This window comes from Humulus lupulus, chromosome 1, assembly GCF_963169125.1.
Source record: "Humulus lupulus chromosome 1, drHumLupu1.1, whole genome shotgun sequence".
In the NCBI taxonomy this organism is placed as follows: Eukaryota; Viridiplantae; Streptophyta; class Magnoliopsida; order Rosales; family Cannabaceae; genus Humulus; species Humulus lupulus.
The window spans coordinates 218044903-218116991 of NC_084793.1; the positions used below are offsets into that span (position 1 = coordinate 218044903).

Below are 72089 nucleotides of genomic sequence, written 5' to 3' on the forward strand. Positions count from 1 at the left end.
AAGATAGTTGATTCTCTTTTAATTTATGATGATGAGCTGATTTTTGGAAGCTCGCTGTAGGGAATTTTGAAAATCATAAGGAAGAGGGAATCAAGTGAGATAAAAAGGGAAATTAAGGCATTATGACTATGATTGATTTGATTTATGCAGTGATAGTCATTAAGTGTGATTCAGTGATAGGATCTTAGGTGAGCAGACTATTAAGGGGCGTACAATGTATGACATTAGGAAAAGGTTCGAGATTTGGTAATGAGACTTTGAGAGGATCATGGTATTAATTGAGGATCATATGAATTAATGGGATTCAATCACCATTAAGGGAAAGGGTGCTACACGCCTATATATAGAGGTGTTTTCCTCTCATTTTTTCTTCACACATCAAAAGGAGAAGAGTAATTTGAGGGTGGCATGAAGCAAATAGAAGGGGAATGCTAGCAGGCGGCGTGAGCAATAGAGAAGGAAGGCTAGAGTGACGCTTGAGATTTTAGGAGAAAGAATAGGAAAATAATCAAAGTTTGGTAAGCTTTCGTGACTAGTATCTTCTTGGGTTATTCTTATTTATTTTTTAGTTACCTAAGTTTTGTTCTTTTGATGGTTTAGAGGTGTTAATTTTATACTGCAAGTAGTTGTGGTTGAGGGTTCGGCTACTAGCAATCCAAGAGGTATCATTTGTTTTGTTCTAAGGTTATTATATGCTAGGGTTCTTCTTATGACTTTGTGGAATAGTATTGTGAGAATTTCACTGTTTTGCATGGCCCATGCAAACAAGTGTGGGGCTTGGATCTTTGGTTGTTATCTTTTATGGTTATTATTTTAAGCAAAGGTTTTTATGGTGATAGGCTTGTGACTTGAAGCGGGGTTGTTATATTTCTCAAAGACTCTCTCTCTCGCTCACATAGCAAGTGAGGAAGTAGAAGTGTTTTGTGCTATATGATCTGTTATGGAATTGCATGTGGTATGCTAAGTTTCAGGAAACGTGTTCTTGGAAAGATAAAAAGTTTGGCATCAGTTGTCATAGTATGACCGAGGTGGTCTCCGAGGACCTCTAGTGATTCCTCCCAGTCATCTTTTCCACTTACACGTAATTGTGCTCATAAGTGTTGACATGTTTATATTTTTTCTGACTTGTAATTTGTGATAATGTAAACTTGTTGGTGTACTCTCCTTACTGTGTTGTTAGCTCACCACTTACCTTTTCCCCTACAGGTAATAAGTGAAAGCATGCTTTGTGATGTATGGCGGGTTGAGATCATTTCCAAAGGGATGTATGTATGATGTGAGGGGCCTTATGAATGAAAGCGATCAAGAATACCATAGGATCTATGTTATCTTTAGTATTATTTATTTATTTATTATGGAGCAAACTCTTTATGTATGAAATTATGTTTCTTTTATTTTTAAATAGACATATGGATGTTCTTGCGTGCTTTTAAGTATCATTAAGAATGAATGTTCCATTTTTAGTTTAAAATTAAGTTTTGTTCTAAAATTTCTTTAATAACGAGGGAGGTCAAATTAGGGTGTTACAAAATCAAACTTGTGTTTGTTGTACATTCTTAATTGTTGATAGCATACACAACTGAAGACTCTTAACGTATTTTATTGAGGCTGAATGTGAGAAAGAACTTCTAAAGGAGATTTTCATTTAAGTAGTGGAGTAGGAAGTTTGTTGTATAGATATGCTAAAGTTTGAAATGCTTCATCCTAGTACAACATTGGCATTTAGGCATTGTATAGATATGCTAAAGTTTGTTGTGTCGATGCCTTTGTTCAACAGTCCCTTGTTGTTGATGAGTGCCAGGGGATGAAATGTGATGATGAATGCCATTGTCTGCAAGAAAATTAGTGAACACACGATATTCTCCCCCCCCCCCCCCCTTCCCCCTCCACAAATCAGATTGTATCATTTTTTTTTTTTGGTCCCTAATTGGAGTTCAACTTGGTTTTTGAAAAGTTTGAATGTCTCTAAAGCATTTGATTTAGCTCTAAGAAGATACAACCAATTGAATTTAGAGTAAGATCCACAAATAAGATATAATTCATGTATTCATTTTTCCTAGGAGAAAGTGTAGTGCCCAAATATTGTTAAGAACAAGATCTAAAGAGGCTGGATATTTAGTATTTGTAGTAGGAAAAGAAAGATTGTGAATTTTTTATAAACAACATGCAAAACAAAAGAATTCATTTATTTTATTATACTGAAAATATTACATTGGTTCATCACCAATTTTACAAATTTAATTGATGGATGTCTCAGACTATTATGCCAGGGATTGTAAAATTGAGATTGATTAGTACCCATAGAAACAATTTAACTATTCATTTGAGGAAATCTTTGATTGACAACATTGTCGTTGAGGCTTGTTGGAATGAAATGAGGTGGTTCAAACACATATAGGCCATCTTTAAGGATGCCTTGCATTAAAATCTTGTGACTGTCCTGATCATGCACAAAACAAGTGTTTAAATAATATGTAAAATAAACATGATTGTCAAAGGAAAACTTCCAAACAATCATTCTATTTGTTGTTGTAGGAACATAAAGAAGCATCTTTAAAGAAAGAATTCTAAGATTGAAATTTGAAATATAAGAAGAATTTCCAAGATTAGAAATGTGCAAACCTGAGCCATCTACACTATGCAATTGTTCATTAACATGGTAAGGTTGTTTTTGCATGAGATTTACAGCATCATTTGTGATGTGGTTCGTAGCTTCTGAATCCGGATACAATGAGGAATCCAAACCAGTAGCTTAAGAGGCCACCATGGCAGCCATGTTGATTGAGTTTGAGGACCAATTAGAGTTTTTAGAATGAACATTTTGATCATAATTGTACCAAAAATTAGCAACTATATTTCCTAGCCTAGAAACTTGACATTGAGTTCTATGCCTCCTCTTTTGAAGTTAATGAGTTTAAACCTTGAGAACTACAACTAGAAGATGGTGGTTTAAATTTGTTTTGACTAGAGGCATTCGGATTGGATTTGGAAAAAATGTTAAAATTTATGCCATTGTTGCTGTTGGTGGCCCATCGAGACTTGTTATTGACAGAATTATTTTGCGTAACTAAGTTGGCAGCAACTTTCATTATATCAAGGTCATAAGACAATTTTTCCACTCTTGATTCTTGAGAAAGAAGAAGAACATGTAGTTCCTCCACTTAGTAGGGCTCAATTCTTGTGTTAACCAAGATGATAAAGTGATCATAAGTAGTTGGTAAGCCATTAAAAATGGAATCTATGTGATCTTGAGATGACATAACACACCCAACAGAAGAAAGTTTATCAACATTAGACTTTATATTTTAAGAAGAATTTCATTAATAAATAGGGAACCTTTCTTGGTAGGCTGCAATAAAGATTTAGTTGTGATATCTTGGCTCGAGTTTGAGTAGTGAAACGTTGTTCTAGAGTGCGCCATATTTGAGACAAAGTAGTAGAACCAACCAATTTGGTGAGAATGCTTGTTTTTATTGTAGCGTCCCGATACTTCTAATAGAATTAAGTATCTTGATTAGCATGTCGAGAGGACATGTGGGTAATAATTTAATTTATGTGATTATGTGATTGAGTATGCTTGAATATGTGTATTAAATGTGCTTAAAGACCCGCTTTTGTTAAAAATGGGCATTTCATAATTTTCACCCGTTGAGGCTATAATTGTAATTTTATATGATATGTACTTAAGAACATATTATTATGTTGATATATTTGTGATATTCGACACGAGCAGATCCTTTTGAGAAATTTAGTGGAAAAGTCACAACGAGGATTTATATCCGGCTCGGGGTGAGCCAAGGGATATTTTAATAATTTCACACGTTTTGGGAATTATTGGCTTATGAGATATTTTTTGGGAGAAAATATTGGCATGGAAGATTAGTGAACTAAATTGGGAATTAGAGGTGCAATTTGATGTTTAGTGGGGAATTTAATGTCAAATGACCAAAGTTCCCTTGGGGACTAGTCTTGAGGATAACTTAGATTGAAAGAAAAATGGTCTTTTAACCATGGGATGGGCATACAAGCTAAGTGTTTTGAGCAGTCTACCCTTCATGTTTTCCTCCTAAGCCTTCTTTGAGTTGGTTCTCCTCTTGTTCACTAAGCATTCAAGACTGTCAAAGCTAGATCAAGCTTTGATTTTGAGGAATTTGGAGGAGATTTGACATTTCTTGAAGGATTAGAAGCTTTTGGAGACTTAAAAAACAATCAAGGATTTTCAAATTCTGTAAGTTAATTTCTTCTTTTCTTAGGTTTTCATGTTATTTTGGGTGTTCTTGAGTTTTATAGGTTTTTACTTTGAATTTTTAGTTTGGGTGGTTCTGGAAGGTTTAGTTGGATGTTTTGAGGATTGGGAATCGTTTATAACCTGCTTGGAGGTTCGATTACTATTGGTTTTATGGATTTTAGTTGGGATTTTTGGAATTGGGAGTAAAAAGTTTGAGTTTAAGACTCAAAGGTTCCATTTGATAATTTGATGTGTTTTATTTTAGTTTTGTGTACTTTTATGCTAAGGGTAGGTTTTACTATTGAGTTATAGGTGAAATATGGTCAGAAATTATGTTGGAAGTCTGTTTTGGGCCTAGTTTTGGGACTGAAATGCAAGGAAAACGCAAATTTTGGGTTTGTCGCATTAGCGTCGCAACGCTTGTGAATGAGTGCCACAATGCGTATGCGTTTCTTCGAGAGTGGGTTTGCTCTCGAACTTCTGTAGCACCGTGACCCGTTAGAAGGGCGTCGCGATGCTAATGTCCAACTTTTGAGGGAAGCATCTAGGAAGGCGCTATGGTGCTAATTTCTTTTCAGGGTTTTTGTTTAGGGTTTTGGGAGTTAGGCTCGAGAGGCTTGCAAGACGATTCCACTACCTGGTTTGGTGGAATCAGAGGTCCCGAGAACTAGGGCTTTGCCTTTGAGCCCATTATCAGATATAGTTCCTAATAAGTGTACCAATTGTGTTGTGACTAGGGTTTCCGTAAGGCTTGGAGAAGGGATTGCACTCGGGGTCATTCCGTTGTCTACACTGAATCGAGGTAAGAAAACAAGCACATGGACCGAGACTTAGGCACCAACCTTGACCATGGAACACAGTTATAACCGTGCCTTGAATCTGTTTAGTGTTGAATGTTTTACTTTATAACTGCATAGGTTGCATCAATTATTTGTAATTATTTGTGATTAATTGGCTACGCGTAATTGGAAATAAACATGTGGAATGTAGGTCGTTATGGCAGGGCCACCATGGGGGTACGGTATTCACCTATTCAGCATAGGTCGTTATACTTGTTGAAAAGTAAACTCGAATCTGTTTATGATCGGTGAATTATGTATTTGATGTTAATGCTTATTTGAATACCTGTTATATCTGGATGGGTTTTCTTGCAAGGCCTTGGCCCATGGGTGCTTTGTGGTGCAGGTAAGGGCAAGGGGCGGTGTGTAAATACTCAGCCTGGTCAGCTACCATGATCAAGATATATTTTGAGGAACTTAGGATGTTAGTCCACCTTTGCCGCTTAGGTGGGCTATTTTTGTAACTTTTGATATAACTATATTTTTGTTTAAAGCCTTTTGGATCCCTTGTGTATATTAAAATATTTTAAATGTGAAATCAAAATTCCATTGACCAAAATTTTTACTATCTAAACTATATTTAAACTTAATTACACTTTTGAGTCCAAATGACTGGCTTACCGAGTTAAGCACTGTTTTAAACACAGTGTAATGATCCTGAATTAGTAGAGAGTTACAGTTATGGAGGAAAGCAACCATGATAAGAGGAGTTGATCTTGTCTTTCACAAGTAATAAAATCTTAGTTAATGGTGTTGTTAATTTCTTTTGCAATATAGTTGTAATTCTTCCATTTGGGTTTGTTTTCATCAAGAAAATGTAGAAGATCATGACCTAGAACATTAGCATCAATTTTTTGTTTCTAAAGAAGATGATTTTCATTATCGAGGTTCACAGAGACTGAGTGATTGAATAACACTTGTGTGTAGTTGTTAGAGCTTGAAGCAGAGGCGGTACCTGTTAGGAGTATGTCCTAAAAGCATGTAAAAGACATTTCATATTCCAATGAATAAATAAATACAATGGTCTATTATTGTTATATTTAGATTATTAAATTATTGTTTGAATAATTTTCTTTGTAAATATCAAAAAAATTCCATATTCATTATTGAGAATGTGATCTTTTATTAGTACGAGAGAATTAAGATCACATGAATGAATAAAAATAGTCAACAACAAATTGAAGTTATCGAATTCTTTAATTAGGGTTGTAAGTACGGTTTACTGAGTATCATGTTGATACAAATAATCTAGATTCAGATTATTGATGTGGTAAGACATCTCGGTAAATGTGCTTTATATAATATGATTATATATGACAAGGACTGATATGAATAAAAGTCTTTATCCAAAAACAATTTAATAATAAAAATTTGTAATTCATATCATAACTAATGATCATTTATAGATCAACCTAAATCCTGAGTGTTCATGAACTCCTGTTTATGTTTATTAAATCTTTTGATTCATTTGTTAAGGTATCTTCATAGAATGAGGCTAATGACTTTTGTTTTGGAGATTTAATATCATTGATGGTTGGGAACATGTATCAACAATACGGAATCTAATCTTTCCTAACGGATCGTATATTGATTCTCTTAAGGGTTAATTCTGGAACTGAATGATTTTGAGCTCAAATCTATAATTAGATTATAGATTAATTATTTACTAGTGAATTAATGGTACTTATGGAATAAGAAGTAAATTAGAAAGGTAAAATGGTAATTCTTCCATTCTAATTTATATGAATGGACAACTTAAAATAAGATTTCTGTAAAAGTATATCTATAACATAAATAGTTCAATTCTGAATTTATAGTGGAGAAATATCATAATTAATAAATTAACTATTATGATTAAAAAGTTTAATTATTTAGTTTTAATTTATTGGACCTTAATGTTATAGATCCATGGTCCCTAAAATGGCTCGAACAAACACTGACAAAGATAAATACAAAAATTGGCAAAATAACTTATTTGATAAGTAAAATATTTGTAATGCCTTGGATAGCCAAGACTACTACACTGTGTGTTTATAAAGGTGCAAGACTTGCTAATCAATTCATTTAATTCAAAACGTGTTACTGAAACTGTAGTTGAATTAGGGTTAAAAGATTTTGGTCTCAAAACATGCATTTTCTATAAAAGAAACATTTTCTTTTTACATGGGATCCCAAGAGTAATAAGTTTAAGACCGTTTACAAAAGATTTAAGATTAAAATACATTTGCTAGCCACTCTAAGGCAAAACAGACAGTTAAGCATTTCTCGTCATGTTCCACTCCTCGGTCGTGGCGGCCAAACAGCTGACTATGTACATTTATCCCTGCAGCTCTCCATCTCAGGGATGGTACAACTTGCCTTTGCCTTTTCCTTTACCTGTACCACGTAGCACCTGTGAGCCAAGGCCCAGCAAGAAAACACAACAATAGAGCATAATCATTCAACAGACAATCAGATAACCCATACCGCATAAGCATGTACTCAACAGTCTAAGCATTCATGTTAATCAAGTATTCAACCTACCAAGTATATCATTTCATATTAGTAATCAAATCACATATGATAACTAGGGTTAACGCCCTTAGGCCGCACCCTCTATTTATCCCACTGACTCCGGCCCGCCTAAACCGAGCTCAGTGAATATTAAGCTGTCCTCAGCTACCAGTGGCCGAGTCGCTCCATGTTCGCAAGTATTATTTACGGCACCCTTAGGCCGTTTATCACATGTCCCATGGCATAATACCATATATGACATCATACAGATATAGGGAGCTCTTAGTCCCATCACAAACACATAACCGGGTGTGGTTTTCTTACCTTTGATTTGCTAGCTTTGTTTAATTTGATCCTCGAGCATGATCCCTCCTGAGCCCTAGCGTACACCTAGTCACAGCCATAGATCATAATCATCACCTAACCTCAAATCCAAAACCTAGCATTGGGACCAATCCCGAGCCCTCGGAAAGCCCTAATTCCACCAAACGGGGTGGTGGAATTAAACCCCGAATCCCCGGGCAAAAACCCTTGAAAATAACCCAAAAACCCCTTTCTGGAAACAGGGTAGCACTACGGTGCTCTAAGGAGAGCGCTACAGCACTACAAACAAAGCCTAAAATGCCCCAGACCACATAGCCTAGCACTACAGCGCCAAGTGACTAGCCTGTAGCGCTAGTCACAGCACAGCCCTGCACAACATTTTCTCCTTCGAATTTTCCTGAGCCAAACCTACTCAAAACTCAACCAAACTTCAAAGGAAGCCTCCCAACATCGTCCACTCATCCCATAAGTCCCAACCACACAAAACTCAATCACATGCACTCCAAATCACAAAATTCACCATGGCTGAACCTAAAGCTCATAATCTCAGCAAAACCACAGAAATTACAAAGCTTGAAACTAGAGTTTCTTACCTTTGATGGATGAGTTCAACTTAGGTTATCCTCCACACCAGGTTAGCCTTCACCTCCTCAAAGCATTAGCCTCAACTCCCTAGAATTCCCCATCAAAACCCAACTCAAAATCCACAACAATACCAGGAACTAGAAACTAAAAAGCTACCTTGGACCTTACCTCAAATGATGAGTATCCCCTGCCAATTCCTCAAACTAGACCAAAGACCTTAGCCTCAAGCTCCTGCCTAGACTCCCTCTAAATTTTAGCTCCAAACTCCTTCAAGAAATGGAGAAGAGACCTCCAACCGAATGAGAGAGAGAGAGATAGACTCCTAATTACCTTTTTTATTCCTTTTCTCTTCTTTCTTTTCTTCAGACCTCTACTGCCTTCTACACATTCCACTAAAGTATAAAACTTAATAATACTTATCCCCTTATAAACCAAATGACCCCAATACCCTCCAATAAAAATTTAAGCCCTTAACCCATCCAAGGGCATTCTGGCCATTTATTCCCAATTCCCGCTAATTCCTCGAGTGTCTCTAATATTTGTCACTTTCATCCCGACACCTAACCAATCACCAATTATATTCCCTAATATCAAAATATACTCCAATATATTCTCCAAATTCCAATAAATACCCCCAGGCTCGCCCCGAGCCGGGTATAAATCCCCGCCGTGACTTTTTCGCTAAATTGCTCAATAGGATTGCCTCGAATCACAGATTACAAATATGTCCACATAATAATGTGGTCTCGACAATTTATCACATATATATATATACAGTTATGCCTTCAACGGGCCAAAATTGCAATTATGTCATTCTAACCTAATCAGGGCCTACATGCATTCTAGTACACATAGTCATGCATCACTGATATTCAAATAATCATATAACATGCATTTAACCATTAAATCACATATAATCCAATTATGCCCTCCTGGCACACTAATCAAGGCCCTTAAGCCTTATTAGTAAATTTGGATCGGATTTGTGTTCCAAATGATGAGGGAATCAGACGAAAGATACTAGATGAGTCTCATACGATGTCGTACTCACTTCATTCGGGTACCACGAAGATGTACCAGGATCTAAAGATGTTATATTGGTGGCTCGGGATAAAGAAGGACGTGGTTGAGTACGTAGCCAAGTGTTTAACCTGTCAGCAGGTGAAAGCTAAGCATCAGTGACCGGTAGGGTTGCTTCAGCCTTTGGGTATTCCCGAGTGGAAATGGGAGGACATTACAATGGATTTTGTAGGAGGTTTACCCAGAACTGTAGGGCTTCATGACTTGGTGTGGGTGATAGTGGACAGATACACCAAGTCAGCCCATTTTCTTCCAGTGAAGTCGACATATACAGTGGATCAATATGCTGAGTTGTACGTGAGGGAGATCATACGTCTCCATGGGATTCCTAAGTCTATAGTGTCAGACCGGGATCCTATCTTTACCTCCAAGTCTTGGGGTGGTTTGTAGAAGACTATGGGGACTCAGTTGAAGTTCAACACAGCCTTTCATCCCCATACTGATGGACAGTTTAAGAGGACGATTTAGGTGTTGGAGGATATGCTCAGAGCGTGTGTGATCGACTTTGAGGGATCATGGAGTAAGTATCTCTCGTTGATTGAATTTTTGTATAACAATAGTTACCAATCAACGATTGGAGTGGCTCCCTACGAGATGTTATATGGGAGAAAGTGTAGATCACCTATTCATTGGGATGAAATGGGTGAGAGGAAGTATTTGGGCCTAGATATGGTTCAAAGGAAAAGTGAAGCTATAGAGAAGATCCGAGCTAGGATGCTCGCCTCACAGAGCAGACAGAAAAGCTACGCTGATCCCAAGTGTAGGGACGTGGAGTTCCAGGTTGGGGACCACGTGTTTCTTCGAGTTTCACCGTTGTGAGGGGTGAGGAGGTTTGGAAAGAAGGGCAAGCTAAGCCCTAGGTCCATTGGACCTTTTGAGATCCTGGAAAGGATCTTTCAGGTGGCTTACAGGTTAGCCTTGCCACCATCGTTTTCTGGAGTCCATGACGTACTCCATGTTTCTATGCTCTGGAAGTATGTTTCAGATGTGACTCATGTGTTAAGGTATGCAGATTAACTAATAAGGCTTAAGGGCCTTGACTAGTGTGCCAGGAGGGAATAACTGGATTATATGTGATTTAATGATTAAAAGCATGTTATATGATTATTTGAATATCTGAGATGCATGACTATGTGTATTAGTATACATGTAGGCCCTGATTAGGTTAGAAGGGCATATTCGTAATTTTGGCCCGTTGAGGTCATAACTGTATATATCTGTGATAAATTTTCGAGACCACATTATTATGTGGATATATTTGTAATCTGTGACTCGAGGCGATTTTAGTGAGCGGTTTAGCGAAAAAGGTCATGGCGGGGATTTATACCCGGTTCGGGGCGAGCCTGGGGGTATTTATGGGAATTTAGAGAATATATTGAAGTCTATTTTGATATTGAGGAATATAATTGGTGATTAGTTAGGTGTCGGGAAGTAAGCGGTAAACATCAGAGGCATTCGAGGAATTAGCAAGAATTGGGTGTAATGACCAAAATGCCCCTAGGTTGATTTAAAGGCTTAGGAATTATGGGAGGGTATTATGGTCATTTGGCTTATAAGGGATAAGAGCTAAGTTTCTTTATGCCTTAGTGGAAAGTCTAGAATCTGAAGGAAGTTAAAAGAAAAGAAGAAGAAAAAGAAAGAAGGAAAAACAGGGGACATTTCTTCTCCCATTCGGTTTAGGTTTCTTCCTCAATTCCTAATGGAGTTTGGAGCTGTAACTCAGGGAGAGTCTGGGCAGGAGCTTGAGGCTGGGGTCCTTGGCTTGGCTTGAGGAGTTAGCAAGAGTAGTCCATCCATTTGAGGTAAGGTCTAAGGTTGTTTTTCAGTTTCTGGTTCTTAATGTAAACATGGATTTTGAGCTGAGTTTTGGTGGGAATTCTTGGGAGTTGAGGCTGAAGCTTTGAGGGGTGAAAGCTAAGGAAGAGTGGAGGATAGCCTAAGGTTGAACTTCTCTATTTAAGGTAAGAAGCTCTGATCTTGGTCACTTGAATTTTGTGGTTTCAATTGTTCTTCCTATTGAGTTTTTGGGCTCTAGGTTCAGCTATGGAGGTTTCCTTGATTTGGGGTGCATGTGATTGAGTTTTGTGTGGTTGGGACTTATGGGATGAGTTGAGGATATTGGGAGACTTGTTTTAATGTTTGGTTGAAGTTTGATTAAGTTTTGGAAAGGTTTGGCTTGAGGGAATTCGAAGATGAGAAAACTGGGTAGTGTCTGGCTGTGACTAGCGCTAGCCTTCGGGCGCTACAGGGCTAGGCTTGGGCGTCTAGGAGCTTGAAGGCTCTATTTTTTGTGCTGTAGCGCCCACCTTAGGGAGTTGTAGCACTACCCTGTTCCCAAAAAGGGGTTTTTGGGTTATTTCTTAAGGGTTTTGCCCGAGGGCTCGAGGTTTGATTCCACCACCCCGTTTGGTGGAATTAGTGCTTCCCAAGGGCTCGAGATTGGTCCCGAGGCTAGGTTTTGGATTTGAGGTTTGGTGATGATTCTGATCTATGGCTGTGACTAGGTGTACGCTAGGGCTCAGACAGGACCGTGCTTGAGGATCAAATTGAACAAAGCTAGCGAAATCTAAAGGTTAGAAAACTGCACCCGGTTATGTGTTTGTGATGGGACTAAGACTCCCTATATCTGTATGATGTCATAGATGGTATTATTGCATGGGACATGTGATAAAAGGCCTAAGGGTGCCGTAAATAACACTTGCGCACAGGGCGCGGCTCAGCCACTGGTAGCTGAGGACAGCTTAATATTCACTGAGCTCGGTTTAAGCGGGTCGGAGTCAATGGGATAAATAGAGGGTGCGGCCTAAGGGCATTAACCCTGGTTATCATATGTGAATTGATTATTGATATGAAATGATGTACTTGGTATGCTGGATACTTGAATAACATGAATATTTTGACTGCTGAGCACATGTTTATACTGTATGAGTTATTTGGTTCTTTGCTTAATGATTATGCTCTGTTATTGTGTTTTCTTACTGGGCCTTGGCTCACGGGTGATACGTGGCGTAGGTAAAGGCAAGGGCAAGTTGGACCAGTCCTGAGATGGAGAGCTTCGGGGCTGAATGTACATAGTCAGCTGATCGGCCGCCATGACCAAGGAGTGGTACAAGACGAGAAAAGCCTATTGTCTGTTTTGCCTTAGAGTGGCTAGTAACTGTATTTTAAATCTTGAAACTTTGTAAACGGTCTTTTAACTTTACTGTTTCTGTGATCCCATGTAAAGAAAATGTTTGATTATAAGAAATGCAACTTTTGAGACCAAAATCTTTTATCCCTAGTTCAACTGTAGTTTCAGTAACACGTTTCTAATTAAATGACTTGATTAGCAAGTCTTGCACCTTTACAAACACACAGTGTAACGGTCTTGGCTATCCAGGGCGTTACACCAACTTTATTTTAAAGTTGTTTTTCAGTAAAGTTTAGATGAATATAATTGGTAATTTAAAATTGGATATGGACCTAGAAACATGCTTTCTTACCAATTTTAATTATAATCATAAAGTTCAAAGAATCTATAATTAATTTGGAATTAATTATGTTAAAAACACTTATTTCAAAATAGTGAGTGGGAGAGGGTTGATAACTCAACATAACTCGTGGTCGCCATTATTAATATAACACCATGAGATATGAATAGCGCCTTGCGACGGTTTTGTTTCCGTCCCCCTAAGGAAGGTGTCTCAACATGTCAATAGCAAGGTTATATTTCTTACACAGATAGGAACTAATGACGTATTTTAGGTTTGACCGACCCTAAGGTGGCATGTCCTAAGTTAAGTCATGAACTCCGAAATAATGGGTTACACTCACAAAGTTATGATTAAGCTTTTGCAGTGGATAATCATAACTTGACAAAACTAAGCGATACTTTAATGTTTAAAAGAGAAAATAATGAGTTATTTTAAGTTTTAAACAATAAAGATAAGAATGTCTTATAAATTCTCTAAGATTAATTTGACTGACCCTAAGGCAGTACTTTAATTGTTAGAAAGTTTTATCATGGAAATTAAACTTTATTTTATGTGTTTTAAATGTGCTCATGCATCACGTTTAATTTCTGAAACTTTGATATTTATTTTTTTAAATATAATAATAATTGTATTTTTTATTCAGAAAATGTCTATTGGTGAATTACAAACCGATGCCTTTCTAAAATCCTTGGTTTTTGAACCTGAAAATATGCAACACTAGTTTCGAGGCATGTTGACCATTTTTTCTTATAAAAGGATGATGTCAACCGTCTGTAACAAACCTCCAACAGAACTACCTTTGGCTACTAGCTATGAAGCAGAAGAAAAATATGCAAATTGGATGAAATCCGATCGGTTTCCACGTTATTGCATGCTTTCAACCATGCCTGACGAAACAATGGAAAAATATATACACTATGACTCAGCACATGAGATGTGGCGAGCAATGACAGAGGAAGTCTTTGCTGAGTGTCATCGTTTATATCAAACGAAAAAGGTAAATAAGATTTACATATATATTTTCAACTTTGAATAATTGATTCAAATACTATGAATATCATATTCAAATTTTTGGATAGTAGATTAAAAAATATATGCCACTAATCTATTTTTCTTTTGTTTTTCCTTTACAGAATCAGAACCCTGAAAATGAGGAAGAGACTAATGAGCATTTTAATAGCAAGTAAAGAGATGGAGAAGTTTGATAGTAGTTTTATTTAGTAATTTTATTGTTAGTTGAATAATTTAAATTTCTTTATTTTGTTTTAGAAATTTTAGATTTTTTTTAAACAAAGAAAACTACAGTCTAAAAATTTAGTTTGTTAATAATAATTTTGATTTTTAATGTTTGGAAACTTATTTCTATATATTTTTTTTGCATAACATTTATTTCTTTTATTAATAAAGTAGTTATTATTTAAAGAAATTATCTATTTACTTGTTATGCAAATGCTTTGGGATAAACAAAATTTACATACTTATAATGAATGACAAACTTTTTTTATAATTCTGAATTATTTTAAACAGCTAATCCTAGATCTATTAAACGACAAAAGACTGATTCCAATAGTGAAACATATCTGTGGCACTTGAGATTGGGCCATATTGGTCTAGACAGAATAAATAGGCTTATACAGGATGGTCCTTTAAGAGAACTATCTATTGGATCTCTCATTGTTTGTGAATCCTGTCTTGAAGGAAAAATGACCAAGAGACCTTTCTCTGCTAAAGGTTCAAGAGCCACAGAACCACTTCAGCTAGTACATACAGATGTTTACGGTCCACTTAATATACAAGCAAGAGGAGGTTATGAATATTTCGTCACTTTCATTGACGATCATTCAAGATATGGTTACCTATACTTGATGCAAAGAAAATCTGAAACTTTTGGAAAGTTTAAAGAATTTCAAGCAGAGGCTGAAAAGCAATTAGGTAAATCACTAAAAAAACTTCGAGCTGGTCAAGGAGGAGAGTACTTGGATTTTGAATTCGAGGACCATTTGTGTGAGCATGGCATTCAATCCCAACTCACTGCACCTGGAACGCCACAGCAAAATGGTGTTTCAGAAAGACAGAACAGAACGTTATTAGATATGGTTAGATCAATGATGAGTTTCTCATCATTGCCATTGTCATTATGGGGCTATGCGATTCAATGTGCTCTATACATATTGAATGTTATTCCATCTAAGTCTATCCAAAAGACACCCATAGAATTATGTGATGGTTGTAAACCTAGTTTACACCATTTTCAAATTTGGGGGGTCATGCACACGTGCTTAAAGGAAAGACTGAGAAGTTGGATTCATACTCTGAAGTGTGCATGTTTGTGGGATATTCCAAAGAGACTAGAGGTGGAATTTTCTATAGTCCAAAAGAAAATAAAACATTTGTATCAACAAATGCAACTTTTATTGAATATGACTATGTTAATAACCACAAACCTCGCAGTAAGATTGTTCTGGAGGAGATGGTCTCGAATGAAGTTGCAAAGTCACCAGCAAAAACCAATGAGAAACGGCAAGGGGAAATTGCTAGTTCTAGTTAGAATAGTAGAGAACCTCATCGTAGTAGGAGGGTTAGTAAGCAACCCACACGCTATGAACACGAAGTTCAAATGCTTGTGTCTGACACAAACAAAGACGATCGATTGACATTTAAAGATGCAATGAATGATTCTGACAAGGACAAATGGTAAGACGCCATGAACCAAGAAATGGAATCGATGTATTCCAATTCTGTCTGGGTTCTTGAAGATCCACCCGAGAATATCAAACCCATTTGGTTGCAAGTGGATATTCAAGAAGAAAAGAGGAGTGGATGGGAAAGTAGAGACTTTCAAAGCAAGGCTTGTAGCCAAAGGTTACACAGAAGGGGTTGACTATGAAGAAACCTTTTCTCCTGTAGCCATGCTAAAATCCATTCGTATACTCTTTTCCATAACTACGTGCATGGATTATGAGATTTTGCAAATGGATGTCAAAACAGCTTTTCTGAATGGCTACCTTGACGAAACCATTTACATGTCTCAACCAGAAGGGTTCGAATTAAAAGATCAGGAGCAAAAGGTTTGCAAGCTTCTTAGGTCCATTCATGGACTCAAACAAGCTTCTAGATCTTGGATTCTTAGATTTGATGACACAATTAAAACGTTTTGTTTTGAACAAAATGTTGACGAACCTTGTGTCTATAACAAATCAAAGATGGTATAGTAGAATTCCTCGTTCTTTACGTTGATGATATCCTACTCATTGGGAATGATGTAGAGACATTATCAAATGTAAAGAAATGGTTGGCTGAAAAATTCCAAATGAAATATTTGGGAGAAGCGAGCTATGTTCTAGGCATTAAAATTCTAAGAGATAGAAAGAACAAGCTCTTGGAACTTTCACAAGAAAATTATATTGATAAAGTGCTTGAAAGATTCTCTATGGAAAATTCCAACAAGGGTCAATTGCTGACCAGACATGGAATTACTCTTTGCAAAGATCAGTGTCCAAAGACAGAGTAAGAGGACATGAGAAAGTATCCCTATGCATCAGCTATAGGGAGCCTAATGTATGCAATGTTATGTACTAGACCTGACATATGTTATGCAGTAGGGATTGTCAATCGTTATCAGTCAAATCCAGGTTTGGAATACTGGATTGTGGTGAAATATATTCTCAAGTATCTCAGGAGAACAAGAAACTATATGCTAGTATATTCGGGTAGTGACTTTGAACCTACTGGATACATTGACTTAGATTTTCAATCAGACAAAGATAGTAGAAAATCTACTTCTGGCTCACTATTCACTCTTGGTGGTGGAGCAGTTGTCTGGAGGAGCATTAAGCAATCCAGTATAGCTGATTCAATCATGGAAGCTGAATACATAGCAGCTGGTGAAGCAGCTAAATAAGCAGTTTGGCTGAAAAAGTTCTACACGGATCTGGAAGTGGTTCCAGAAGTGGATAAACCACTTGTTCTTTACTGTGACAACAGTGGAGCAGTGGGTAATTCTAAAGAACTAAGAAGCCACAAGATGGGAAAGCATATAGAGTGCAAATACCACTTAGTCAAAGAAATCGTACATAGAGGAGATGTGTCCATTCTGAAATTCGCACCAAAACACAACCTGGCAGACCCGTTTATGAAGACGCTTCCTGCAAAGAAATTCGAGGGTCATGTACGTAATATGGGATTGAGAGAAATGCCTTACTTGCTTTAAGTACAAGTGGGAGATTGTTAGGAGTATGTCCTAAAAGCATGTAAAATATATTTATTATTCCAATGAATAAATAAATACAATGGTGTATCATTGTTATATTTAGATTATTAAATTATTGTTTGAATAATATTCTTTGTAAATATCAGAAAAATTCCATATTCATTATTGAGAATGTGATCTTGTATTAGTATGAGAGAATTAAGATCACATGAATGAATAAAAATAGTCAACAACAAATTGAAGTTGTGGAATTCTTTAATTAGGGTTGTAAGTACGGTTTACTGAGTATCATGTTGATACAAATAATCTAGATTCAGATTATTGATGTGGTAAGACATCTCGGTAAAGGTGCTTTATATAATATGATTATATATGACAAGGACCGATATGAATAAAAGTCTTTATCCAAAAACCATTTAATAATAAAGATTTGTAATTCATATGATAACTGATGATCATTTATAGATCAACCTAAATCTTGAGTGTACATGAAATCCTGTTTATGTTTATTAAATCTTTTGATTCATTTGTTAAGGTATCTTCATAGAATGAGGCTAATGACTTTTGTTTTGAAGATTTAATATCATGGATGGTTGGGAACATGTATCAACAATACAGAATCTAATCTTTCCTAACGAATTGGTTCCCTTAAGGGTTAATTCTGGAACTGAAAGATTTTGATCTCAAATCTATAATTAGATTATAGATTAAATATTCACTAGTTAATTAATGGTACTTAAGGAATAAGAAGTTAATTAGAAAGGTAAAATGGTAATTCTTCCATTGTAATTTATGAACTAATTAATTAGAGGGTTGAACTATTGTAAGATGGTTATATCAATGGACAACTTAGAATAAGATTTTTGTAAAAGTATACCTATATCATAAAGAGTTCAATTCTGAATTTATAGTGGAGAAATATCAAAATTAATAAATTAACTATTATGATTAAAGAGTTTAATTATTTAGTTTTAATTTATTGGAGCTTAATGTTATAGGTCTATGGTCCCCGAAATAGCTCAAACAAGCACTGAAAAAGATAAATACAAAAATGGGCAAAATGACTTATTTGATAAGTAAAATATTTTTCTATGGACTAAACATAATTATTGTATAATTATGTGTTATTAATTAATTATTTGATTTAACAAAAATATAATTAATTTTGAATTAATTTATTTTTGGGAATTTTGATATTTAAATAATGATGAAAAAATTGGAAAAATGACATGCCCCTCCCTAGCATGGGCTGGGCGTGTAGCACAATGTATAGATACTGTACACGCACAAGAAGATTCCAGAAGAATCTTCGTTCAACAATTTTAGTTATTTAAATATTAAATAAATAATGAGATATTTTAATATGATTAATATATTATTTAAACAAAAATATGATAACTGATTTGTTATTTTTAAATTGTTTAAAATAACTAATATTATTTATTTTAATATATATTGGATATATTAAATATAGGAGATCAATTTTTGCAGAGCGATACTTTTCAGAGATAGAAAATATATCATGAAATCTCCTTGAGAGAAATAGAACAGTGCTACAAGCATAGGTCACTGTTCCTCACAAATTTAGGTCCAAACTTTATCAGATCTCATGTGTTGAGAACATCTAATAAATAGATCTTGCCTATTGTTTTGTATAACAAGCCCACACTCGTTCTTTGTGTGTTGAGAACATTTTGGAAGATATTGGTGTGAGATCTCAAGGATTTTGCCGTACAAAAAGATAGCCGCAAGGAAGGACTTAAGGTAGTTTTTCTATTCATCTATTTGATTCAATATATATATATATGTATGTGAAGAAGTATATCTAGAAATCTTGTGGGATTAAATTAACAATTTTGATTGTTGTTCCGCTGCGTATAATCTCTGATTTGATCTATAAAAACAAACAGTACCCATGGTGCTGGAGAGACTTTCTTAAGCAGTTCTTGCCAAAGTGGTAGACAAAGCAGGGGTTTCTTGGTTGCTGGACTTTAATTCCATATTAGGAAAGAATAAAGTGGAGAAAGACTAGGGAAAGAAAATGAGAAATAATTGTGTATGTAATTATTTTTATCAATGTTCAAGGTTAGACACTTGCCCCTAAAAAATTCCTTTTTCAACTTTTTCTCTCCCTGATTTATCTCTCCCGAACTTTATGGTTACTTTCATCTTTCTTTTCCTCCCCCTCTTCCCTCAGCTAGGAAATCCACTACCGCCCTTAGGTGTAGCTAGATGAGCCTTGGCCGAGAGGGTAAATGGCTTGTCGACCTCGGGTGTGTGGTGGTGCCTCTTTCTGGTTCGTGCAACTGTTCTCCTTTGGCTCCAACAAGACTTCTGTCGACTGGTGGTTCTGTGATGTGGTGGATGTGTTTCTACGACATACTAGGGTGTGTTCTCCAATGATGTGGCTTGGTGCTAGCTGCGGTGCTTCGGTCCAAGGGTGTGGCTTTGTGGACAGGCATTTTCCTTCATCTTCATCAAGATGGGCTTATCGCGCAGTAGTGCGACGAGTCTCCCTTGTTTGGTTTGGGTGGTGATTCAGGCCTTGGTGCAGCTGTGGAGTCGGGAGATGATGATTGCATGGGCTCGATGGGTTTCTGCCTTTTTGTTACTATTTTGTTTTTATGTATTGTCTTGTCTTTTTCTTTTAATTTGATTATTTAGTTTGTTTTTTTCTTTGTTTGTGTATTCGGGTTTGTAATAAAGGTGTTGTATCCCTCTGTCTTTGGGACTTTGTTCTTGGATGGTTTGCTCCGATTGTGTAATCGACGTAGTTTGTTGTTTGTTTGGTAATCTCTTTGTAAGATCTGTGCGACTCTGTTTTCACCTAACCTTGTAGGATTTTGTCCCTTTTAACCATTAAATGAATATTCTCTGTTTAAAAAAATGATCAAGGTTAGGAGTTTATATATACAACATTAGTAGCCGAGAGTTACTAGGCTTACACATATACAAACGACTAAGCTAATAAAACTTAGCCAAGAGTTACTAGGCTTATATGTATAGAAAATAACTAGGCTAATACAAGCTTAACTAACTCCAATCTCCTTAATACTTCTATAGTATATTTATTTTAACTAATAATTATACTAATTACATTTAAAAAAATAATAATTGAACAATTATATTTAAAAAATGATATATCAAGATTTCCAACAAAAATTTTAAAAGAAAAAAGTTCCATCAATAATAAAAATTGGAGGACCACTCTAAAACGAAAAGAAGAAAAAAAAAAGATGTTAGTAAAGAGAAGAGGTATTAAAGATATTTTAGGCAATTTTACTAATTTTTTTACACTAGATGAGGCTATTTTGCTCCATGGTTCTTAATTTTATTCCATTCTATTTTTGTTTTCTTTACAGTTGACTCCTGTTCTCGACACTTTTATCTCCATTTTTTTCTCACTATTTTCTCCTTTACCGAACATAGGCTACATAACCTTAATGCTACTCGCATAAATAAAGTATTGAAGAATAATATTTTTTGTATAAACATTTTTCAAATATATAAAAAAGAAATATTACTCAATGAAAACATCTCTATAATATTTTATAATCATTAAACAATGAGCTCCAAATAAAAAGAAAAATATTTGATGATTAGGAAGTGGGAAAGAGAGAGACGAAGAATACGGTTAAATGTGAGATATATCACAAACCAGTATTTGAATATGATATAAAATAATTGGATTGTTTAATGTGGACCAACCTTGAATTCGACATCCATTGTGAAAGAGATACCACTATTCACTCCATTTTCTTCCTACGTAGACAGAAAGCGGATATATCATTGGCTCACGTGACCAAACGATATGGGCAATTGGGTTACGGGATGAGATGCAGTGCTCGGCACACGCGGAAACCAACCATATGCCTCGCCTTATTGATGTGCCGACTCACTTAGCCATCAACTAAACAAAAGTTGTAACACTATAAACATGGGCACCACTTCGGTGTAGAGAACTTTTTTGGCTGTATTGGTACAATCATTTGACTATTTCCGTACTTAAATAAATTTTTTTTTTCAAATTTTTTTTATGACAGTGTACATTGTTATTATTTAAAATATTTTGTAAATGTTCAAAAAATTTTGAATAGTTTACCGTGCAAAAAAAAAGGTTCAAATAGATCAATTTTACACGTATATAACAAAAAAATAGACACGCGTGCAACAATCTTGTTTTGGCACGGTAAACTATTCAGAATTTCTTGAAAATTTATAAAATATTTTAAATGACTACAATGTACACCATCATAAAAAAAATTAGAAAAAAATATATTTAAGTTTCGAAATACCCCACCCGTACAACCAAAAAAGTGACTGCAATAAAGTGCTCCCCGATAAACATATATTGTAATAAATTCACATGATTTGATTTGGTTCAAATTTTATTTGACTCCATTTTGTCCACAAATTTGCAATCAAAATAATTTTTTTTACATTTCCTTTCATTACAAAATTAGCTAAAATAAAATTAATTCGTAAACAATCACTTATTTTGCAAACAAGTAATTCGTAAAATAAAATTTCTTATCAAAAACACAAATATATCAAAGATATTTTGCAACATAAAAATCTAATGTATTCATGGAAATGTTACATTTATATCCTAGTTTGTTTTCGTTTTTTTTAAAAAAGTAAATAATAAATACATTGCTATAAATTTTAATAATTTAATTACAGGTGTTACACTTTGATTGATCCAAATTAATATAAAATTTAAAAATATATTAAATAATTTTAAAATAGAAAAAAAATTAATAAGAAATTTAAATTGATCCAAAAATATTTTTAATAAAACATAGTTTTTAACTAAAATAAACTAAATTTAAATTCATTTATTCTACAATATACTAAGCCTATGTTTGATAGAGGGGAAAAGAGAGGAAAGAAAATTTTGAAGAAAAAGTAGAGAGAAAGAAAAAAAAAATTGTATGTTTGGTATCAGAGAAAATGGAGTGGAAAAGAAAAGGGAGTAGAAAAAAATGAAGTGGGTTTCACTATTTTTTTCCTCTCCAAATTGGGAAAAAAGTGAGTTGATTTTTTTTTTTTTTTAAAATAGAAGATAAGATTTATACATTTTTGGATCATGTGTATTGTCCCACTGCCTATTTAGACTTTGTATTTTGACAAATTTAATTTTTGGACCATGTATTTAGTAAAATGATTCAAATAGACCCATAAGCCCAATTTTGATGGAGAAAAAAATTAAATATTAGAAAATAATTGTTAGGCGGAATGATAGTGATTTGGTTTTAAATTTTTAATCTGGTGAATTATTTGTGATTTTAGTTCAAAAAAACTTTGACCAAATTGGGTTTAGGGGTCTATTTGAACAATTTTACAAAATACAGAGTCCAAAAAGTAATTTATCAAAACACAGAGTCCAAACAAGTAATGAGACAAAACATAAGGTCCAAAAATATATAATCCCTAGAAAATAATGTACCCTTATTTTATCAATTTTATATTAACAATTTTAAGGATAAAAAAGTAATTTGAAAATAATTTAATTTTCTTTCCTTCCACTCTACCAAATGTCTAGAATGAAATTCACATTTATTTTCCATCTTAAATATTTTATTTCCCTTTAAACTTTTTCTTTCCTTCCTAATTTCTTTCATCTCTACCAAATATAGTCTACTAGTAAAAACTTTGCCTAATTGCAATCATATCTTCTTTTGTCTTTTACTTTAAAGTTATATTTGGTATAAATGAATGAGATTTGGAATGGAATCACCCTTCCTAGATGAGTAAACACTATTTTGGTCCTTGTATTGTGTAAAAATTATCGATTGGACCTCCTGTTTTGTTAAATGACAATTCGACAAAATAGAACAAAATAATTTTCTAAGCCAGATTTTGGTCAATATAATTTCAAACATAACATTTCCATCTCTGCTCCTCCAAGTCACATTCTCTACTTCTCTGAACCCATCGTAACTTAAGTACTCAAAAGCTGATCTTATATTTGAAGTTACTTTGACCAAAATTGGGCTCAACATATTATATTATTTCATTTTCCAAAACGCAATATTTGAATTGTCATTTAACAAAATAGAGGTCTGATTGATAAGTTTTGCACAATACAGGGGTATAAGGAGGGTCCTATCAATAACAATTTATTGGTATAAGGAGGAGTGAGTCAGAGAGTCAGTTAGTTTTCCTATTTATTTTTTCTTATTTTAAGAATCTTTTGAGTTAATGAATGTGTCTATAATACATAGAGTATTCAAATCTCGAGATGAGATATGCTTCATGTAACACCCTACTAATCCAGGACCTACACTGTGTGTTTAAAATAGTGCTTAACTATTTAAGCGAGTCATTTGGAGTCAAAAGTGTAACTAAGATTAAACAGTAGTTTATGTATTAAAAATTTTGGTCAAAAGAATTGAACTTTTCATTAAAAACTTTGAATATATACAAGGGATCCCAAAAAACTGTTAAACAAAATACAAATATAATTAAGGTTACAAAAATAATCGGCCTAAGCTGCAAAGTTGGACTTATACCCTTAGTCCCTCAAAAGTATATCGATCGTGGCAGCCGAGCAAGCTGAGTATGTACACACCGCCCTAGAGCCATCCAACTCATTGCTAGTCCAACTTCCCTTTGCCCTTACCTACACCACAAAGCACCTGTGAGCCCAACAAGAAAACTTAACTAGGCATAACAAGTATTCAATTATACATTAAAAAGTAACAAAATTGTAAGTAGAGTATCGTTCCCCCGATGACTGTTACTAATTACCAAGAATCAATCTTTATTTCTAATTGATTTGACAAATAATGAATATATACTTTACTAAAACTAAACAAAATAAAACAATATACTAGAACAATAGAGAACTCAATACTAAACTATTAATTCAATGGAATAAGAATTAAGGTTATTAACCTCATCAACTATCCACATATGCCTCTCTAATGTGTATTTAAGAATTCTTATATTTATTGTGATAGCAGATTACAATTGTAAATTATATTCGTAATAGGACACATAAACTCTCTACAATAAGAATATTTCCTACATCTCTCTGGCAAATCAACACATCACAGACATTAAACACGTAATTCCTAAGCTACACAAATCATACAGGTACTCTGTCCAATATAAATCTATGATTATTTTACTATAGCATATTTATCCTTCACTTCTCAAATCTCAGGTTAAAATCATATAGATCATGCAAATGGTTATCAAGCATTTACAAGCATTAAACACAAGTAAAATAATTCACAATATTGATAGGAAATTAATAAAAAAATTCATTAGATAATCATAAAGTTTCAAGAAGAATACATTAACACCCTAAATAAGATATTAGTTCATGCTAAGCATAATCAAATCCATAAACTAAATATAAACATTACTACAAGAAAAGTAAAAGAATAAGAAGAAAAAGAATGATAGAAACTAGTTGATCTTTAAGCTTTTGCTTCCATAGAGTGTTTTCTTGAGTCTCTTCTTAGGGTTCTCCCTCAAAAATCATCATAATGTTGCTTAAATAGTAGTTTGTGCTTTTAATGTAAAACTCCACTTTTGCCCCTGCATAAAATGCCCTAATTTGCACATTGACTGCCTCAGGCGCCGCGACCCCATAAGTGTGCGTCGGCCCGTGTTGTCGATTGCAAAAATCAATGGTCTCTGACTTAACCAGTACTGCGGCCCTACTATGCCTGCGTTGTGGCACTAATTCCTCATGTAATAGTGTCGTGGCTCTAAAAGGTTGCGCTGTGACCCTCGTTTGCCTAGAATCTTCAACTCTCTATTTCATCACAGCGCTGCGACTCAAATACTCAACGTCACAACTCTAATGTCTGATTTTTGTCAATTTACTTCTTTTCGGGGGCAAAACACGATCTTTTCATCAATTCTTCCATAAATCCTGAAATATTTACAAACAATGGCAAACAAAGCATCATACTGCACAAACATAACTAAATAAGCTTGAAAATTCCCTAAATCAACTCTCTAAAAAAACATAAGAACTACTCTATCATACATACACACAAAATACATGCTTCAAAGATTAGACATAAACTCAAGTCAACTTTCCAACAAGTTATACATCCTATGCCAAAAAAGTGTGTAACGCACCTGATAACTCTACAAAATAGAGTTATTTTACTACTTTTTATGTGCTAATTGTTGCTTAATTCTTGAGTTTTTAATTGATTTATTAAGTTTTAAAGTAATTTTTAATTTATTGAGTTTATTTTGATTTTATATATTTTTGTATGCTTTTATAGATATTTTATTATAATATGTTGTAGTTTAATTATTTAGAATTTGTATTGTTAGATTAAAAATTAAAAATGCGATTTTATTGCTAAAGTAAATTAAATTAAATTTTAATTAAATATTTTAATGGATTTAATATGATTTATTTGTTAAAATATTTGATTATAATTTAATGTTTATTTATGTTGTAGGATGTTTTTGCATTTTTCTTTTATGCTTGAAAAGAAAGAAGAAAAGAATAAAGAAAAGTGGTATTTTTTAAATCAACTCCAACAGCCCTACACGTCAAGCCCAGCTGCAGCAACTCCATCCATTCAAGCCTCCACCAGGCCCACGAAGCCACCTAATGCTCCAGCCTCCAACCACGTTCAGTCACCACCACTTCTCCAGCCGAATTCCTCCTCAGCAAAGCCACATGGGCCCGATCCTTTCAGCCAGGCCCAATGCCTCACCCAACTAGCCACATGGGCCTACGAACCATCCCAGGCCCGAGCCCAAATAGCCACCTGCCACCAACAGCCACAAGCTACCTTTTTCCCATTTTGAGCCCAACAATTGCATTTTTGTACCTTTGTCCCCTATGTCTAAAATGCCAATTTTTTATCCAAAATTTTCTATATATTTTACCCCAAAATCATCATTACACCCTATAATTTACCCATATTTACCATATTATTATATATTTAATTAATTTAATCAATTTAATTAATTTAAATTGATTATTTTAATACTCTCATTTTGGCTATAAATAGGGAATTTTCAAGACCATTTGGGGTGTTAATTTTGGGAGAGGTCATACCACAAACTTTCTACACTTTCAACCCTCTCTTTTCTCTTCATCTTCTTTTTCTTTTTGGTCATTTTTCCTATGAGCTTTTAGAGGAAAAATTTGGGGGTTTCCCCTCCAAATTTTCCTATTTATGTTTGTAATTTTTAGTTTGTATTTGCTATTTTAGTTATGAGTTTCTAATCTTTTTAAGATTGTTAAGGTGATGATGAAACAATATGTAACTAGATAGTATTTATGAATTTTCTTCTTCTAATATCTTCTTCATCTTAAATATTGTATATTTTGGATTGTTAGCACATACTTACACTTTGTTCTTCATTAGTGCAAAAACATAATATTCTTTGTGTAAGATGTGTCATTAAATTGTACACATCCAATGCTTAGAACAAAAATATTATACTTTGCCTTACAAATAATGTTCATGGATTTATTTGTTATATCATTAGATTGATTTACACTAAATGCTTTGAAATTATAATTTTTAAAAGTGAAGATAGATCTTATATTTTTATAAAAACTTGTGCTTAAATAGAATATATAATTTGAATAAGTGATGGTTTGATTAATTTCTACTATTACTAAAACTTGGGAATCAATGTACTTTTAAATATTATTGAACTTATATTTTGTGGATTCTATTATCTTAATAATCTTTCTTTTACTATCTTGTTTACAATTATTAATTTAGTTATATATATTGTCTTTAATATCTTTATTATTATCTTTTATTTTATTTTTATTGTTACAAATTCTCATCAATCTTTGGAGCTATGTTAGAATTTATTAATTTTGGTTTAAAATATTTTTCTTTGCGATTTTAGACAACTCCTTTAGGTTCGACATCCTTGCTTACACGATCACTATTCTATATGAATGATTCGTGCACTCGCGATTTATGAATACTTAAAACATACCCGTTTTGGGTCCATCAAGTTTTTGGCGCCGTTTCCGGGGAGTTGCAAGAGAAAAGAAACAAAATTCATCTCAAGGTTAGTAAATTCTTCTAATAGTTATTTTAATTTTTGCACTTAAAAACCATATATACAAAAATATAAAAAATATATATCTATAAAAACTAAAAAAAAAAAAGATAAAAAGAAAATTTGGGACAGTTCTACCACCCATAAAAAAAACTTATTTATGTATTTATATTTATTGTATTTTTTTAGTTGACGGCACTTTTGCCTCCTAATTTTGTTGTAATTTTTTTTTATATCTTTGTTAGTTGACGGCACTTGTGCCTCCTAACCTTTGTTATAATTTTCTTTATTTATCTTGTTGTAGTTTTTATTTTATTTAATTATTGTAAGTTACAAGTTGATGGCACTTTTGCCTCCTAGTCTTTTAATTTATGTTTTAGTTGATGGCACTTGTGCCTCCTAATTTTTACCTTATTTTTGTTATAGTTGATGGCATGCTATGCCTCCCTACTCTTGCCTAAATTTTAGTCTTATTTAATTTTTGCCTTATTTTTCTTTGTCTTTTATAACATTTTAGTGTAATATTGTGAAAAATACTTGGAAAAAAAAAAGAAACCTAAATCTTGTCCTTTCAACATAAGCAATTTTTGCTTAAAGGAAATTTGAACAAAATTGTCAATCTGCCTCTACTAATTAACCTCAAGGAGTTGTTAGTAGTGCGCGAGTAAGTGGAATCAAATAGGCCTGGGGACAAGTAAACCATAAAAATTATATTGTTGTGAAATCTCTAAAAAAAATTAAGTGTGCTCTGTGGTTGCGGTTTTAACTGATCTTCCACATCAGAAAATTGCTTGTTTGAGATTATCCTTGTTGCCTTGTTTGTGAAAATTGTATGCATCATTGAGAACGTAACTCTAAAAATCAATTAGTAAAAAGACGTCTATCTTTGTTTGAAATTGAAAGTGTTAGTAAGAATTTGAGCATCATGGAACCAATTGCTAATCCTGTTGATGAAAATGTTGTGCCTGAAAAAACTTTGCTTGAATATTTTGCACCTATTTCATCTAATGCTCCTTCATCTATCGTTCTTCCTACCACTTCTGCTACCCATTTTGAGCTGAAACCATCAATCATTCAATTGTTGCCATCTTTTTATGGGTTAGATAGAGAGGAACCTTACATGCATGTCAAAGATTTCTTAGAAATTTGCTCAACATTTAAATTTCAAAATTTTTCTGATGAGTCAGTCAAACTAAGATTTTTCCCTTTTTCATTAAAAGACAAATCAAAAGCTTGGTTCAACTCTCTTCCCACGGGGTCTATAACTATATGGGATCAACTTTATAATAAATTCTTGCTGAAAATTTTTCCTATGTCTAAAACTGATAGTCTAAGGAGAGAAATGTCCGAGTTTTTTCAAAAAGATAATGAAGAGTTTTATGAATGTTGGGAAAGATTTAAAGATTTATTATTAAAATGTCATCATCATGGTTTTGAAAAATGGAGACTTGTAAAATATTTTTATGATGGTTTAACTCCCTCTAATCGTCAAATGATTCAATCTATGCATACCGATTTTTTTTTTAAATTTCAAGGACAAGAGGCTGAGGACGCCCTTGAAGATTTATCTGTCAATTCACAACAAAGGAATTATTTTGATCATAGGTCTAGGTCAACTAATTCACCAAAAAGAGGAGGAAGGTATGAAGTAAAAGATGAATTAGACTTAAGAACATCCTTAGATAAATTAGCGAGAAAAGTAGAAGCTTTAGCCATAAGCCAAACTATAAATTCTCCAATACAACCAAGAAAAGATGTTTGTTCTATATGTTCTAGTCCTTGCCATAATGCCCAATCATGTCCTTCCTACCAAGAAGCCTTTTCTGAGGAGGTCAATGCTCTTCATTCTTATGGGAAACCAAATGATAGCCCATTTTCACCACCTACAATCCAAATTGGAGAAACCATCCGAAATTTTCATGGAGACAAAACCAACCCCAAATAAATCAAGGGTACCAATACAACACACAAAACCAAACTCATGCCCCACAAAATCAACCATATCCTCAACAAAGGAAACCTTCCTTAGAAGATACTTTACAACAATTTATGCAATCCACTCAACAAATCCTACAAAATCAATCTCAATCAATAACTAAACTCGAGACACAAGTAGGAAAACTCGTCACTGCTATAGCTGATAGAGAAAAAGGAACATTCCCTAGTCAACATATCCCTAATCCAAAAGGTCAATATGAGATTGTAAAGAACGCCCTAAACTAGTACTTAATGAAACATTCACATTTTTCGTTGGTTTTTAGAGAAAAGCCACTTATTATAAAGGTTTCAGTGGGTTCTTGCTTAAAACATGCAAGTTGGGCCCAATAGTTTTAAAAGAAAATATGAGTTTTTATGCAAAGTTCCAAAAAAAAACAACCAATAATTTAAGTCTCACTGATAAGTTTAAAAAGTCTCATAAAACATAACATTATTAAAATGGCGTCTTTAAGTGATCATTTTTCGTCCGTAGGATGCCCCACGCCATACACACCAGGACGATAGAACTTCCTACATCACCACGCGTGCCATGGAGAAACCTATTTGCTACCTGGAAGGGAAAGTAAAGGGGTGAGCTAAAAGCCCAGTAAGGAAGTACAAACAACAAGCAAGTAAGATACAACAATTTACAAACACTATCGTTCATCTTTATACATCATAGCATCATCATAAAATTGGCATCAATATCATAAACATAAACATATCCACGTCAACATAATGCCACCTATCATATCATGAACATCATAACATCATAACAAAATCATAAACATCACCAAACATCATAACATAATCATAAACATCACCAAACATCATAACATAATCATAAACAATTCCTTGTGAACATGGCCTGCTAACTTGTCCATGCCACCCTTTGAGGTAAACAAGAGTCTCTGGTCCTTAAATAACATCGGCACGTCCGCCCATGGAGTTCATATCCTTAGTAACTCGGGTTACGTTTTCTTATCCTTAGAAACCCATTTTGATGTGTCGCATTTATCACGCTAACATCCATTCATATCATACAACGTTCATACAAGCCAACATATCATCACATTATGACATTCATAATTCATAACATTTCATTCACACAACAGTCTTACCATTCATAATATAACAATCATAAATTCTATCTAACTTCCTTACCTCAGGTCCAAGCTAAGTAAACCACAACTTCTCAACGAGCCTATACCATAATCAAAACGACATTCCTTAGCTTCACATAATTACTAATTTTCCCTTTCATATAATTCATGTGTGCATGGGCCATGCACACACAGTATGGGTTACACACAACATACTAATATACTAAATTACACATAAGGTCATTGTTGACGCCGTTTTTCGTCAACAGATAAAAGAAGAGAGCACGTAAATAATTAAAGACAATGGCCAAAAGAAACAAACGAATCAAACACACGGTTTTTTACGTGGTTCAACAGTTAAATCTGCCTAGTCCACGAGTCACTGTTATTAACCTCAAGATTATCTCTGAACAATTCTTTAGCAAGAATTCTCCAGAGTTTTTTCTCAAGGATCAGAACTTCGGTCCTTTACAATGGTGCATGCCTTCTCTATTTATAGAGAAGGATGCAGAATACTATCCCACATATTTTGGGTAGTTACTCTTTTGTGAATAAAAATAAATGGCTTTAAATGCCAATAATCAGATATTAAAGGAAACGTCCCCCAAAGATCAGGGGGCGTATAACTGTATTAAATAATATCCCACAATTCTTAGGGATTTACATCAATTAATGAGGGCTACATCTCATAGTTATTATACTTGTAGATATTCAAGGTGGTTATAGCGTATCTTCAAGGCTCCAGCATTTCTGGTCTCATGTCATTGTGCGAGCCACTGACATCTCCCGAGCTAACATTTCTTTCGAGATGGGATATCGAGCTCAAGAACCATGCTCCGAAGTTCCTGAAGATGAAGGTGTTCTCGGAGCTACCTTTCGAGATCGAGGTCATTTCGAGATCACCGCACTCGAGATCATACATCATACTTTGCAGGCTCGACTTACAATCCTAGATCACTCTAATCCTCACGAGACCATTTGTTGCGAACTCAGCTTTCGAGGTCATATTTACTATGGCTCGAAATCTGGGTATAACATTTTGCCCCCTCAAAAGTATTTGTTCGAATCCTAAGAGAAGGAAACTTTTGAACTACTCTTTCCGGGAACCATACCGTCACACTCTTGAAAATGGACACGTGCCAGATGGGTATTGCTCACTTTAGGTACTTGGGTACCTTGGGAACACGCCCACGATCGTTCGTCTGACAACTTTTCGGCGCCATCTTGTCACCGATTCCCATCCATTCGATCTGTTGAGGAATTTAATCAACGCTCCTGATTAATTCCTCAACAGAACAAATGTGAAGAAGACGAAGAGGGGGTCTTGTATTTATAGGTGGGAAAACTGAATTAATCAGGAGCGTTGATTAAATTCCTCAACAGATCGAATGTATGGGAATCGGTGACAAGATGGCGCCAAAAAGTTGTCAGAGGAACGATCGTGGGCGTGTTCCCAAGGTACTCAAGTACCTAAAGTGAGCAATACCCATCTGGCACGTGTCCATTTTCAAGAGTGTGACGGTATGGTTCCCGGAAAGAGTAGTTCAAAAGTTTCCTTCTCTTAGGATTCGAACAAATACTTTTGAGGGGGCAAAATGTTATACCCAGATTTCGAGCCATAGTAAATATGACCTCGAAAGCTGAGTTCGCAACAAATGGTCTCGTGAGGATTAGAGTGATCTAGGATTGTAAGTCGAGCCTGCAAAGTATGATGTATGATCTCGAGTGCGGTGATCTCGAAATGACCTCGATCTCGAAAGGTAGCTCCGAGAACACCTTCATCTTCAGGAACTTCGGAGCATGGTTCTTGAGCTCGATATCCCATCTCGAAAGAAACGTTAGCTCGGGAGATGTCAGTGGCTCGCACAATGACATGAGACCAGAAATGCTGGAGCCTTGAAGATACGCTATAACCACCTTGAATATCTACAAGTATAATAACTATGAGATGTAGCCCTCATTAATTGATGTAAATCCCTAAGAATTGTGGGATATTATTTAATACAGTTATACGCCCCCTGATCTTTGGGGGACGTTTCCTTTAATATCTGATTATTGGCATTTAAAGCCATTTATTTTTATTCACAAAAGAGTAACTACCCAAAATATGTGGGATAGTATTCTGCATCCTTCTCTATAAATAGAGAAGGCATGCACCATTGTAAAGGACCGAAGTTCTGATCCTTGAGAGAAAACTCTAGAGAATTCTTGCTAAAGAATTGTTCAGAGATAATCTTGAGGTTAATAACAGTGACTCGTGGACTAGGCAGATTTAACTGCTGAACCACGTAAAAACCGTGTGTTTGATTCGTTTGTTTCTTTTGGCCATTGTCTTTAATTGTTTACGTGCTCTCTTCTTTTATCTGTTGACGAAAAACGGCATCAACAGTCATAAAAAGAATAATGCTCATTTTGCCTACTTTGCATACATGATCTTTCTATAAAAACTACACAGTTGCATAATAGACATAATTTTGGACGTAAAAGTGAATTTGCATGTAACATGCATACATGGGAACATTGCGTAATCGTGGCATTTAAAACGATAATTCTATGCGTCTTACTTCTATCGTTTTAAAAAAAATAAAAGACTTGTAGCATGTGTTGTTTGCCATTGTTTATCTTCTTAAAATTACTAGGTTGATTAAATCTCCCAAGACATTCTTTTTATTTCATAAAAATAATTTTATTTAGCCATTAAGAAAATATAAAAGACCATTTATTATTTTCAAATTACAATGAAATAACAAAGGCATTGGAAATTATTTTAAAAAGAAAAATACCTATGATTATCATGTTTCCTTAGAAAAATCAATTTAATATTGATTAATTGTGTTACATAGATGATGTGAGAAAAATATATATTTTAAGTGTGGAAAAATATATTTTATTTGAATTATTTTAAGGCTTAGTTTTATGTAACATAAATTCATAAATGACAATTAAATAATCATTTTAAACTAAACTTTCAGCCACCATTTAATTTCTTTAAAAATCACAAATAAATTAAATTCAATATTTTCCTTAATCAAAATAAAGAAAATCATAACTATTAAAATATACACTCATATCATATTAAAAATACCATTTTTAATATTACCATAATTTAGGGTATTAATTTATTTCAAATACTAATCAAATTCATTTTATTGAAACACAATTTACATATTTTTTACAAAAATTCCAGCAATCATATTTATCATTAAAAATCACTATATTGAATTTAAAACCTCATATTTTTCTAAAAATATAATAAAAATTATGTAGGTATTTATTTGAGTAAAAATATCATTTTATTGTGACTTAAAACACCCTTTTAATTCCATAAAATCAACATAGCATTAAGGACATTACTTATGTATGCAAATCACTATATCACCAAACTTATTACCCAATTATTCACAAAAATCAGCAAGCATAATTAATCATGAAATTCATCTTTTATCTCATGCTTTTCAAAAATTCCATACAAAATCATACATGTCCAATAAACACAATAAATCACAAATCCTAACATGCTCTTATTATACAAATAATTCAAAGAACATCACTAACACATATTCATATACAACCTTATAAAACCTTATTCTATTTCCAATGAATTCATACATGCAATCCAACAAAACAATAATAACAACATGCATTAATACATAAACACCATTATTCACATATGCCTTTATATTAAATCTAACATGTTTCTATCATTTTTCATGCATACCATAATTCATTGATACATAATATCATATACATCCTATCATGTTTCTAAAATCACCATTATTTCAAAACATACAAGGAAAACAATCATGATTGAACCTTCTACCCCTAGGCCGAAACACTCAAGATCCACCACAAAATATCACAAAATTTCTCATCTACCTTCACATAAAACCAAGCATGCATCTATCATCATTCTTGCATATTTTTACATAAATCAATTGTCTAAAATAATCATAGCAACATAAACATAAAATACAACCCTCATATAAATCTCATCAACACATATTCTCTCAAACATTCCCATGAGCCTTTTTAACAAAACATATTCTTTTCATGAGAACTAAAACAAAACATAACCACCTCATCACCAACCTACAATAACCAAACCATTAAACACCACCAAAATCAACATCAAGGATAGACTCATCAATCTAACATAGGTTAAGAAAAACCATTACCTCTCTTGATTGTTGAATCAAGAATACTCTTAGCAAGAAAAACCTTGTCACCTATAGGGGATTTTCGAACACCATACATCCAAAGAAAGAAACCACAAATTAATCTTAGATTAGAGGAGAGGAGAAGACTCTAATTCAATATTCAAAGTACCAATAGGTTAGAACTTACCTAGGGTTTCGAAACCCTCTTCTTCTTCTCCTTCTCTTTCTTTTTCTCTTCTTCCTTCTCTCTAGAAAATGGCAGCCCTTTCCTCCTCTCTCTCTAGCTTGCCACTCTCTCTCTCTCTATCCTCTCTCTAGGTCACGGAAAAATGGCCTCACTTCCTTCTTTTCCTTCCTTTTAATCTTAATTCCCTCATAAAGCCTCACCAAAATAAATGGTAAGTTCCCCAATCCACTCATCTAATTAAGCCTACAAATCCTTTATAATAAAGAGTATTTTAAATAATAAAAATGTCAAAATTCCCTTACCCATAATAGCTATCTTCTTCCAATTTAAATTTATTTACCTTAGAAAAAAAATCAATCCCTTTCCCACCACACTACACGTCCACCCTTCACTTACCCTTTATTTTATTTTTTTTAAATTAATCAATTATATCTAATATATGGAAATTATAAAATGTGTAGAAAATCTACACATGTGCATCATGTTACCATGCACTTGCACACACTAAATCACTAGGGTGCATCACTATCTACCATGCACCTTAGTACATTCAACCAAATCTCACATAATCACATTTTACAATATAAATAAATATATATCATTTAACAAGTAATTTCACAAAAATATTCTACAAACAATTCTAACAATTAAATAAAATAACAAACAATCAAATAAAACAAACAACAACTAATAAAATAAACAACATTTAAATAAAACAATTTATCACACTTAACACTTAAATAAAATAAATCACAAAATTTTAATAAACTAAAAAAAAAAATTTGGTGCACTACAGAGATAGGAAAGTCTAGTCATAATGGAGAAGTCAAATCAATTTCAACTCTTAGGTCCGGAAAGAACATTGTCAAACCTGATTACATACCCGAGGTTGAAAAAGAAAAAGAAAAAGAAAAGAGTCAGCCTTCTAGTTCTAATGCAAATGACTCTTCAAATAAGGAAACTCCAATCCATCCTTTCATTCCAAAAGCCCCATTCCCACAAAGATTACTTCCAGTTAAAAAAGGGGGCCAATATAATGACATCTTGGAAGTTTTTAAACAAGTTAGTATCAATATCCCTTTCTTAGATGCCATTAAAAAAATTCCTGATTACTCTAAATTTTTAAAGGATCTTTGAACTGTTAAAAGAAACACTAATGTTCCTAAAAAGACGTTTTTAACTGAACAAGCTAGTACCATTATTCAATATAAGAGTCTTGTTAAATATAAAGATCCTGGGTGTATGCCCCGAATTCTCCGATGTGTTTAAAGGCGTGAATAGTAGGCCGGGAGGGCCATACTTGCTTAATTATGTTATTAATTGATGAAATGCATGTATATGTAGATTATATTATAATATGATGTGAAATGAATGCATGTGTGCCCATATTTATAATTACAGGGGTGTGATGGTAATTTGGCCCGTTGAGGGTAAATTGTTTATTTGTATGCATGTCGGTGATATATTTTGAGACCACATTATAATGTGGGTTCGTTTGAGCCATTCGGCATGAGACGATCATGGTATGTTAATTATCGGTTTGGTCATAACTAGTTTAAGCTCGGGGCTCGGGGTGAGTCTCGGGGTGTTTTTAATGATTAGAATGTTACCGGGCTTTAAAGGGTAACGGGATGTGAATTATTGGTGTTTGAGAGTATTGAGATTAGCGGGAATTGGGAAACATTAATTATGATTAACGGGATAAGTGGAAAGTACCAATTTTACCCTTGAAATGATTTTAGAAGCCTTGAATGACCTAGGGGCATTTAGGTCATTTGGTTTGGATATATGTGAAGCTTTAGATGGCTGTAGAAAACAGAACAAAAACAGAGCAAGAACTTCCCTTCCCGTACATCATTTTCCCTTATTTCTTCTTTGGAGATTTTGAGCTCAAAGTGAGGTTTCAAGCTACGAAATCAAGGGGCTGAGTTTGTAGACTTGGTTCAGCCATTGAGGAGGGTTTGATTTCGAATTTGAGGTGAGTTTCAGCCATAACTTTCTGGTTTATCTCTGTTTTGGTTTAAGATTTCAGATTGTAATTCTTTTGATGGATAGTTGAATTAATGGGAGTTAGGTTGATGTTTTACTTAGGTTTTGATGAGGGTGAGTTATAGATGAAGTTTGGGGGTTTTAATTGAGTGTTTGGAGGAGGTTTGAAGTTGGTTTGAAGGGCTTCTTTTAAGGGAAAACGCAGGGGAAGTCGACCTGGTGCGTGCTGGTTTCTGGGCTGTTTTGCGTAATGAGCCGCAGCATAGGTGAGCCGCGGCCCATGGTGCTTGATAGGGTTAGGCCGCCTCTGTTTGGGGGCGCGCGCGGCGCAGCTGGGGAGGGCTGTGACCCTTAGTGGCTTTTTGGCCAGAAAAGTGTTTTTAGCTTGGGGATTCAAGCCTTAGGCCTCGGGGTCGAACCTATTACCCGGTTGAGTAGTGTTTGATGTCTCGGAGGCTAGGTTTTGGTTTGGGAACCTTTTATGATTTATTTTATTGATGGAATCCCATAATTAGTTATGACCAGGTAACCGCTAAAGGACCAAAAGGTTGATCGTTCTCAAGGGTCGTTCTTTTATTCATTCTAGCTCGAACCAGAGGTAAGAAAACTGCACCCCAAATGTGACATGCATGGTTATTCATGAGGCAAGTTGGTTGTATAAATGTGGACATGAATTGATTATGGAATACTTAGCAAATGCTGCTCATCTGTGCATGGTACTGACTCATTAGTCAGATTTGGCAAAGGTGCTAATATCAAATGTGAAGCTGTGACTTATTAGTCAGGTTCGGCAGTGGTATTGGGCACTGGTCACGTTGCGCTGACTCATTAGTCAGAACGGCCTTAGCGTGTTAACGCAAGCCAACAAAGATTAGATCTAATCGATTATCTGCATTGAATGACTCAAAGAGCATTAATTCCCGACCGACCTCAAGGTCGATGAACATTATAAGCGCTTGAAGGCTAGTGGCTTAACTAGCAGCCACTCTTCCATTTGATCTAGTGACTGGCTTGCCGATCACTCACTATGGTTTACCAGAACCTTTTGAAGGCAAGTGGCTTATCTAGCAGCCACTCTTCCACTTGAATTAGTGACCTGCTTGTTAGTCACTCAGTATGGTTTATCAGGACCTCAAGTGATATTCACTCATTTGTTTGAAAGCTTTGTGCTCAAGTGTGATTATAACGATAATCATTTGATAATGTTTACACATAATGTTATGTTTTCTTGCCGGGCTTTGGGTCATGGGTGCTATGTGGTGCAGGTAAAGGAAAAGAAAAGCTCACCCAGCCTTAAGTGGAGAGTTTAGGTGGTGGTGTGTACATATGCGTCCGCTTGACCACCACGGCCAAGGAGTTCTCAGGGGAACTAGGGGGTTTACCCTATTTTTGCCGCTTAGGTCGGCGGGTTTATAATTTTGGAACAGTAGTGACCTTTTTGAGTTGTAAATAAATTGTAAATGTTCTTGTGGGCCCATGAACAATTTTATGTATCAATAAAACATATCCTTTCCTTTTTATTGGTTTTCACCTTAACCTGTTAATAATACCTAGAACACGTTTTTAACCAAAGGACTCAGGCAATGAGTCAAATTTCTGGTTCACCGTAACTGTTATGGGGTAACCAGGGCGTTACAACTTGGTATCAGAGCAATGCCAAGGTTAAGGTTCCTGTAGACTGGCTGGGCATGTACACACATCACTGAAGTCAAGCTCGACTCATGGTTTGGTAACTATTTATGTAGTTATGTGCATAACTGCCTAAATGTGGGGCATATGCTTTACCTGTATGCATGAGACACTGTGTTGAACCTGTGCCTTTGAAATATTGTGAATTGTTATGTGATACATGCTGAGTGTTGAGTGCCATAAACATGTATCTGCTTGTGAATGTTGAATGACTGTGGAATATGATAATTGTCTGCTTGTTCTTGGACCGTGAGGCGGCAAGAGGTTTAGTTATTACTACCTGACTGGCCATATTGATTAATATTTCAGCAAGGTATCAAATAAGAATGAACCCAGAACAGACAGACACTACAGCTGGCCAGAGTGATCAGGGCCAGAATAACAATAACAGCCAAGGTCAGGAAAATGACCAGTCTCAGATTCCACAGCTAGCTCCTGCAAACTGGCAGCAGTTGTTTAATGATTTGCAAGCGACAGTGTTGAAACAAGGAGAAGAGCTTCGTCTCCTGAGACAGCAACAACTGGATGCAGTGGTTAATGTATTAGAGGCACCTTCTGTGTTAGTGCCAGTAGCTGGGCAGCTGCCTGAGGTAGGAAACAAATGGGAACCTCTTTATGAAAGGTTCAGGAAGCAACAACCTCCTGTTTTTTAGGGCAGTGCAGATCCTGCCAAGGCAAAACAATGGATGAGCATGATTACCTGTATTCTTGATTTTATGAGGGTAGCCTGTGCTACCTATATGTTTCGGGATGATGCCCGGATTTGCTGGGAAGTGATTGCCCAAACCAAGAATGTTAATACCCTGAGCTTGGAGGAGTTTCAGACCTTGTTTAATGAAAAGTATTACAATGATGCCATTAGGGCAGCTAAAGATGAGGAATTCATCAGGCTAGTTCAAGGAAGCTTATCGGTTACTAAATATGCCTTAAAGTTTGACCGTTTGGAAAAGTTTTCCAAGGAACTGGTGCCCACTGATGGGACCAGGAGAGAGAGATTCCTCCAGGGGCTACAGCCCAGGTTAGCCCGTGACGTTCGTATCACCACTGTGGCAGGGGTTACTACCTATGCACAGGTGGTTGAAAAGGCACTCACGGCTGAGAGTGCAAAGACCAAGATCTGGTGTGACAGTGCAGCCAGAAGGGATTTCAGGAGGACAGTTCCTCCATTTGTGGGTTCTGGTAGGGGTGTTGGCCCCAGTGATCAGAAGAGGAAGGTTCCTGACACCTTCCCAGTTCCAGGTCCTGACAGGAGGCCCCGTGGTGTTACAATGGGTCGTCCTGGGGGCAGTGAAGCCTAGAAGACTCATCCTGAATGCCCTAGATGCAAAAGGCGCCATTTGGGGGACTGTAGGGCAAAGGCCTGCTACTTGTGTGGAGCAGTGGGTCATCTTAAGAAAGATTGCCCTCAGATAGGGAAAGAAGAACCTGAGAAGGTGGACAGCTCGGCCCCAGCTCGAGTATTCACATTGACTCAAGCAGAAGCTGAGGCTTCCCCCTCAGTTGTTACAGGTCAGCTTTAGTGCAGGAACCCCTTATCATGTGTTAATTGATTCTGGTGCTACACATTCCTTTGTTACTAGTAGCATTATTGATAGGTTGTGTAGACCTTGTGATTTCTATGCTATGGGGTTTGGTACTTTGTTACCCACTGGAGAGTTAGTGGTATCCAGGAGGTGGGTCAGATCTTTGCCAGTGACAGTAGAGGGCAGAGAGTTGTCAGTGGACTTCATAGAGTTAGTTATGACTAACTTTGATATGATACTGGGAATGGATTGGTTGGCAAAGTATGGGGCAACCATTGATTGCAGAAGGAAGATGGTCACCTTTGAGCCTGAGGGTGAGGATCCTTTTGTGTTTGTTGGTGCTGTGCATGGACCCCGCATTCCTATGATTTTTGTGTTGAGGGCCAGGGATCTACTGTAAAGAGGTTGCATTGGATTCTTAGCCAGTATGATTGATACCACTCAGGTCATGTCAGTGAGACCAAAGGATACTAGACTTGTTTGTGAGTTTCTGGATGTGTTTCCAGAAGATTTGCCAGGATTGCCACCACACAGGGAAATTGAGCTCGTTATAGAACTAGCACCAGGGACGGAGCCAGTGTCTAGAGCACCATACAGAATGGCCCCAGCTGAGTTGAAAGAATTAAAAGTACAGTTGCAAGAGCTGTTAGATTTGGGTTTTATCAGACCTAGTTTCTCATCTTGGGGTCCGTCAGTTCTGTTTGTGAAAAAAAAGGATGGTTTTCTGAGAATGTGTATCGATTACAGAGAACTGAATAAGCTGACAATTAAGAATAAGTATCCTTTGCCAAGGATAGATGATTTGCTCGATCAGTTGCAAGGTAAGAAGGTATTCTCAAAGATCGACCTTCGTTCTGGTTATCATCAGTTGAGGGCCAAGGAGGGAGACATACCGAAGACTGCCTTTCATACTAGGTATGGGCATTTTGAGTTCCTAGTTATGTCTTTTGGATTGACTAATGCCCCTGCTGCTTTTATGGATATGATGAACAATGTGTTCAAGGATTACTTAGACAAGTTTGTGATCGTCTTCATCGATGATATTCTGGTATATTCTTAGACTGAGATAGAGCATGAGTAGTATCTGAGGTTGGTTCTACAGAGACTGAGAGAACACAGATTGTTTGCAAAGTTCAAGAAGTGTGAGTTCTAGTTGTCTCAGGTATCCTTTCTTGGACATATTGTCAGTATGGAGGGGATTAAAGTAGATCCATCAAAGATTGAAGCTGTCAGAGATTGACCAAGGCCAAAGAATGCTTCTAAGGTTAGGAGTTTCCTTGGATTGGCAGGTTATTACAGGCGGTTCGTGGAAGGGTTCTCAAGGATTGCCATTGCTTTGACTGAGCTGACACGCAAGAGCCAGAAATTTGTGTGGTCAGATAAGTGTGAGAACAGCTTCCAGGAACTGAAGCAGAGATTGATTACAACTCCGATTCTGAGCCTTCCGACAGACCAGGAGAAGTTTGTGATTTACTGTGATGCTTCTCATCAGGGTTTGGGCTGTGTTTTGATGCAATCAGAGAAGGTAATAGCTTATGCTTCTCGTCAGTTGAAGGAGTATGAGAAAAGGTATCCCACTCATGATTTAGAGTTGGCAGCTGTGGCTTTTGCTTTGAAGATATGGAGGCATTATCTCTATGGAGAAAAGTGCAAGATCTATACAGACCACAAGAGCCTGAAGTGCTTCTTCACCCAAAAAGACCTGAATATGAGGCAAAGGCGTTGGCTATAGTTAGTGAACGATTATGATTGTGAGATTCTGTATCATCCAGGGAAAGCCAACGTGGTAGCTGATGCTTTGAGCCGGAAGGCTCCGGGACAGATTCATGGTATGAGGCTGATAGCCAGAGAGTTAGCAGATGATATAACCAGAGCTGGTATAGAGTTGCTGGTGGGCCAGTTGGCTAACATTACGCTACAGTCTACGCTGTTGGAAAGAATCAAAGAAGGTCAGTTGAGTGATCCACAGCTGATCAAGATCAGAGAGGATTATCTGGCTGGAGCGTCTAGAGATTATACGGTGTCTGAGATAGGCTTGCTGAGATACAAAGGGCAGATATGTGTTTCGTTAGACACTGTATTGAGGCGAGATATTCTGGATGAATCTCATACTACACCTTACTCTTTGCATCCAGGCACCACGAAGATGTACCAGGATATGAGATCGTTATATTGGTGGCCGGGGATGAAGAGAGATGTAGTAGAGTATGTGGCTAAGTGCTTGACATGTCAACAGGTCAAGGCTGAGCATCAGAGGCCGGCAGGGTCATTGCAGCCTCTGGATATCCCAGAGTGGAAGTGGGAAGACATCACAATGGATTTTGTGGTGGGCTTACCCAGGACTACTGGTCAGCATGATTCTATTTCGGTGATAGTGGATCACTACACTAAATCAGCTCACTTTCTGCCAGTGAGGACTACTTATACAGTTGATCAGTATGCGGATCTCTATGTGAGAGAGATCGTGCGCCTCCATGGAGCACCTAGGTCAATCGTGTCAGATCGGGACCCCACTTTTACTTCCAAGTTCTGGGAGAGTTTGCAGAAAGCCATGGGGACACAGTTGAAATTCAGTACAGCTTATCATCCTCAGACAGATGGGCAATCTGAGAGGACAATCCAGATTTTGGAAGACATGCTACGGGCATGTGTGCTGGACTTTGGTGGATCTTGGAGAAAGTATCTGCCTTTGATAGAATTCTCCTACAACAACAGTTACCAGTCTACCATTGGAGTAGCACCTTATGAGATGTTGTATGGTAGGAAGTGAAGATCTCCCATTCATTGGGGTGAGACAGGTGAAAGGAGATACTTAGGTCCTGAGGCAGTTCAGAGGACTAGTGAGGCTATAGAGAAGATTAAAGCTAGAATGCTTGCTTCTCATAGTAGACAGAAGAGCTATGCAGATCCCAAGTGCAGGAACGTGGAGTTCTAGTTAAGAGACTATGTTTTCCTCAGAGTCTCGCCATGGAAAGGGGTGAGAAGGTTTGGGAAGAAAGGCAAGTTGAGTCCTAGATTTGTAGGTCCATTTGAGATCCTGGAGAGGATTGGTCAGGTGGCTTACAGATTGGCCTTGCCTCCGGCGTTGTCTGCCGTGCATAATGTATTCCATGTATCAGCTCTTCGGAGGTATGTATCTGATGTGAGCCATATTTTGAGTTATGAAGATCTGGAACTTGAGCCAGATCTCTCCTTTGAGGAGCAGCCAGTTCAGATACTTGACAGGAAAGAAAAAGTCCTCAGGAATAAGACAATACCTTTGGTTAAGGTATTGTGGAGGAACAACAAGGTCGAGGAGGCGACCTGGGAGCTGGAGTCAGATATGCAGAGTCAGTATCTCGAGCTGTTCAAGTAAATTTCGAGGATGAAATTTCGGTAAGGAGGGGATAGTTGTAATGCCCCGAATTTTCCGATGTGTTTAAAGGCGTGAATAGTAGGCCGGGAGGGCCATACTTGCTTAATTATGTTATTAATTGATGAAATGCATGTATATGTGGATTATATTAAAATATGATATGAAATGCATGCATGTGTGTCCATATTTATAATTACAGGGGTGTGATGGTAATTTGGCCCGTTGAGGGTAAATTGTTTATTTGTATGCATGTCGGTGATATATTTTGAGACCACATTATAATGTGGGTATGTTCGAGCCATTCGACATGAGAGGATCATGGTATGTTAATTATCGGTTTGGTCATAACAGGTTTAAGCTCGGGGCTCGAGGTGTTTTTAATGATTAGAATGTTACCGGGCTTTAAAAGGTAACGGGATGTGAATTATTGGTGTTTGAGATTATTGAGATTAGCGGGAATTGGGAAGCGTTAATTATGATTAACGGGATAAGTGAAAAGTACCAATTTTACCCTTGAAATGATTTTAGAAGCCTTGAATGACCTAGGGGCATTTAGGTCATTTCGTTTGGATATATGTGAAGCTTTAGATGGCTGTAGAAAACAGAACAAAAACAGAGCAAGAACTTCCCTTCCCGTACATCATTTTCCCTTATTTCTTCTTTGGAGTTTTTGAGCTCAAAGTGAGGTTTCAAGCTACGAAATCAAGGGGCTGAGTTTGTAGACTTGGTTCAGCCATTGAGGAGGGTTTGATTTCAAATTTGAGGTGAGTTTCAGCCATAACTTTTTGGTTTATCTCTGTTTTGGTTTAAGATTTCAGCTTATAATTCTTTTGATGGATAGTTGAATTAATGGGAGTTAGGTTGATGTTTTACTTAGGTTTTGATGAGGGTGAGTTATAGATGAAGTTTGGGGGTTTAAATTGAGTGTTTGGAGGAGGTTTGAAGTTGGTTTGAAGGGCTGCTTTTAAGGGAAAACGCAGGGGAAGTCGAGCTGGTGCGTGCTGGTTTCTGGGCTGTTTTGCGTAATGAGCCGCAGCATGGCATAGGTGAGCCGCGGTCCATGGTGCTTGACAGGGTTAGGCCACCTCTGTTTGGGGGCGCGCCGCGGCGCAGCTGGGGAAGGCTGCGACCCTTAGTGGCTTTTTGGCCAGAAAAGTGTTTTTAGCTTGGGGATTCAAGCCTTAGGCCTCGGGGTCGAACCTATTACCCGGTTGAGTAGTGTTTGATGTCTCGGAGGCTAGGTTTTGGTTTGGGAACCTTTTATGATTTATTTTATTGATGGAATCCCATAATTGGTTATGACCAGGTAACCGCTAAAGGACCAAAAGGTTGATCGTTCTCAAGGGTCGTTCTTTTATTCATTCTAGCTCGAACCAGAGGTAAGAAAACTGCACCCCAAATGTGACATGCATGGTTATTCATGAGGCATGTTGGTTGTATAAATGTGGGCATGAATTGATTATGGAATACTTAGCAAATGCTGCTCATCTGTGCATGGTACTGACTCATTAGTCAGATTTGGCAAATGTGCTAATATCAACTGTGAAGCTGTGACTTATTAGTCAAGTTCGGCAGTGGTATTGGGCACAGGTCACGTTGCACTGACTCATTAGTTAGAATGGCCTTAGCGTGTTAACGCAAGCCAATAAAGATTATATCTAATCGATTATCTGCATTGAATGACTCAAAGAGCATTAATGTCGGACCGACCTCAAGGTCGATGAACATTATAAGCACTTGAAGGCTAGTGGCTTAACTAGCAGCCACTCTTCCATTTGATCTAGTGACTCGCTTGCCGATCACTCACTATGGTTTACCAGAACCTATTGAAGGCTAGTGGCTTACCTAGCAGCCACTCTTCCACTTGAATTAGTGACCTACTTGTCAGTCACTCAGTATGGTTTATCAGGACCTCAAGTGATATTCACTCATTTGTTTGAAAGCTTTGTGCTCAAGTGTGATTATAATGATAATCATTTGATGATGTTTACACATAATGTTATGTTTTCTTGTTGGGCTTTGGGTCATGAGTGCTATGTGGTGCAGGTAAGGGAAAAGAAAAGCTCACCCATCCTTGAGTGGAGAGCTTAGATGGTGATGTGTACATATGCGGCTGCTTGACCACCACGGCCAAGGAGTTCTCAGGGGAACTAGGGGGTTTACCTTATTTTTGCCGCTTAGGTCGGCGGGTTTATAATTTTGGAACAGTAGTGACCTTTTTTAGTTGTAAATAAATTGTAAATGTTCTTGTGGGCCCATGAACAATTTTATGTATCAATAAAACATATCCTTTCCTTTTTATTGGTTTTCACCTTAACCTGTTAATAATACCTAGAACACGTTTTTAACCAAAGGACTCAAGCAATGAGTCAAATTTTCGGTTCACCGTAACTGTTCTGGGGTAACCAGGGTGTTACACTGGGTGTCCCACAATTTCATGCATTATTGGTGATCATTTTATTAACAAGGCTTTACTTGATTTGGGTGCTAGTGTGAATTTATTGCCTTATTTTGTTTATAAGCAACTTGGTCTTGGTGAATTAAAACCAACTTCTATAACTCTTCAACTAGCCGATCGTTCTGTGAAAATTCCTAGAGGTATTATAGAGGATGTTTTGATAAATTTTATTTTCCTGTTGATTTCATTATTCTTGATACTCAACCTGTGGAAAATGTGCATGCTCAAATTCCTATCATTTTAGGTAGACCATTCTTAGCTACATCTAATGCAATCATTAATTATCGTAATGGTATTTTGAAATTATCTTTTGGAAATATGACTGTTGAATTGAATGTTTTTAATGTTGCTAAATCTATTGAGTGTGAGGAAGTGCATGAAGTTAACATGATAGATAGTATTTGTGAAGATGATGGAAATGACTTGATTTTTGTGAAAAATACTTTGGTATGAACTTGCATGTTGATGACTCTAATGATGATGTGAATTCTTTGCTAGAGTCCATACCCTTAAATGAAACCAAAGTTGAACATTTTCCACCCTTAGATCATGTTTAATCAATTTCTGACTCTCCAAAGTTAGACCTTAAACCTTTGCCAGAAAATTTAAAATATGCTTTTCTAGGAGAGTCTGAAACCTTACCTGTTATCATAGCATCCGCTTTAGATAAAGAACAAGAAGATAAATTGTTAGATGTCCTTAGAAAACATAAAGAGGCCATAGGTTGAACCATTGGAGACATTAAAGTAATTAGCCCATCCATATGTATGTGTAGAATCCATCTAGAAGAGAATGCTAAAACCTCTCGGGAATGTCAAAGAAGGCTAAATCCAAATATGAAAGAAGTAGTTAGAGAACAGGTCATAAAATTGTTAGACGTATGTATCATTTACCCTATTTTTGATAGTCAATGGGTTAGTCCAGTTCAAGTTGTGCCTAAGAAATCTGGGATCACAGTTGTTGAAAATGAGAAAAATGAATTAATCCCTACTAGAGTACAAATGGGGTGGAGAGTGTGCATAGACTATAGAAAGCTGAATAATGTTACTAGAAAAGACCATTTTCCATTACCCTTTATTGATCAAATGTTTGAACATTTAGCTGGCCATGCATATTATTGCTTTCTTGATGGGTATTCGGGATATAACCAAATCGCCATTGCCCCAGAAGATCAAGAAAATACTACATTTACATGCCTTTTCGGAACTTTTGCATATCGTCGCATGCCTTTTGGATTATGCAATGCACCTGCGACTTTTCAAAGGTGTATGATTTCAATTTTTTCTGACATGGTTGAAAGATTTCTTGAAGTATTTATGGATGATTTTTCTGTGTTTGGCTCCTCCTTTGATGAATACTTGCACCATCTTTCACTTGTTTTGATTCATTGCAAAGAGAAAAACCTTGTGCTTAACTGGGGAAAATGTCATTTTATGGTTAAAAAATGAATTGTTTTAGGTCATGTAATCTCATCTGAGGGAAAAGAAGTTGATAAAGAAAAATTTGATCTTATTTCAAAACTTCCCCCACCTGAAATTGTGAAAGAAATTAGATCATTCCTAGGCCATGCTGGTTTCTATAGACGATTTATAAAAGACTTTAGCAAATTTTCTCGGCCTTTATGCCATTTACTTGGAAAAGAAAATGATTTTGTCTTTAATAATGATTTCCATGTTGCCTTTGAAAAGTTGAAAAATTTGTTGCCTACTGCTCCCATTATTCGACCTCCTGATTGGAAAATACCTTTTGAAATAATGTGTGATGCTTCTAATTATGCTATAGGTGCTGTCTTAGGACAAAGACTTGAAAAAATACCTCATGTTATTTAATATGATAGCAAAACTTTAAATGATGCTCAATTAAAATATTCCACAACCGAAAAAGAATTGCTTGCTGTTGTTTTTGCATTAGAGAAATTTAGGTCTTATCTGTTAGGATCTAAAATTATTGTCTATTCTGATCATGCTGCATTAAAATATCTCTTGTCGAAAAAAGATGCTAAGTCTCGTTTGATCCGCTGGATCCTACTTTTACAAGAATTCGATTTAGAAATACGAGATAAAAAAGGATCTGAAAATGTTGTTGTTGATCATTTATCTAGACTAGTTGTTGAAACTATACATGACTCCACTCCTATCACTGAAACTTTTCCTGATGAACAATTGATGCATGTTTCTTCATTGCCTTGGTATGCTGATATTGTTAATTATTTGGTCACTAAAGAAATACCATCTCATTGGTCTAAGCATGATAAATCTAAATTTTATTATGAGGTGAAAAACTTTATTTGGGATGATCCTTACTTGTTTAAATACTTCCCTGATCAAATAATTTGAAGATGCATTCCAAATTGTGACCAATGTAAAATCATATCTTTTTATCACGATCATGCATGTGGAGGACATTTTAGTGGTAAGAAAACAACTGCTAAAGTTTTACAATGTGGTTCTTTCATGATACATATGTTTATTGTAAAGTTTGTGAACGTTGCCAAAAGTTAAGAAGTTTAACTAAAAGAAACATGATGCCTTTAAATCCTATTCTTATTATTGATATATTTGATGTTTGGGGCATTGATTTTATGGGACCATTTCCTAACTCTTTTGGTAATCTTTATATTCTTGTTGGAGTTGATTATGTGTCTAAATGGGTTGAGGCTATTGCATGCCACACTAATGACCACAAAGTTGTGCTTCGGTTTTTGAAAGAAAATATATTTTCCGATTTTGGTTCACCACGTGCTATAATTAGTGATAACGGTACACACTTTTGTAATAAGCCATTTGAACATTTGATGAAACAATATGGCATTACACATAAAGTCTCAACACCATATCACCCACAAACTAGTGGTCAAGTTGAAGTGTCTAATAGGGAAGTTAAGCACATTTTAGAAAAAACTGTGAATCCAACTAGGAAAGATTGGTCCTTAAGACTCACTGATGCATTATGGGCGTATCGTACCGCGTACAAAACACCCATTGGCATGTCACCCTACAAACTTGTGTATGGGAAGGCATGCCATTTACCTGTTGAGTTAGAACATAGAGCCTTTCAGGCAATTAAGCAGTTAAACTTTTCTTTGGACAAGGCAGGTGAGAAACGAAAGCTTCAACTAAATGAACTAGACGAAATTAGGAATGATGCATATGACTATTAAAAAAAGTATAAGGATCACATGAAATTTTACCACGACAAAAATATTTTGAGAAAAGATTTTTCTCCAGGTCAGAAAGTCCTTCTATACAACTCTCGTTTGCATTTATTCCCAGGAAAGTTACGCTCTAGGTGGTCCGGTCCTTACATTGTTCGTACTGTTTTTCCACATGGAGCTATTGAAATTGAAAATCCTAAAAATGGTGATATATTTAATGTTAATGGACAAAAATTAAAACCATTTTTAGAATTGAAAACCAATGAAGTGGGTGAGATCCTCCTTGAGGACCCTGTTTACCATGCTCTTTGATTCCTATTTGATTTTGATAACTGGTGTTTTATTTGCTTTGTTTGTTACCCCCATAGTGGCCCTGCCATAACGACCTACATTCCATATGATTATCGCCGATTATGGCCCCATTGCCGACCAATCACAAACAATTATAAAACAACAGATGCAACAAATGAAATTATAGAATATATATATGACTCTAATCAAAATCAGCGCATGGTTATAACCGCGTTCAAAAGTCATGGACAAATGCCTATTCTCAGTGCATTTGCAAGATTTTTTTACCTCAAGTTCTGCGTGGAAGACGTAACGACCTCGAGTGCGATCCTTTTCCCGAGCCTCACAAAAACCCTAGTCACAACATGAATGATACGTTTATCAGGAACTAAGTCTAATAACGGGCTCCAAAATTAAACCCAGGCTCTCAGGACCTCCAATTCCATTCAACGAGGTAATGGAATCGTCCCCTAGCCTATTTCCCAAAATCTCAAAAAATCACCATTTCGGGGCACTTCATGCGGTCGTGCTTGTGATTTGGAAACCTCAAACTGAGTTCAAATCCTTTGTGTCACACTATGCCATAGGGTCGTGCTACGTCCCTGGAAACCTAAATCATGCCCAGAATTCAAAGTGTTCTTCCCCAAATCGAACCCCTGCATTTCAGAATGAATTTTTTGATTCCAAATAGTTTATTGAGAAAATTTCTCAACAATTTAACCCCTAAATAAGTAATATAACTTATATAGATCATCTATATGCCATCAAAACACCACTTACACCTTAAAATCCCAACTTTCCAAATTAAAAGTTCTAAGTTCAAACTTTATCCCAAATCCGAGAATTCAAACTAAATTCTAGTTTTAAAATTCGATTTCAAGCCTTAAAACAGCTAGCCAACATGTTCTCTTTATCATCAAAGCACACAAACTTTCTAGAAGCACCGATATACCAAAAATTATTACTAACCCCAAATCTTCATCAAGAACACCCAAGTGAGAAATGAAGAACATAAAAACAAACTTACCTTTGCTCTAATATCTGTAAAGCGCGACCTAATTCTATTCTTTTATAAAACGTCACTCAACTCTTAGTTAATAGGAAAATACGATTTTAAGGAAAATCTCAGTGGGGCCTTAGTAAAAACATGCAAATTGGGTCCAATAGTTGAAAAAAAATAAAAATAAAAGTTTAAGTTCCACTAACGTAATTAAAAATTAAATTCATAACATTGGTTCTTTTATTCTTGGCGCTCATACTGATCATTGTACGTTCATAAACACCCCACACCATTCATACTCAGACGTAGGAACTCCCCACACCACAATGCGTGCCAAGGAGAAACCGTATTTTTTACCTAAAAGGGGGAAAGTAAAGGGGTGAGCTAAAAGTCCAGTAAGGAAGTATTACAACATCAAAGAAAACGCAGGAGAACATGTATCGCAAATCAGGGCAGAACATATCATATTTATACTCATAGTATATAATCATAAACGTATACATATTCATACATCACAATCTCACATCATAAACATACTCTTTGCGATCATGATACCTCTATTGTCCGTGTTACATCTAGAGGTAAACAATAGAAACATAGGATGGTAAGACCTCCTCTACGAAGTAAACAGGATCTAAGGTTGTAACGCCCTGGATAGCCAAGACCATTACACTGTGTGTTTATAAAGTGCCAGACTTGCTAATCAAGTCATTTAAATAAAATCATGTTATTGAAACTATAAAGGAACTAGGGTTAAAAACGTTTTGGTCTCAAAAGCCACATTTTCATTAATAAGCATCATCTGTTACATGGGATCCCAAAAATATTAAGTTCAAAGACCGTTTACAAAAGACACAAGGTTTATGTACAACAACCGGCCATACTAAGACAAAACGAGCAGTTAGGTGATCCCTGTCCTGGTCCACTCCTCAACCGTGGCGGTCGAACCGCTGGCTATGTACATTCCACCTTGGAGCTCTCCACCTAAGGCTTGGTCCAGCTTGCCCTTGCCTTTACCTGCACCACGTAGCACCCGTGAGCCAAGACCCAGCAAGAAAACACAACAACAACAGAGCATAAACAACTAGCAGATAAAACAGCATCTCACATTGCATTCACATAATCTCAACCATATAATCAATCAGTACCATCAAGTATTCCACATACTGAGCATATCAATTCATAACATGTTCAGTTCACAAATGATAACCAGGGCTAGCGCTCTCAGGCTGCTCCCTCCGTTATCCTGTTGTTCTTGGCTACCAGTGGCCAATCCGCGCTTTGCGCGCTAAAACCATGTACGGTACTCTTAGACCGCTTTTACATGTCCCATGGCATAATACCAACATTGACACGATACAACTCTCGGGAGCACTTATTCCCATCACAATCATACAACCGGGTGCAATTTTCTTACCTTTCAATACACTAGTTTCTGATGCCACGAAGCCGCGAGCACGGTCCACTACCCCGAGCCTCTCCAAAGACCTAATCACAACACAAATGAAACATCCTTTATCACTAATCAATCCAAAACTACTTCCTGGAATCAATCCCACACTCTCAGAATTCCCCAAATCCCTAAAACAATGCACCAAAGACATCCCCCGAACCCTCGGAGCAAAGGCTCAAAATTACAAAATCCCATGTCTTGAAATTGGCCTAGCGCCACGGCACAGCCCTATAGGGCCGCGGCGCCCAGCAAGTCAGAGAACTTGCTCTGCCCAGAAACAGCCTCGCGCCGCGGCACGCAAGAACAACGCCGTGACACTCCTTCGCGAGCCCAAAAATCTGGGTTTTCCCATGCATTTTTCCCAAACCCAAATCACTCCAAATCACCCCAAACTCACACCTAAGCCCCAAAACCAATTTAAAACCCCAAATAGACCAATCAACAACCTATAAACATTATAATCTAGCTCAATTACACAACCACCCACAGAATTCACACTTAAATTTCAGACTCAAACACTTAAACCAAGACTTGAGAAAAGTGCAAACCAAACCCTTTAATTTCTTAATCCATAACAGCAACGAAAAATAAACAGGATACACTCTTACCTCAGTCAAGAACCCAGCTAGAATTCTCCTCAACTCTAGCTTCAAATCACCTTCTCTTTTGATTATTCCAACTCTGAATTCATGCAAAACCAGTCACCAACTTGCTTCAATTCATGCCTATCCTCTAAAAACCAGACTTGAAACTTAAACAAATCTTAGATAAATCCTTACCCTTGAGTATTCTTGGCCTAGGCTTAGCTTAATTGCCTTGAATCATCAAAATTCTCTTCTTAGGTCTCCCCACTTCAGCTTCCCTCTTCTTCTCCTTTCTTCTAGATTTTCCTCCCAATTTCAGCATAAATCAACTTCCTAAGTGTTATACGTGATTAACTTTTCTTCTCAGCTGAAGCTCATCTATTCACTGCCAAAAGACCACTTTATCCCTCCACTAATATCCCTTCCTAACTAAACCTCAAGGGCACACCTGTCTTTTTACTAACATTACAATTCTACCACTTTTCCAACAAAACCTGTTACTCTCTATGGTTACTAACAGTTACACAGGTTATCAAATCACCAGTTACCATTATCTAATTTTCTAGGACCGTCTCGGCACATGCATCACATTGATACCACCACACCCACGCGGTACAAATCACATAACATAATTATCACATAACGTAATACACATAGTCATATGACATGCTTTAAATCATAATCATGCATCTTAATCATTAAAATCACACATAATCTCCATTATGCCCTCCAGGCACACCAATCAAGGCCCTTAAGCCTAATTAGTGAATTTGGGTCGTTACAACTATCCCTTCCTAATGAGAATTTTGTCCTCGAAATTTACCTGAATAACTCAGGATACTGATCCCGCATAGCTGTCTCAAGCTCCCAGGTCGCCTCCTCGACCTTACTATTCCTCCACAGCACTTTTAACCAGAGGAATCGTCTTATTTCGCAACACCTTATCTTTTCGATCCAAGATCTGAATTGGTTGCTCCTCATAAGCCAAATCCTCCTGTAACTCCAAATCTTCATGTCTCAACACATGAGTCACATCTGAGACATACTTCCGAAGGATGGAGACATGGAACACGTCATGAACTCCAGACAATGACGGCGGCAAAGCTAACCTGTAAGCCACCTGACCAATCCTTTCCAGGATCTCAAATGGTCCAATGAATCTAGGGCTTAGCTTGCCCTTCTTACCAAACCTCCTCACCCCTCGCAGAGGTGAAATTCGAAGAAAGACGTGGTCCCCAACCTGAAACTCCACGTCCCTACGCTTAGGATCAGCGTTGCTCTTCTGCCTACTCTGAGATGCGAGCATCCTCGCCCGGATCTTCTCTATGGCCTCACTTGTCTTCTGTACCATATCTGGTCCCAAATATCTCCTCTCACCCATCTCATCCCAGTGAATGGGTGATCTACACTTCCTCCCATATAACATCTCATAGGGAGCCACTCCAATCGTTGACTGATAACTATTGTTGTACGAGAATTCAATCAACTGAAGGTACTTACTCCATGAACCCTCAAAATCAATCACACAAGCTCTGAGCATATCCTCCAACACCTGGATCGTCCTCTCAGACTGTCCATCAGTCTGAGGATGAAAGGCTGTACTGAACTTCATCTGAGTTCCCAAAGCTTTCTGTAAACTACCCCAGAACTTGGAAGTGAAGATAGGATCCCGGTCTGACACTATAGACTTAGGAACCCCATGGAGACGTACGATCTCTCTCACATACAGCTCAGCATACTGATCCACAGTATATGTCAATCTCACTGGAAGAAAATGAGCTGACTTGGTGTATCTATCCACTATCACCCACACCGAGTCATGAAGTCCTACTGTCCTGGGTAAACCTCCTACAAAATCCATAGTAATGTCCTCCCATTTCCATTCAGGAATACCCAATGGCTGAAGCAACCCTGCTGGTCGTTGATGTTCAGCCTTCACCTGCTGACAGGTCAAACATCTGGCAACGTACTCAACCACATCCATCTTTATCCCGGGCCACCAATACAAAGTCCGTAGATCCTAATACATTAGTGGTACCCGGATGAAGTGAGTACGGCGTCGTATGAGACTCATCTAGTATCTCTCGTCTGATCCCCTCATCAGCTGGAACACAAATTCGTCCTTGATACCGAAGCAAACCAACCTCAGAAACAGAATAGTCCTTAGCTATTCCCACCAAGACATCCTCTCTAACCCTCTGTAACTGAGCGTCTGTCAGCTGCCCCTCTCTGATCCGCTCTAGCAGGGTCGACTGTAGAATAATATTAGCCAACTGGCCTACCACCAACTCTATCCCCGCTCTAATCATCTCATCAGCCAACTCCCTCGAAATCTGAACAACAATATACAACTGACCAGGACCTCTGCAGCTCAATGCATCAGCCACCACATTGGCTTTCCCTGGATGGTAAATAATATCACAGTCATAATCCTTTACCAACTCCAGCAAACGCCTCTATCTCATATTCAGGTCCTTCTGTGTAAAGAAATATTTTAGGCTCTTATGGTCAGTGTACACCTCGCACTTCTCCCCACCAAGATAATGCCGCCAAATCTTCAAGGCAAAAAACCACTGCTGCCAACTCCAAGTCATGAGTAGGATATCGCTGCTCATACTCCTTCAGCTGTCGCGATGCATAAGCTATAACCTTCTCGTTCTGCATCAACACACAGCCTAAGCCCAACCTCGATGCATCGCAATAAACAACAACTTCCCTTCCCCCGAAGGTAGACTCAACACTGGCGCTGTAGTAAGTCGTCGCTTCAACTGTTGAAAACTGTCTTCACACTTGTTTGACCAGATAAACTTCAAATTCTTTCTTGTCAACTCTGTCATGGGTGCTGCTATCTTCGAGAAGCCCTCTACAAACCGCCTATAGTACCCTACTAATCCCAGAAAACTCCGCACCTCCGAGTTTACAAAAGACACAAGGTTTATGTACAACAACCGACCATACTAAGGCAAAACGAGCAGTTAGGTGATCCCTGTCTTGGTCCACTCCTCGACCGTGGCGGTCGAACCGCTGGCTATGTACATTCCACCTTGGAGCTCTCCACCTCAGGCTTGGTCCAGCTTGCCCTTGCCTTTAACTGCACCACGTAGCACCCGTGAGCCAAGGCCCAGCAAGAAAACACAACAACAACAGAGCATAAACAACTAGCAGATGAAACAACATCTCACATTGCATTCACATAATCTCAACCATATAATCAATCAGTACCATCAAGTATTCCACATACTGAGCATATCAATTCATAACATGTTCAGTTCACAAATGATAACCAGGGCTAGCGCTCTCAGGCTGCTCCCTCCATTATCCTGTTGTTCTTGGCTACCAGTGGCCAATCCGCGCTCTGCGCGCTAAAACCATGTACGGAACTCTTAGACCGCTTTTACATGTCCCATGGCATAATACCAACATTGACACGATACAACTCTCGGGAGCACTCAGTCCCTTCACAATCATACAACCGGGTGCAGTTTTCTTAACTTTCAATACACTAGTTTCTGATGCCACAAAGCCGCGAGCACGGTCCACTACCCCGAGCCTCTCCAAAGACCTAATCACAACACAAATGAAACATCCTTTATCACTAATCAATCCAAAACTACTTCCCGGAACCAATCCCACACTCTCGGAATTCCCCAAATCCCTAAAACAATGCACCGAAGACATCCCCCGAACCCCCAGAGCAAAGGCTCAAAATTGCAAAATCCCATGTCCTGAAATTGGCCTAGCGTTGCGGTGCAGCCCTATAGGGCCACGGCGCCCAGCAAGTTTGAGCCGCGGTGCCCAGCAAGTCAGAGAACTTGCTCTGCCCAGAAACAACCTTGCACCGCGGCGTGCAAGAACAGCGCTGCGGCGCTCCTTCGCGAGCCCAGAAATCTGGGTTTTCGCCTGCGTTTTTCCCGAACCCAAATCACTCCAAATCACCCCAAACTCACACCTAAGCCCCAAAACCAATTTAAAACCCCAAATAGACTAATCAACAATCTATAAACATTATAATCTAGCTCAATTACACAACCACCCACGGAATTCACACTTAAATTTCAGACTCAAACACTTAAACCAAGACTTGAGAAAAGTGCAAACCAAATCCTTTAAATTCTTAATCCATAACAGCTACGAAAATTAAACAGGATACACTCTTACCTCAGTCAAGAACCCAGCTTGAATTCTCCTCAACTCTAGCTTCAAATCACCTTCTCTTTTGATTATTCCAACTCTGAATTCATGCAAAACCAGTCACCAACTTGCTTCAATTCATGCCTATCCTCTAAAAACCAGACTTGAAACTTAAACAAATCTTAGATAAATCCTTACCTCTGAGTATTCTTGGCCTAGGCTTAGCTTAATTTCCTTGAATCATCAAAATTCTCTTCTTAGGTCTCCCCACTTCAACTTCCGTCTTCTTCTCCTTTCTTCTAGATTTTCCTCCCAATTTCAGCATAAATCAACTTCCTAAGTGTTATACGTGATTAACTTTTCTTCTCAGCTGAAGCTCATCTATTCATTGCCAAAAGACCACTTTATCCCTCCACTAATATCCCTTCCTAACTAAACCTCAAGGGCACACCTGTCTTTTTACTAACATTATAATTCTACCACTTTTCCAACAAAACCTGTTACTCTCTATGGTTACTAACAGTTACACAGGTTACCAAATCACCAGTTACCATTATCAAACTTTCTAGGACCGTCTCGGCACATGCATCACATTGATACCACCACACCCATGCGGTACAAATCACATAACATAATTATCACATAACGTAATACACATAGTCATATGACATGCTTTAAATCATAATCATGCATCTTAATCATTAAAATCACACATAATCTCCATTATGCCCTCCAGGCACACCAATCAAGGCTCTTAAGCCTAATTAGTGAATTTGGGTCGTTACAAAGGTCCTTCAATAACCTCGACGCATCTACCCTGTGAGTTACGTCATATCCTTAGTAACTCATTTGTTGCATCGCATTCAACATGCTAGCAACCTTTTCTCTTCATTCATCGTACAAGTACATATGTCACAATTCACATCAAATCATAGAAATTACACATTTCAAAGCACTTGTCTTATCATAACATGAAAAACATAGAAGTTCACCTTTCATAACCCTTGGATTATCATGACATATCAAAACATAGAACTTACATTTTGCATAGCATAAAACTTACACAATTCTATCTAATTTCCTTACCTTAGGTCCAAGCAAGATAAAGTGCAAAAACGTCACAACGAGCCAACATGCACACATGGCACAAGTTACACTACAATTACAAACATACAATACTTTAGCATAAAATCATAAAAGAATAATGCTTTTTCTACCCATCAATAATTCATGGTTACAAAATAAAAATTATATGTTTGAATAATAGGCATATTTTTTAACGTAAAAATACACTTGCATGTAACATGCATACGTGAGAGTATTCTTAAAATTTAATGTTTTAAAATCGATAATTTCTACATGCTTATCATTAACTTTTCTTAAAAATTCAGCAAGCAAAATTGATTTACCACTTAGTTCTTACTTCATCATTTCTTTAACCACATATTTGTCCTTCAAAACTTTATTACAAAATTTCTAAAATAATTCTTTTAGCAATTAAATTAAAATAATAATCCTATATATTATTTAAATATCATTTAAAAGGTTTTGACAAAATTTGTAGTTACTTATAATGACTAAATGAATTTCTTGATTGCTTTTAGAAAAATAATTTTTACTTGTCATAAAAAAAATTGCATATTAACAAGTGTGAAAATACATAAATAAAGTATGGAAAAATTATATTTTTCATATATAAAATTTAAGAATTAATTTACTGAAGTGTATGTCTTACTTATCTTAATTAAAAGAACATTTTCTCTTAATAACCAAAAATTCCAGCAAGCATTTTATTTAATTAAAATCACATACTTGAATTATAAACTGCATGTTTTTAATTTGTTTAAAAGTTCCATTAAAATGATAGAAAAATTATTTCTTGATTACATTTGTTATAAAATATTAATTTTGTCAAAACTTGTATATTTTAAATTCCTAAATCAATTAATTTAACATAAATAAATAAAAACAACAAGTAATACTTGTGAATGTACATCTTAATCATGTTTACACCATTCCCTAGCATGTTTCTATCATCTCATGCATTCCAAGAATCAAAACTATATATACAAGACCAATTTAACATTTCTAACGAACTTAATACCGATTTCAATCTTAAAAATAACCTAACATGTTTCTAAGAATATAAGTGACAACAAAACATAAAAAAAAAAAGAACCAAACGGCTAAAAATGTCCCTAGGCCAAACCTACATAGTCCAAAAACAACAAATCTGTTTCATGCTTAAAAATATAAAAGACAATCATCAACATCTATTAGTAGACTAAAACCAAAACCCTAACATGCATCTACTATCATCTTTTAATGCTTTTACATAAATCATTAGAACCAAATAAATCATAGCACGTAACATAGGAAAACCCTAGGTGTCACAACATCAAAATCACCATGCTCATAATTCTAAGATCAAAACAACATCAATAACAAGAGATCAACATAAATTCCTTTTCAACATCAATCCATATTCAAAAACCATAAACCATAATCAACACCAAATCAAACACAAAAATAAGAGTCGATCCATTACCTCTCTTGATTGTAGAATCAAGAACACAATAGTGACAAGAACCCTAGAGTACAATCACCTTGAATACCCTACCACCATTTTTGAACCACAAGCAAGGAGAAAGAAAAAAAATAGCAATGAGGAGAAGAAACATGCTTAGAGGAATTAACCAAAATAAAAAACAAAATTGTACCTATTACCTATTCAAACCCCTCCTCTTCTTCTTCTCCTTCTTGTACGATCTCTCTCTCTCTCTCTCACACACACACACACTCTATCTCTTTCTCTCTTTCTTTCACTCTCTAGCTGTCAAATTCTCCCTCTCCCTCTTTCCCTCTTGCACGCCATCCACAATGAGTGTAATGACCCAACTATTTCAAAGACCCTGGACCATTAAAACTACTAGACATGCTACTATTATTTTGGAGAAAACATACATAAGAAATAATCATAACTTTATTAAAACTCCAAAATAAATATTGTATCAATAACATAAAATTATAAATTTAAAATGAAATATGACACGGGTACCCATTGTTTATAAAACATAAAACATAACTTTAAATACTAATTGCAGAATTACATCAAAACATAATTTTAAAAGACATAAAATAAATAACGTCGTCCTCGATCAACACGCAGTCCATTGAATCCATTCATCCTTAACACACAAGCCAAGATACCAAGAATCCTTCCGCCTCCATAATCATTTTCCTGCATCATACTAAAAATAAAGGAATGAGCCTAATGCCCAGCAAGGAAAATCTACTAACACATATAAGCATAAAACTATATCAAAAACATATACTAGAAAACATATGACTATAAAAGAAACATATATCATAAAGGACTACAATGGCCATCATACTTCTTGGGGCTTGTTAGCTAAGCAAGTCATATGCCCATAGATTTGTGGGGCTTGCTATCTAAGCAAGTCATATGGCCATAAATTCTTGGGGCTTGCTAGCTAGACAAGTCATATTCCCAAGGACTATAAAGCATGCTATACATATACATATCATATTATAAACATATCTTATCATAACATACCCTAACATATTATAACATATAAGAACATAAAATCTATCCTATTTTCCTTACCAAAAGCCGGGATATTTGGGAACAAGAATAGGATTAGAACACTCCTATAAACCAATAGTAAAATGGTGAGAATCAAAAGAAAATAGATGAAAAAGAATACTAAACCATCCAAGAAGAACCTTAAGTTTCAAGAACTTAAATACTTAATCAAGAATCATAAACAAGAGTTAGGATCTGAATAAAGAAAACTAAAGAACCATGTAGAACTGAACTTAGGAATAGAAATACCTTGAATGAACTTATGGATTGGTCTAACCCTCAATACCGAAATCACATTATTTCTCACTTCCCAAGTGTTTATAAAAGCTTAGAATGATAAAGCTTTAACCCAAAACCCAAGTGTATCACACTAGCACCTTGGAGGCTCTGATCAAATGCTTGAAGAAGGAAGAAAATGGCTGAGCACTAGGTCCTATTTATAGAGTTCAAGGAGTGAAACTAACCCCTTTTAATTTGAATAAATAAATGATTATAAAATGAAAAAGATTTGAATTTTCATTCAACTGACGCCCAGAACTTGGTCAAAATCGTTCAAAGGCATGTCTAGGTTGTTAAGGGTATTTTTAAAATTGAAAAACCAAACCTTCAAAAATACATTCATGGAGTCGATATATCGCCCCCCTATAGGTGCTATATCGCCTCCCCCTGTATTCCCGAGGCTTGTTTGATCGTTCGTGCAAATTCGACGTGTTTTCTGTATCTTCCGTAGGCGATATATCGACCCCTATGCTGCGATATATCAGCATACGTTGATATATCAAACACATATTTGCACTTTTTCAACATAATTTGAATTGGATAAACAACTTTGACTGAGTCATAATACGATCCTAACAGCTGCTGGAAGGTTCTAGAGCTTCTAGATCTTTCTTTTATTAAAACTATCCATCAAAAATACATAATTCCTTAATAATCATAATTATGACAAGTGTCACGCTCTTATTAGGTCTATCTAAACCATAGGTTATAATAAATATATATCTATGACCAGCAATATTAATCAAACCTTATGTTATAATTAATATTCTTAAACTATAGGTTAAACTTATAAAATCCATAACTGTTGCTATGAGTTTCCAACTAAGTCCTGGTTTGAACCAAAATCCACGGTAACTAACATACTACTACTACTACTACTACTATCTAGCTAGCTAAGTAAATATTCTGGGACTCTACAATGAGTTTCCAATACTCATTGTTCATGACCTTATTTCCCTTAAGGTCTATCAACCAAGACTAATGGACAGGGAAACTAATCAAATCCCTTTCCCAAATCAAGTCACTAAAGGCATTGACCCAATCAAGAGAATAATTAGAAAACAAAACAAAAAAATCAATTTCCTTTCCCTTTTCTTGTGGTTGTTGTCCCCACTCTCCCTCACTCTCCTTTTCTTTTCCTTTTTTTTTTTCACATTTTCATTTACTCACTATATCAAGACAACCAAACAAAACATCATCATGAATGCTTAGTGATTTTCCTTACCCAAAATTGATAACAGACATCTAATTCATTTATTTAAATTTCAAACTTAATGAGAAGATAAATCTCTCCCTTTCCCACTATTCTCACGCCCTCTCTCTCTTTTTCTTCCCTTTTATTTTTTTTAATTTCTTAAATAAAAAAAATATATGCATAGAAAAAACTATTACATACTCACCATGCAACCATGCACACGCACACACACAAGTGCTCAAGTGCATCTCTACTAACAATGCACCTTCGTACATACAACCAAAACTCATGAACATACAAATTAAAATATTTAAATAAAGAAATTAACAAATTAAATTCACACAATTTCTACCAAACAATTCAAACAATCAAACATAAATCCCTAGCAACTAACAATTAAAAATAACACAAAAAATTAATTAAAATAAAATAATTTTTGTTGCGCTACAATATATTCTCCTTAAAAAGAATTTCGTCCCGAAATTCTTTCTTACCAAATAACTCAAGGTATCTTTCTCTCACATCTTCCTCCAGCTCCCATGCTGCTTCTCTTTCCTTGCTATTCTTTCACAGGACCTAAACTAATGGAATCCTTTTCAATCTTAGTTCCTTGATTCCCATTTCGATGATACGCTCTGGTTGTTCATCGTAGGTCAGGTCATGCTTCACCTGTAACGACTCATGACTCGGAACATGAGAGGGATCTGACACGTACTTATGCAACATCGAGATATGAAAGATGTTATGCGTTTCAGCTAGTGCTGGGGGCAGTGATAAATGGTACGAAATTTGCCCAACCTAGTCAAAAATCTCTAATGGACCTATAAATCTCGGGCTCAATTTCCCTTTCTTCCCAAAATGCATAACACCCTTCACGGGTGAGACTCTCAAGAACACAAACTCACCCACTAAAAACTCGATGTCCCTTCTCTTAAGGTCAGCCTAGCTCTTTTGCCTACTTTGAGCGGCAAGCATCCTTTGGTGAATTTTCTCAATCGCCTTGCTGGCTTCCCTAACTGCATCGGGGCCTAAAATTTGCTTCTCTCTAACCTCATCCCAGTGCAGGGGAGATCTACATTTGTACCCATAAAGCATCTCATAGGGAGCCATCCCAATAGTGGACTGATAGTTATTATTATAGGAGAACTCCATCAGGGGTAGATGTCGACTCCAAGACTTCGAAAAGTCCAACGCACAACATATCAACATATCTTCTAGGATCTGAATAGTCCACTCAGACTGCCCATCGGTCTAGGGATGAAAAGCGGTACTGAACTTCAACCTTTGACCCATAGCTTTCTACAATCCCTTCCAAAAGTTCGATGTAAACACTGACCCTCGATCAGAAATAATCGACTTTGGAACCCCATGAAGTCTCACTATCTTGTTCACATACAACTCTGCATACTGATCCACTGAGTAGGTGGTCTCAATAGTTATAAAATGGGCGGACTTAGTGAGCCAGTCCACTATAACCCAAGCAGAATCATGTTGTTTTGTTGTCCTAGGTAACCTTACAACAAAACCCATCGCTATGTCTTCCCATTTCCATTCTGGAACATAGAGAGGCTAGAGTAGTTCAGCTGGCCTTTGGTGTTCTCCTGTAGAGTCCCAAAATTTATTTAGCTAATTAGATAGTAGTAGTAGTAGTAGTAGTAGTAGTAGTAGTAGTTATAGTATGTTCATTACTATGGATTTTGGTTCAAGCCGGGACTTCGTTGGAAACTCCTAGCAATAGTTATGGATTTTATAAGTTTAACCTATAGTTTAAGAATATTAATTATAACATAAGGTTTGATTAATATTGCTGGTTATTAATATGATAATTATTATAACCTAAGGTTTAGATAGAGATAATAAGCATATGACACTTGTCATGAGCATGGTTATTCCTAAGGTTATGATTATTAAGGAATTATTATTTTAATGATAAAATAAGAGAAATATAAGACTTAGTCTTCACCGAAATGTGATAGGAGCATGATATTTGTCACAATTTTATTTATTTGTGGATTAGGATGTAAATAAATTTTTCGTAACTTTAGGGTACTGTAACTTCCGACCTATTTTTGACCCAGTTATGTTATGAATTTTGCAAAATAGTATTTCTAGAAAGTTATAGATAATTTAATAACGGTATATAGAGAGTCCAAATCGGAGTTCTACAGCTCCATATATGTTGATTTTACTGCAGGGGAGTTTAGAGTTATGAGATTTAGGGAGTTAGAAGTTAGGATTCTATTTGTTTTTATTATTTTAAAAATCAAGCTTTGAATCCTTAAATCTCTCTGAAAAATTTGACCAATTCCTAAGCCTTTGGCTGAAGGATATTCAAATATTTTCAATTAAATTTATTATTTTTATTCAAAGCCAAAAAGAAGATTTTTATTTCTAGAACTCTATAAATAGGACCTAGCACCAAGCCTTTTCATTCATTCTTCAAGCATTGATCAGAGCCTTCCATGTGCTAGTGAGACTATAGAGTGATAAACACTTGGATTAGGGTTATAAGCTTAATAAACACATGGGAAGTAAGGTTATAGTGACTTTCGGTTTCGAGGTATAGTTCGGTCATAGAAGCATTCAAGGTATTCCTAATTCTAGTTCATTTCTGTATTGATTCTTATAGTTCTTCTCTACTCAAATCCTAACTCAGTCCTTTCTATTCTTAGGCATCTAAGTTCTTCGAACTTAAGGTTTTCATTGGTAAGTATTGTTTCGATGGAGTAGTTTATTCTTTCCATCTCTTTTCTTTAGTATACTCACCTCTATATTATGGTTTTTAGGAGTGTTCCAAAATCCCGACTTTGTTCTCATCATCCTGGTATATTGGTAAGGAAAATAGGATAGGATTTATGTGCTATATGATTTTATATGTTATCTTATGAATGTGTGTTATGAAAAATGTTATGTTATGTATGCTTGTAGACTTGGGCATATGACCTATACAACTAACAAGCCCCAAATAGATTATGGGCATATGACTTGCTTAGCTAGCAAGACCCCACTAATCTAATGGGCATATGACTTGTTTAGTTTATGGGACCCCAAGTAATAATGGTCATTATAGTATGTATGTGACATAAGTGTTATAGTATGTTTTATGTTGCATTATGAATTTTTATGTATATGGTTATATGTTAGATTTTTCCTTGCTGGGCATTAGGCTCATTCCTTTATTTTTTTAGTGTGATGCAGGAAACTAGATACGGAGGCGGAAGGATTCTTGGAACCTTGGCATGTGTGTTGAGGATGAACGGACTGAGTGGACTGCGTGTCGATCGAGGATGAAATTATTTATATTTAGTCTTTTAGATCATGTTTTTCCGCATTTAGTTTTTTTAACAATTCAATTAAAGTTTATGTTTTTCTTTTAAACAATGGGTACCCATGCCATATTTTCTATTATTATGTATTTGATACAATATTTTGAGATTTAATAAAGTTATATTATTTCTTATGTATCTTTCCCAAAATAGTAGCTATGTATAGTAGATCTAATGGTCCAAGGTCATAGAAATAGTTGGGTCATTACATCTCCTTTGACTTGCTGACATGTTAAACACCTGGTAACAAACTCAAAAACATCTTTCTTCATTCTAGGCCACCAATACAATGCTTTAAGGTCTTGGTACATCTTTTTCGATCCTGGATGTAAGGAATATGGTGTTATATGCACCACTTTCATAATACTTTCCTTTTTCTCATAAATTTTAGGCACACCGATCCTATTCTTATATCGCAGCAACCCACCGTTGGACATCGTGAAGTAACCGTTACCACTTTCCTATACCAAAGCCTTTTTCTTCATTAGGGCTTCATCCACCTTATGCCTTTCTCTAATCGATTCCAATAGGGAGGACTATAGAGTGAGCTTTGCTAGGAATCCTATTTCTAACACAATTCTGCAGTTTATAATCTCTTTCTATAGAGGTGTCTCTATTATGCTCAGAGCTGAGGCACTCCCATGTCCTCGCCTAATCAATGCATTTGCCACCACATTGGCCTTGTCTAGATGAAATAGAATATCGTACGCATAGTCCTTTACTAATTCTTACCACCTTCGTAGTCTCATATTCAGCTCTTTCTGAGTGAAGAAGTACTTCAAACTTTTGTGGTTTGTGTAAATTTCACACTTATCCCCATAAAGGTGATGTCTCCATATTTTCAGTGTGAACACCACTGTTGCTAACTCAAGATCATGAGTGGGATACCTCTACTCATAGTCCTGAGCTGCCTTGAGGCATACGCTACCACCTTCCCATTCTGCATCAACACGCAACCTAAACCGTTCTTAAACGCGTCACAATACACCACGAACTTCCCGCCCTCTGTGGGAACACAAGGGAAAGCTTTCTTCAGACTTCTCCGTACATGTGAACTTTTGGTGTTTGTAGGTTAAGTTGGTCAAGGGTGTGGCAATCTTAGAAAAACCCTTGACAAACTTCCGATAATAACCCACATCCTTAAGAAGCTTCGAACCTTTGAGGCATTATTGGGTTGGGGCTAGTCTTTAATGGCCTCAATCTTTGCTGGATCCACTGGTATTCCATTCTTGGAAACTATATGCCCAAGCAAGGTCACTTGTTCCAACAAAATTTTACACTTAGAGAACTTGGCTTATAGTTGATGCTCTCGTAGTCTATTGAGCGTCAACCTCAGGTGTTCCTCATGCTCTTCCTTAATCTTTGAGAAGATAAGGATGTCTTCTATAAACACCACTATGAATTTATCCAAGTAGTCCTTAAATACTATGTTCATCATGTCCATGAAATGTCGCTGGGGCATTAGTGATTCCAAAACACATCACTAGGAACTCATAATTCTCGTAGCAAGTTCAGAAAGTTGTTTTAGGAATGTCTCCTTCCTTCACTTTCAGCTGATTGTACCCGGATCGCATATCAATCTTTGAGAACACTGCTGACCCTTGCAGTTGATCAAAGAGGTCATCTATCATGGGAAAATGATATTTTTTCTTAATTGTGACCTTATTGAGTTCTTGGTAATCGATGCACATTCTCATATCTCCATCCTTCTTTTTCACAAACAAGACTGGTACCCCCCATGGCGAATGACTATTTCGTATGAACCCCTTGTCCAAAAATCCTTGTAGCTGGGTCTTGAGTTCCTTCAACTCTACAGGTGCCATTGGGTAGGGCGCTTTAGATATTGGTGATGTTTCTAGTGCAAGTTCGATCACGAATTAGATTTCTCTGTCCAGGGGTAAACCTGGTAAATCCTCTAGAAACACTTTCGAAAACTCATAAATAATGTGGACCTTTTCTGGTTTCAACTCCGTGTCCTTAGATTTATCCACAACATTTTCCAAATATGTTGAACACTCGTGCTACATCATGCTCTGAGCTTCCAATGCTGATATAATGCGTGTACAAAATCTCATCACCTCTACCTTAAAAGAAAAGAGTTCTCCTTCCATCGATCCAAACTCTACGGTCTTTCCCTGACAATTTATCTTTGCTCCATATTTGGCAAACCAATCCATGCAGAGTATGGCATCATATTCTGGTATGTCTAACTCTATGAGGTTTGTTGGGCACTCTCTGCCTTCAACTATTACAAAGGCTGACTGTAACCACCTAGTTGACGACATAATGTCTCCTGTTGGTAACATTGTACTAAAACTACTCTCAAACAGTTTACAAGGCATACCCAGTTTATCAATTATATTCATAGCAACATAAGAGTGAGTGGCTCCAGAATCATTGAGGACTCTACATATCATACAAGAAATAATGGCATTTTGCATATTATATTTGTTATCCTTTCGCATTTAGATAATGTTAATTTCAAATGTTTTTTTAGGTGTTCTTAGCTTTGTTTTACGAGTCTTTGATTTTTAAGCCATAAAATATTTTATAAGGTATTATTGATGAATTTGATGTATTTTTGTCGTTAGGAATGGATGTACAATGATATGACTTGAGAAAATGAAGTTTGGGATGAGTTTGAAGAGCTTCAGAAGTCCCTAAACCCGAGGTTCGAGCATAAAGTTGAAGATTGTAAAGAAAAAGCACGCAAGCAGATTTTGGGTTGTGGCTGCGACCTGAGAGTTATAGACTAGTGGCCACAACCACCATAATCTCCTGGCTGCGACCGTTGCACGTAGTTAGCCCAGAAATGTCCTGTGGCAGCGACAACCAAGAATCAGTGGCCGCGACCTGCGATAGAATTTTTCTTAAAATTTTGATTTTTACATGTAATTTTAAAGGGCTATAAAATGGATTATGGTTAACTTTTAATACAACTTTGGATTGCGAATTTAAGAGGCTAGAGCAGCAGAGGAGGAGAAAAGACATCAGCATATACATTCTTCAATCTAGTTTTTCTTTCTTCTCAAAACCCTTATATTTTCATTGAATATTTATTTTTGTGAATATGAATGTAATAATGGAGTAGTTTTCTTTATAGTTGAGGGTTATTTGAAAACCCTAGACATGAGATCTTTAATGCATTGATGAGTTTTATTCCTTTTTTTTTCTTATAATAAATTGCTTCTATTTTTCTAGTTGAATGTCATGGATCTTGTAAAATCTTGTTTAGACGGCCGCTGATTAGGGTTTTTCATTATTCAACTATCATCTTAGGATTGTTATTCACCTAATAGTTTAGGATTCTTAGTAGAGTGATAAATTGCAATTAGGATATTGTGACGGGTATCTTGGTTGTGATGAAAAATAGAACCTAGGTTAAATGAATTGAACACTTAATGAATTTTTGGCCTAGATTAACTTGTTTCCATTAAGTGTAATGCTTTTACTAGGTTAAATAAATCGCATGCTTAATGGGTTTATTGCTGGGTAAAAAGGATTAATTAAGAGCGCTTAGCTTTAATAAATTATAATAGGGAAATTGGGATAATTGACTGCTTAAGTGTTATCTGCGGGGTTAATAGTTTGATTGGGAATAAGGAATGTTATTTGTCATTATTGATAGATTGATTGTCAAAGGTGGAGAGTAATCCATGACTATTTCTTTAATATAGTTTTATCTTTAGTTATATAATATTTGATCATTATTGTATTTTATGTTTTCAATTTTTAAAATTAAAATCCATATCTAATTTCTATTTTAGTTCCTATTTTGAATAATAGTTTGATCATAGTCCTCGTGGGTTCGACCCATATTTACCACTATACTAAAGTAGCTAGTATAAATGATTGATAAAATATATTTAAATTTGATATTGCATACGATACCCATCAGATTTTTTGCGTCGTTGCCGGAGACTATTGTAAGTCTTTTTATTATTCATTTTAATTAACTACATACTAACTAGTTTAAATTTTTGATTGCAGGTGTATATGTCTGGCAACAATACTCAAGAAAGACTACAAGCCATAAAGCAGTATCTTGAGACATGGTCATCCCACTATTCAAGGACTATCACTGATAATCCACTCTTTCAACGTTCAAAGAAAGTTAATCTAGTGCAAATACCATTACCATCTGACGGCGATTCTGACTCTAAAATATCGTTTAAGGCTCAGATGGCCCAAGAAAGGATATTGAAAGAGTTGGCGGTGCCGAATCTAAACCATCAACCTCTGTGTATTCAATATCCAACATTGGACGTTAACTTTGAACTAAATTCGAGCCTCATACATTTACTACCATCTTTCCATGGGCTACCAGGAGAGGACCCGAATAAGCATCTAACAGAGTTTCACATAGTCTGCTCTAGTATGAAGCTAGCGTTAGTAACTGAAGAGCGGAAAAAATTAAGAACGTTTCCATTTTCTTTGAAGGATGGTACAAAAGAATGACTCTATTACCTTCCTCCTAGAACTATTAATACCTGGAATGAAATGAAGAGAATGTTCTCGGAGTAGTACTTCCCAACATCTAAGGTTGGTAGTATCAGGATGGAAATCTGTGGAATTCGCCAACAGACTGGTGAGTCATTATATGAGTATTGGGAGAGATTTAAGAGGTTATGTGCTAGCTACCCCACCACCAAATAAGTGAACAACTCCTGATCCAATACTTTTATGAAGGACTATTTCCATTGGACAAGAGCATGATTGATACAACAAGTAGGGGAGCACTGGTGGACAAGACCCATAGCCAGGAGTTTAATTTCTAATATGGTAGCCAACTCCCAATAGTTTAGAGTTCTTCATGAGGTTTTTGTTAAGGGAGTAAATGAGACAAACTCTAAAGTAGAGTAGCAGCTTGCACAGTTAATTAGTATGGTTCAACAAATGGCTTTTGGTCAGCAAGTGAGACCTTGTGGCATATGTCAGTTGGTGGGGCATCCTACTGATTCTTGTCCCACACTTCAAGAGGATATCAATGAGCATGTAAATGCAATTGGGGGTGGGGGGGAGGTTCCCAGGGCAACCTAGGAAAAGTTATGACCCTTTTGCTATAACTTATAATGAAGGGTGGAAGGAACATCCTAATCTTCGAAATGAGAATCAATAACAAACCATACCTACTAGACCATCAAGGTTTTCTTACCAACAAAGGCCTCAACAAGCCTATGCATCTCATCCTCAACAACCCCCTTTCTCACAAGCTCAAGATTCATCAATGGAGGATATGCTAAAAACGTTAGTGGCCTCCAATATATAGACTCAAGCAATTCTTCAAAGCACTCAAGCGTCCCTGAAATATCTAAAGAGAACTATGGGTCAAATAGCCACTTCATTAAGTCAAAGTGAGCCACTGAATCAAGGAAAGTTACCTTCACAACCTGTTAGAAATCCAAGGGAAACGCTAATGCCATGACATTAAGAGATGGCAAGACTTATGATAAACCTAATATTTCATCAAGTTCAAACAATGCGCCATTGTCTCCTACTCAATCTGTCCAACAAGACAAAGATGAAACCCCAACCACAACACCCAAACCTAAACCAACTATTCATGCTTATGTCACTACTCCTCCATTTCCTAGTCGATTGAGAAATACAAAGAAAGATGAAGCTAAACAGGGAATACTAGAGACTTTTCACAAGGTTGAGGTAAACATTCCATTACATGATGCCATTAAATAAGTACCTCGATATGAAATTTTTTTAAAGGATTTATGCACCAATAAGAGGAAGCTAAAAGCGAATGAAAATGTGAGTGTGGGGGAAAATATTTCGGCAGTACTTCAAAAAAAACTCCCACCAAAGTGTAAGGATCCTAACACCTTCACTATTCCTTGCACTATTGGAAGTAAAAGGATTGAAAGATGTATGTTTGATTTGGTGCTTCAATCAATGTAATGCCTAACTCTATTTACACCTCTTTGAATTTGGGACCACTTGAAAAGACATGGATGATCATTCAATTAGCGGGTCGTTCTAATGCTTATCCAAGGGGAGTAATAGGGATGTATTGGTTAAAGTAAATAAATTAGTGTTTTCTGCAGAATTCAACATTCTTGATATGGAAGATGACTCATTTCCATGCTCTACGCCATTTTTATCAGGAAGACCATTTTTAAAGACAGCTAGAACTAAGATAGATGTTCGTGAGAGAACTTTGACTATGGAGTTTGATGGTGAAGCGATTCGCCTTAATATTTTTAAGGCTATGAGGTACCAAATGATGTGATGTTCATTCAGTGTCTTCAATTGATATTCTGGACTCATTGTCACAAGAATTCTTGATTTACATGGAGAGGATGGGTTAGATGTTGTTTTGAGGGAACCAATAGACTTGAAGAAAGAGGATGTCACTACTTAAGTAAAGGAGACGGTGGCTGCACTTAATAGTGGTGGAGAGGTATCTAAAGAGGTACTGTTCTTAGAGTTGCCTATTTCTCATGAGAAACTTCAACCATCTATTAAATCACCGCCCAAGTTTGAATTAAAACCACCACCGGAGCATCTGAAATATGTTTACATAGGTGAGAAAGAGACATTACCGGTCGTTATCATCACACACCTTACCCAAGTACAAGAGGATCGTTTGATAAGAGTCTTCGGGAATACAAAACAACCATAGAAGATATCATGGGAATAAGCCCAACTATGTGCATGCACTATATTCTCCTTTAACAGGGGTCAAAGCCTTCTAGAGAAGCTCAACGAAGGTTAAATCCACCTATGAATGAAGTAGTTAAAAAGTAGATAATGTATCTCTTATATGTGGGTGTGATTTACCCTATTTCAGATAGCAAGTTGGTGAGTCTAGTTCAAATAATTCTTAAGAAATCAGGCATGACTGTGGTAAAGAATGATGAGGATGAGGTAGTGCCCACTAGAGCTCAAACATGTTGACAAGTTTGTATTGATTGTAGAAAGTTGAACACTGCAACTAGAAAAGACTACTTCCCTTTGCCATTCATCAACCAAATGCTTGAAAGATTAGCGAGACACACTTATTACTGCTTTCTTGATGGTTATTCAGGTTATAATCAGATATTTATTGCTCTTGAATACCAAGAGAAGACCACATTTACATGCCCATTTGGCACATTTGCTTTTCAGAGAATGCCATTTGGATTATGCAATGCTCCTGCCACTTTTCAGCGATGTATGGTTAGTATTTTCTCAAATTACATAGAGAACATCATAGAAGTGTTTACGGATGATTTTAGTGTGTATGGTGATTCTTTTAATAAGTGCCTCCACAACTTAACTCTAGTTCATAAACGATGTATTGACACTAATCTTGTATTGAATTGGGAGAAGTGTCACGTTATGGTTCAACAATGTATTGTTTTGGGGTATGTTATTTCGGAAAAAGGGAT

General features: G+C 36.3%; 1 protein-coding gene and 1 non-coding gene across 2 annotated transcripts in view; one reads left to right on the forward strand and one right to left on the reverse strand.

Annotated features, from left to right (window-relative positions):
- Positions 1 to 28576: 28576 nt before the first annotated feature.
- Positions 28577 to 28683, reverse strand: LOC133813702 (small nucleolar RNA R71). The gene has a single exon (XR_009884706.1). It is a non-coding gene; the product is annotated as a small nucleolar RNA R71 (small nucleolar RNA).
- A 41445-nt stretch (positions 28684 to 70128) lies between these two features.
- Positions 70129 to 72089, forward strand: part of LOC133829475 (uncharacterized) — a 3965-nt gene continuing 2004 nt past the window's right edge. Inside the window, exons 1-6 of the mRNA XM_062259199.1 lie at positions 70129 to 70368; positions 70429 to 70567; positions 70764 to 70932; positions 71110 to 71243; positions 71510 to 71586; positions 71758 to 72089. The exon at positions 71758 to 72089 is cut by the window's right edge and continues 184 nt beyond it. Coding sequence (XP_062115183.1) covers positions 70129 to 70368; positions 70429 to 70567; positions 70764 to 70932; positions 71110 to 71243; positions 71510 to 71586; positions 71758 to 72089 — 1091 coding nt within the window. The remainder of the gene's footprint in view (positions 70369 to 70428; positions 70568 to 70763; positions 70933 to 71109; positions 71244 to 71509; positions 71587 to 71757) is intronic.